Source organism: Symphalangus syndactylus, chromosome X, assembly GCF_028878055.3.
Source record: "Symphalangus syndactylus isolate Jambi chromosome X, NHGRI_mSymSyn1-v2.1_pri, whole genome shotgun sequence".
Lineage (NCBI taxonomy): Eukaryota > Metazoa > Chordata > Mammalia > Primates > Hylobatidae > Symphalangus > Symphalangus syndactylus.
In genome coordinates, this window is record NC_072447.2 from 81,544,275 (window position 1) to 81,616,363 (window position 72,089).

The 72,089-nt window shown below is 41.0% G+C and overlaps 2 pseudogenes; both read left to right on the top strand.

Annotated features, from left to right (window-relative positions):
• Window positions 1–15,190: 15,190 nt before the first annotated feature.
• LOC129475203 (E3 ubiquitin-protein ligase UHRF2-like) lies at window positions 15,191–18,401 on the top strand (annotated as a pseudogene).
• A 13,296-nt stretch (window positions 18,402–31,697) lies between these two features.
• LOC129475339 (ATP-dependent RNA helicase DDX3Y-like) lies at window positions 31,698–43,102 on the top strand (annotated as a pseudogene).
• Window positions 43,103–72,089: the final 28,987 nt, after the last annotated feature.

Consider the following 72,089-nt stretch of genomic DNA (forward strand, 5'->3'; position numbering starts at 1 on the left):
CCCAACACAGGAGCACCCAGATTCATAAGGCAAGTTCTTAGAGACCTACAAAGAGACTTAGATGACCACACAATAATACTAGAAAACTTCAACACCCCACTGCCAGTATTAGACAGATCATCAAAGCAGAAAATTAATAAAGATATTCAGGACCTGAACTCAATATTTGACCAAATGGACCTAATAGACATCTACAGAAGTTTCCACCCAAAACAACAGAATATACATCCTTCTCATTGCCACAGGGCACATACTCTAAAATTGACAGGACAATCAAACATAAAACAATGCAAAGCATATTCAAAAAACAAAAACAAAATCATACCACTGGGTGGTGCAGGGCAGTGGTGCCCTGGGCCTGGCCAATGAAACCATTCAGTCCTCCTAGGCCTCTGGGCCCTTGATGGGAAGGGCTGCATCAAAGATCTCCGAAATGCCATTGAGGCCTTTTTTTCTATTGTCCTGGCTATCAGCACCTGGATTCCTTTTAGTCAGGCAAATCTCTCTAGCAAGTGCTTGCTCTGCAGCCTGCTTGGATTCCTTTCCCCAAAAATCATTTTCTTTATTTGCCACATGGCTATCCTGCAAATTTTCCAATCTTTAACACTCTGCTTTATCTTTAAATATACATTCCCAACTTAAGTCATTTATTTGCTCTTGCATCTGGGTATACACTGTTAGGAGTAGCCATGCCACTTATTGAATACTTTGCTGCTTAGAAATTTCCTCCATCGGATATCCTAGTTTGTCACTCTTAAGTTTAAGCTTCCACAGATCTCCAGGGCATGGACACAATATAGCCAAGTTCTTTGCTAAGGTATAATAAGGGTGACCTTTGCTCCAGTTCCCAATAAATTCCTTATTTCAATATAAGGCCTCATCAGCCCGGACTTCACTGTCTATATCACTATAAGCATTTTGGTCACAACCATTTAACCAGTCTCTAACAAGTTCCAAACTTTCCCTCATCTTCCTGTCTTCTTCTGAGGCCTCCAAACTCTTCAAATCTCTGCTGGTTACCCAGTTCCAAAGCCTATTCCATATTTTTATAGCAATGTCCCATTCCTCAAAACCAATTTTCTGTGTTAGGCTGTTATTGCATTGCTATAAAGAAATATCTGAGACTGGGAAATGTGTAAAGAAAAGAGGCTTAATTGATGCACAGTTCTGCAGGCTGTACATGAAGCATGGTGCCAGCATCTGCTTGGCTTCTTGTGAGGAGTTGGGCTTCTTACAATCATGGCAAAAAGCAAAGCAGGGGTAAGCACATCACATGGTGAAAGCAGGAGCAAAGGGTGGGGAAGGTGCCACACACTTTTCCTTTTTTTTTTTTTTTTTTTTTGAGATGGAGTTTCACTCTTGTTGCCCAGGTTGGAGTCCAATGGTGTAATCATGGCTCACTGCATCCTCTGCCTCCCAGGTTCAAGTGATTCTCCTGCCTCAGCCTCCCAAGTAGCTGGGATTACAGGTGCACACCATCACACCTGGCTGATTTTTTTTGTATTTTTAGTAAAGACATTGTTTCACCATGTTGGCCAGGCTGGTCTCAAACTCCTGACCTCATGATCCACCCACCTCAGCTTCCCAAAGTGCTGGTATTACAGGCATGAGCCACTGTGCCTGGCCTTCAATTTATAGTTTTATTTATTTGTGTCCACTTTCATTTTTTTCATGGCTAGTCTTGCTAAAGATTTGTGATTTTTTTTTAACAAAACAACTTTTATTTTCATTAATTGTTTCTATTTTATTCTACTGTTTCATTTATTTCTGCTCTGTTCTTTATTATTCCTTTACTTCTACTAACTTTGGACTTAGGTTGTTCTTTTCTAGTTCCTTGAGGTGTAACATTAGGTTGTTTATTTGTAATCTTTTTTCTTTTTTGATGTAGAAGTTTACTGCTATAAACTTCTGTCTTAGAACTGCTTTTGCTGGTCACATAAGTTTTGTATTTTGTATTTCCATTTTCCTTTGTCTCAAGATGTTTTAAATTTTTCTTAAAATTATCTCTTTGACCTATTGGTTGTTCAAAAGTATGTTGTTGAATTTTCACGTATAAGCATTTGCCCATTTATGATGGGAGTATATTCTGAGAAATATGTTATTAGGTGATCTCATCATTGTGCAAACATCACAGAGTGTGTTATACAAACGTAGATGGTATAGCTTACTGTACTTTTAGGCTATATTGTATAGCCTATTACTCCTAGGCTATAAACCTACACAGCATGTTACTGTACTGAATACTCTAGGCAATTGTAACAATGGTATTGTGTTTCTAAACATAGAAAAGGTAATGTGTGGTAGTGTGTTGATCTATGTCATTATAACAGCTACAGCATCAAAAAGTGATAGGAATTTTATGGCTGCATTACAATCTTATGTGACTGCCATTGTATATGCAGTTCATTATTGACCAAAACATCATTATGTGTTGTACGACTATATTTGTGAGTGATATAGTTTGGATATTTGTCCCCACCAAAGCATGTCGAAATGTAATCCCCAAGTCAATGGATCATGGGAATGGATTTCTCTTAAATGGTTTAGCACCATTGGCTTGGAGCTGTCCTCATGATAGTGAATGACCCTTCATAAGATATAGTTGTTTAAAAGTATGTGGCACAGGGCTCACACCTGTAATCTCAGCACTTTGGGAGGCCAAGGTGGGCGGATCACCTGAGGTTGGGAGTTTGAGACCAGCCTGACCAACATGGAGAAACCCTGTCTCTATTAAGAACACAAAATTAGCCGGGTGTGGTGGTGCATGCTGAGATCACCACTGCACTCCAGCCTGGGGGATGGAGAAAGACTCTGTCTCTAAAATAAAATTAAAAATTAAAAAGAAGGCATTACAACTAATGCCACAGAAATACAAGGGATCATAAGACAATGCTGTGAAAAATTATATTCCAACAATTGGATAACCTAGAAGAAATGGATAAATTCCTAGAAACATACAACCTACCAAGACTGAATCATGGAAATATAGCAAATATGGACCAATCAATAATGAGCAAGGAAATTAAATCAGTAATAAAACCTCCCAACAATGAAAACACCAGAATAAGATGGCTTCAATAGTGAACTCTATCAAAGATTTGGAGAATAATTAATGCCAACACTTCTCAAACTCTCCCAAAAAAACTGAAGAAGAGAGAACAGGTCCAAACTCATTTTATGAGGCCAGCAGTACCCTAATACCAAAGGCAGATATGGACACCATAAGAATAGAAAGTTACACACATATATCTCTGATGAACATAGATGCAAAAATCTTCAATCAAATACTAGCAAGCTAAATTCAACAGTACATTCAAAAGATCATATACCACAATCAACTGGGATTTATCGTTGGGATGCAGTGATGGTTTAACATGGACAAATCAATAAATGCAATACACCAAATTAACAGAATAAAGTATACAATTATATCATCTCAATAGATGCAGAAAAAGCATTTGACAAAATCCAACTACTTTCGTGATTAAAATTCAACAAATTTGGTATAAAAGTACTGTACCTCAACATAATAAAGGTCCTCTATGACAAGCCCACAGCTAGCATTATACTCAATGGTGAAAAGTTGAGTGCTTTTTCTCTAAGACCAGAAGAAAGACAAAGATATCCACTCTCACCATTTCTGTTCATCACAGTACTGAAAAGTCTAGCCAGAGCAATTAGACAAATAAAAGAAATGGAAGACATAAAGAGAGTGATATTACCAAAATGGCAGAATAGAACAGAAGCAATCTGTCTTCACTCACCTCCAAAGAAAACAAAATAAACAAACAAACAAAAACAAAAACAAAAACAAACAAACAATATCTAGCATCAAGATTTCAACCAGAAATATCTATAACCAAAATCTGATGCTGGGATTTCCCAAGGAACACAGAGAAGTAAAAAGAACTTCAAGTGGACACTAAGAGGAATGGACTCTCCCCAAATCTGCTGGGCACTGTGCATAGACAATTCCCCCTGGACTCACACTTTCTACACTAGAAAACGTTAGACTGAGGCAGACAGTCAGCTTCCACACTATCTTCTACTCTCACAGGAAAACTGTTTCTGTCTCAACCCACAAAAATATTGTAAGGCCTATAGGGACGAAAAATTTTGAGGGAAGCTAGAGACAAAGAAGAGGGATGTGACTAGCAACCCCAATCTGGAAAATTTTGCTCTTTATCCAAACCAAAAGGGATGACAAATAAGAGTGGCTTTCAGCAGCACCATGCTGGAGGAGACATGCATCATGGGTACTTTCAGCAAGAACTTCTAGCCAGCCTTCCCACACAACTAGGGCATTTCCTTTGGAAACTCCTTTATCTTGGATGGGCAGTGCTCCAAACGTGACCAAGAATGGAGGCAATCCTGGGCTTAAGGTGCTATCTAGTGCCGAAAAGGAGGCAACGATCTAGGATTAAGGGTGCTCAACAGGCAAACTTCAAAGAACTTCTAAACAAACACACCATAGAAATACCAAAGCAAGGCAGCCAGAAAAGACTGGAATAAATCACTAATCTTTCATAGATAAAAGTCTAGAAAAAATAAAAGCAAACATAAAATCATAGCTTTCCCAAATGGACAAAGCAAGGAGCCACTGATTGACCCTAGTGAGACGGCAATGTGTAAGCTTTTATTTACTTATTTATTTTTTAATTTTCTTATTATTATACTTTAAGTTTTAGGGTACATGTGCACAACGTGCAGGTTTGTTACATATGTATACATGTGCCATGTTGGTGTGCTGCACCCATTAACTTGTCATTTAACATTAGGTAAAGGCCGGGCGCGGTGGCTCACGCTTGTAATCCCAGCACTTTGGGAGGCCGAGGCGGGCGGATCACGAGGTCAGGAGATCGAGACCACGGTGAAACCCCGTCTCTACTAAAAATACAAAAAATTAGCCGGGCGTGGTGGCGGGCGCCTGTAGTCCCAGCTACTCGGAGAGGCTGAGGCAGGAGAATGGCGTGAACCCGGGAGGCGGAGCTTGCAGTGAGCCGAGATTGTGCCACTGCACTCCAGCCTGGGTGACAGAGCGAGACTCCGTCTCAAAAAAAAAAAAAAAAAAAAAAAAAAAAAAAAAAAAAAAAAAAAACATTAGGTATATCTCCTAATGCTATCCCTCCCCCACCCCCCCACCCCACAACAGTCCCCGGTGTGTGATGTTCCCCTTCCTGTGTCCATGTGTTCTCATTGTTCAATTCCCACCTATGAGTGAGAACATGCAGTGTTTGGTTTTTTGTCCTTGCGATACTTTGCTGAGAATGATGGTTTCCAGCTTCATCCATGTCCCGACAAAGGACATGAACTCATCATTTTTTATGGCTGCACAGTATTCCATGGTATATATGTGCCACATTTTCTTAATCCAGTCTATCATTGATGGACATTTGGGTTGGTTCCAAGTCTTTGCTATTGTGAATAGTGCTGCAATAAACATATATGTGCATGTGTCTTTAAAACAGCATGACTTATAATCATTTGGGTATATATTCAGTAATGGGATGGCTGGGTCAAATGGTATTTCTAGTTCTAGATCCCTGAGGAATCGCCACACTGACTTCCACAATGGTTTAACTAGTTTACAGTCCCACCAACAGTGTAAAAGTGTTCCTATTTCTCCACATCCTCTCCAGCGCCCGTTGTTTCCTGACTTTTAATGATTGCCATTCTAACTGGTGTGAGATGGTATCTCATTGTGGTTTTGATTTGCATTTCTCTGATGGCCAGTGATGATGAGCATTTTTTCATGTGTCTTTGGGCTGCATAAATGTCTTCTTTTGAGAAGTGTCTGTTCATAGCCTTCACCCACTTGTTGATGGGTTGTTTTGTTCTTGTAAATTTGTTTGAGTTCATTGTAGATGCTGGATATTAGCCCTTTGTCAGATGAGTAGCTTGCAAAAATTTTCTCCCATTTTGTAGGTTGCCAGTTCACTCTGATGGTAGTTTCTTTTGCTGTGCAGAAGCTCTTTAGTTTAATTAGATCCCATTTGTCAATTTTGGCTTTTGTTGCCATTGCTTTTGGTGTTTTAGACATGAAGTCCTTGCCCATGCCTATGTCCTGAATGGTATTGCCAGGGCTTTCTTCTAGGGTTTTTATGGTTTTAGGTCTAACATGTAAGTCTTTAATCCATCTTGAATTCATTTTTGTATAAGGTGTAAGGAAGGGATCCAGTTTCAGCTTTCTACATATGGCTAGCCAGTTTTCCCAGCACCATTTATTAAATAGGGAATCCTTTCCCCATTTCTTGTTTTTGTCAGGTTTGTCAAAGATCAGATAGTTGTAGACATGCGGCGTTATTTCTGAGGGCTCTGTTCTGTTCCATTGGTCTATATCCCTGTTTTGATACCAATACCATGCTGTTTTGGTTACTGTAGCCTTGTAGTATAGTTTGAAGTCAGGTAGCGTGATGCCTCTAGCTTTGTTCTTTTGGCTTAGGATTCACTTGGCGATGTGGGCTCTTTTTTGGTTCCATATGGACTTTAAAGTAGTTTCTTCCAATTCTGTGAAAAAAGTCATTGGTAGCTTGATGTGGATGGCATTGAATCTATAAATTACCTTGGGCAGTATGGCCATTTTCACAATATTGATTCTTCATACTCATGAGCATGGAATGTTCTTCCATTTGTTTGTATCTTCTTTTATTTCATTGAGCAGTGGTTTGTCATTCTCCTTGAAGAGGTCCTTCACATCACTCGTAAGTTGGATTCCTAGGTATTTTATTCTCTTTGAAGCATTTGTGAATGGGAGTTCACTCATGATTTGGCTCTCTGTTTGTCTGTTATTGGTGTATAAGAATGCTTGTGATTTTTGCACATTGATTTTGTATCCTGAGACTTTGCTGAAGTTGCTTATCAGCTTAAGGAGATTTTGGGCTGAGACGATGGGGTTTTCTAGATACACGATCATGTCATCTGCAAACAGGGACAATTTGACTTCCTCTTTTCCTAATTGAATGCCCTTTATTTCCTTCTCCTGCCTGATTTCCCACGCCAGAACTTCCAACACTATGTTGAATAGGAGTGGTGAGAGAGGGCATCCCTGTCTTGTGCCAGTTTTCAAAGGGAATCTTTCCAGTTTTTGTCCATTCAGTATGATATTGGCTGTGGGTTTGTCATAAATAGCTCTTATTATTTTGAGATATGTCCCATCAATACCTAATTTATTGAGAGTTTTTAGCATGAAGGGTTGTTGAATTTTGTCAAAGGCCTTTTCTGCACCTATTGAGATAATCATGTGGTTTTTGTCTTTGGTTCTGTTTATATGCTGGATTACATTTACTGATTTGTGTATGTTGAACCAGCCTTGCATCCTAGGTATGAAGCCCACTTGATCATGGTGGATAAGTTTTTGATATGCTGCTGGATTCAGTTTGCCAGTATTTTATTGAGGATTTTTGCATCAATGTTCATCAAGGATATTGGTCTAAAATTCTCTTTTTTAGTTGTGTCTCTGCCAGGCTTTGGTATCAGGATGATGCTGGCCTCATAAAATGAGTTAGGGAGGATTCTCTCTTTTTCTATTGATTGGAATAGCTTCAGAAGGAATGGTACCAACTCCTCCTAGTACCTCTGGTAAAATTCGGCTGTGAATCCATCTGGTCCTGGACTTTTTTTGGTTGGTAAGCTATTCATTATTGCCTCAATTTCAGAGCCTGTTTTTGGTCTATTCAGAGATTCAATTTCTTCCTGGTTTAGTCTTGGGAGGGTGTATGTGTCCAGGAATTTATCCATTTCTTCTAGATTTTCTAGTTTATTTGCACAGAGGTGTTTATAGTATTCTCTGATGGTAGTTTGTATTTCTGTGGGATCGGTGGTGATATCCCCTTTTTCATTTTTTATTGCATCTATTTGATTCTTCTCTCTTTTCTTCTTTATGAGTCTTGCTAGCAGTCTATCCATTTTGTTGATCTTTTCAAAAAACCAGCTCCTGGATTCATTGATTTTGTTAAAGGGTTTTTTCTGGCTCTATTTCCTTCAGTTCTGCTCTGATCTTAGTTATTTCTTGCCTTCTGCTAGCTTTTGAATATGTTTGCTCTTGCTTCTCTAGTTCTTTTAATTGTGATGTTAGGGTGTCAATTTTAGATCTTTCCTGCTTTCTCTTGTGGGCATTTAGTGCTATAAATTTTCCTCTACACACTGCTTTGAATGTGTCTCAGGGATTCTGGTATGTTGTGTCTTTGTTCTCATTGGTTTCAAAGAACATCTTTATTTCTGCCTCCATTTTTTTATGTACACAGTAGTCATTCGGGAGCAGGTTGTTCACTTTCCATGTAGTTGAGCAGTTTTGAGTGAGTTTCTTAATCCTGAGTTCTAGTTTGATTGCACTGTGGTCTGAGAAACAGTTTGTTATAATTTCTGTTCTTTTACATTTGCTGAGGAGTGCTTTACTTCCAACTATGTGGTCAATTTTGGAATAGGTGTGGTGTGGTGCTGAAAAAAATGTATATTCTGTTGATTTGGGGTGGAGAGTTCTGCAGATGTCTATTAGGTCTGCTTGGTGCAGAGCTGAGTTCAATTCCTGGATATCCTTGCTAACTTTCTGTCTCGTTGATCTGTCTAATGTTGACAGTGGGGTGTTAAAGTCTCCCATTATTATTGTGTGGGAGTCTGAGTCTCTTTGAAGGTCACTAAGGACTTGCTTTATGAATCTGGGTGCTCCTGTATTGGGTGCATATATATTTAGGATAGTTAGCTCTTCTTGTTGAATTGATCCCTTTACCATTATGTAATGGCCTTCTTTGTCTCTTTTGATCTTTGTTGGTTTAAAGTCTGTTTTATCAGAGACTAGGATTGCAACCCCTGCCTTTTTTTGTTTTCCATTTGCTTGATAGATCTTCCTCCATCCCTTTATTTTGAGCCTATGTATGTCTCTGCATGTGAGATGGGTTTCCTGAATACAGCACACTGATGGGTCTTGACTCTTTATCCAATTTGCCAGTCTGTGCCTTTTAATTGGAGCATTTAGCCCATTTACATTTAAGGTTAATATTGTTATGTGTGAATTTGATCCTGTCATTATGATGTTAGCTGGTTATTTTGCTTGTTAGTTGATGCAGTTTCTTCCTAGCCTTGATGGTCTTTACATTCTGGCATGTTTTTGCATTGGCTGTTACTGGTTGTTCCTTTCCATGTTTAGTGCTTCCTTCAGGAGCTCTTTTAGGGCAGGCCTGGTGGTGACAAAATCTCTCAGCATTTACTTCTCTGTAAAGGATTTTATTTCTCCTTCACTTATGAATCTTAGTTTGGCTGGACATGAAATTCTGGGTTGAAAATTCTTTTCTTTAAGAATGTTGAATATTGGCCCCCACTCTCTTCTGGCTTGTAGAGTTTCTGCCGAGAGATCAGCTGTTAGTCTGATGGGCTTCTCTTTGTGGGTAACCCGACCTTTCTCCCTTGGTGCCCTTAACATTTTTTCCTTCATTTCAACTTTGGTGAATCTGACAATTATGTGTCTTGGAGTTGCTCTTCTCGAGGAGTATCTTTGTGGCATTCTCTGTATTTCCTGAATTTGAATGTTGGCCTGCCTTCCTAGGTTGGGGAAGTTCTCCTGGATAATATCCTGCAGAGTGTTTTCCAACTTGGTTCCATTCTCCCTGTCACTTTCAGATACACCAATCAGATGTAGATTTGGTCTTTTCACACAGTCCCATATTTCTTGGAGGCTTTTTTCGTTTCTTTTTATTCTTTTTTCTCTAAACTTCTCGCTTCATTTCATTCATTTCATCTTCTATCGCTGACACCCTTTCTTCCAGTTGATTGCATCAGCTACTGAGGCTTGTGTATTCGTCACGTAGTTCTTGTGCCATGGTTTTCAGCTCCATCAGGTCCTTTAAGGACTTCTCTGCATTTTCTAGTTAGCCATTCATCTAATTTTTTTTCAAGGTTTTTAACTTCTTTGCCATGGGTTCGAACTTCCTCCTTTAGCTCGGAGTAGTTTGATCTTCTGAAGCCTTCTTCTTTCAACTTGTCAAAGTTATTCTCCATCCAGCTTTGTTCCATTGCTGGTGAGGAGCTGCCTTCCTTTGGAGGAGGAGAGGCGCTCTGATTTTTAGAGTTTCTGGTTTTTCTGCTCTGGTTTTTCCCCATCTTTGTGGTTTTATCTACCTTTGGTCTTTGATCATGGTGATGTACAGATGGTTTTTTGGTGTGGATGTCCTTTCTGTTTGTTAGTTTTCCTTCTAACAGTCAGGACCCTCAGCTGCAGGTCTGTTGGAGTTTGCCGGAGGCCCACTCCAGACCCTGTTTGCCTGGGTATCAGCAGCAGAGGCTGCAGAACAGCGGATATTGTTGATCCGCAAATGCTACTGCCTGATCATTCCTCTGGAAGTTTTGACTCAGAGGAGTACCCGGCTGTGTGAGGTGTCAGTCCGCTCCTGCTGGGGGGTGCCTCCCAGTTAGGCTACTCGGGGGTCAGGGACCCACTTGAGGAGGCAGTCTGCCCGTTCTCACATCTGCAGCTGCGTGCTGGGAGAACGAGTACTCTCTTCAAAGCTGTCAGACAGGGACATTTAAGGCCACAGAGGTCACTGCTGCCTTTTGTTTGTCTGTGCCCTGCCCCCAGAGGTGGAGCCTACAGAGGCAGGCAGGCCTCCTTGAGCTGTGCTGGGCTCCACCCAGTTCGAGCTTCCTGGCCACTTTGTTTACCTACTCAAGCCTCAGCAATGGCAGTACCCCTCCCCCAGCCTCGCTGCCACCTTGCAGTTTGATGTCAGACTGCTGTGCTAGCAATGAGCGAGGCTCCGTGGACATAGGACTCTCCAAGCCAGGCATGGGATATAATCTCCTGGTGTGCTGTTTGTTAAGCCTGTTGGAAAAGCACAGTATTAGGGTGGGAGTGACCCAATTTTCCAGGTGCCGTCTGTCACCACTTTCTTTGACTAGGAAAGGGAATTCCCTGACCCCTTTCACTTGCCGGGTGAGGCAATGCCTTGCCCTGCTTCAGCTCACGCATGGTGCGCTGCACCCACTGTCCTGCAACTACTGTCCAGCACTCCCCAGTGAGATGAACCCTGTACTTCAGTTGGAAATGCAGAAATCACCCATCTTCTGCATCACGCACGCTGGGAGCTGTAGACTGGAGCTGTTCCTATTTGGCCATCTTGGCTCCACACCCCCCCATGTGAGCTTTTAGATGAACAATTCGAAACAGCACATCTAAGGAAACTCAACAAACTCAAAGATAAACCAGTAAGCAATTCAAATGCCCATCAATGATTGACTGGGTACAGAAAATGTGGCACATATACACCATGGAATACTATGCAGCCATAAAAAAGGATGAGTTCATGTACTTTGCACGGACATGGATGAAGCTGGAAACCATCATTCTCGGCAAACCAACACAGGAACAGAAAACCAAACACTGCACGTTCTCACTCATAAATGGGAGTTGAACAATAAGAACACATGGACACAGGGAGGGGAACATCACACACCACGGCCTGTCAGGGGGTGTGGAGCTAGGGGGTGGCATAGCATTAGGAGAAATACCTAATGTAGATGATGGGTGGATGCATGCAGCAAACCACCATGATACCTAGTAACAAACCTGCAAGTTCTGCACACGTGTCCCAGAATTTAATGTATAATTTTAAAAATAAAAGAATGGTAACATGCAAAAGAAAATACTCAAAGATAAAAAATTCACTGGAAAATGTAAATACTAGATGTAGATTGAGACAATAAAAAGCCAAAATGTGATAAGGATGAAGTTAGAGTACAGAGTTGTTTTCAGTTTTCCTTTGTTTGCTTCTTTCTATTCTTTTGTCTGTAATTAAAATTAAGTTCTCATCTGTTTAAAATAACTTGCTACATCCATAAGACATTTTTTAAGTACTATGGTAACCACAAAGAAGAAACTTGCTATAGATACACTAAAAAATAAAAAGGAAAAAATTAAAACATACCACCAGGTAAAATAACTTTTCCTGAAAGGGAAACAGTAAGAAAGAGAGAGTTACAATACAACCAGAAAACAAGGAACAAGCTGGTATTAGTAGGACTTTACATATCAGAAATAACTTTGAATGTAAATGGACTAAATTCTCCAATAAAAGACAGAGTGGCTAAACAGCTAGAGAAACAAGACTCAATGATATGCTGCTTATAGGAAACTCACTTCACCTAAAAAAACACATAAAGACTGAAAATGAAGCGATGGAAACAGATATTCCATGCATATGGAAACCAAAAAGGAACATGAGTAGGTGTACTTAGATAAAAGAGACTTCAAGTCAAAAACTATAAATAGAAACCAAGGTTAAATGATAAATAAATCAACAAGGGGATATATCAATTGTAAATATATACACAGCTAACACTGCAGCACCCAATTATATAAAACAAACAATAAATTTAAAGGGAGAAATACAACAAAATAATAATAGGAGACATTAACAGCCCAATCTCAGTAAGAGACAGTTCATCCAGTGGGTAAATAAAGAAACGTCAAAGTTAGCATTCTCTTGAAACAAACGAAAATGGAAACACAACATAGCAAAATCTATGGAATACAGCAAAAGCAGTGGTACTAAAAGGGAAGTTGAGAGCAATAAATGCCTACATCAAAAGAGTGAAGAGATTTCAAATAAAAAACCTAACAATGCACCTAAAGAACTAGAAAAGCAAGAATAAACTAAACTCAAAATTAGTAGAAGACACGATAAAGATCAGAACAGAAATAAATTAAATTGATACTAAAAGAAAAAATTAATGAAACTAAAAGTAGGCTTTTTGAAAAAATAAACACAATTGACAAACATTCAGAAGGGCTAACCAGAACTTTACTGTTCTAAGAATACTTCAAACTGGGACTTGTATGTTCCTTACATTATTTGGTCACCAAAAAGAGGTAGGCAGAGCTAATGATATTGACTCCATCATGCTGACAAGGAAACCATGGTTTAGAGGAATCAAGGGGCCTTTAAAAGAAATCGTAGATTTTTTTTTCCAAGATGGCAGATTAGAAGCTTTTAGCATGCTTTAGCCACTTGGAAATAGCAAAACAGTGCATGAAGATAAACCTTGTGAGCTTTAATTCAAGAATGAAAATAGGAATCTACTAGAATTGTGAAGGACACACAAATCCAAGAGAGGAGAACATGGGCAAACAGCCTCCATGATGGTGTCCAGCTGATAAAAGTGAGTGAAGCCCAAGTATGTGAAAGAGGAAGAGAGCTGCCCTCTGTGACTCACCTTTCCACTGGGGACCTGAGCAACCCAGGCCTACTGAGCATACTGTTTCTCGCAAGCCCTGGTGCTAACTTGGAGACAGGCTTGGAGATGTTGTGAGGGAAAGACACCAGGAAAAGCTGCCGACATTTTCTTAGACCCTGTACTAAGAACAGGATGCCATTTTTAATCTGGGTACATACAAAGTCATCCATTCTTTGGTGATGCAGCTGCATGGTCATGCAGGCCTTTTAGTCTCAGGCCAGAGATTGGAACACCTGCTCTGGAGTGGGGTATGGGCCTCCAAAGCCAGAACTGAGGAAAGTGCCTCAGCAGTAGGCACTGGAATGGTGCTCTCCCCTGTGGCAGCCTTAGGGGAGGAGGAGAGCTGCTACAGCTGTGGTTTCTCCTGGGCAATAAGACTTGCAGCTAGACCCAGGTTGGCAACCTGGAACTGGTCTGCATGTGTTACTGCTGGGTGCCCCAGCCTACTCCTCTGAGATTATGGTACAACAGGACACCCTCTGCCCCACCCTCAGGAAGAAATCCAGGTATTTGGAGCACTGACTTGCCTGGATCAGCAGCCTGAGCTGTCCCACCCTTCATGGACATAGACACAGATCACGGTGCAGTAGGGCCCTCTAAGCTCCATACACAGGCAGATCTCCAAGTATTTGGAGAATCTCCTTGTCTGGATCAGTAGCTTCAGCTGCCACACTCTTCTTGTGCCTGGATTGTGGTACAGTGGAATCCTCTAAGCTCCACACATAGGCAGATCTCCAGGCATTTGGAGCACCTGCTCACCTGGACTAGCAGCCTGAGTTGCTCCACACTTCCTGTGCAGAGATCATAGTATGGGGGGCTCTCTCCAATTCACGCCCAGGCAGATCTCCAGGCATTTGGAGAACATGTTCACCTGGTTCAGCAGCCTGAGCCACTCTATTCTTCCTGGGCATAAATCATGGTGAAGTAAGACTCTCCATTCCACACACAAGTAGATCTCTAGGCATTCAGAGCACCTGCTCATCTGGATCAGCAACTTGACCCACCCACACTTTCTGTGCAGAGATCCTGGTGCAGGGACGCCCCCCTCTGCTCCACGCCAAGGCATATCTCCAGGCATTCAAGGATCTTCTTGTCCAGATTGGTAGCCTGAGTTGCCCCACCTTTTCTGTGCAGAGATCCAGGTGCAGGGAGGCCCTCTCTGCTTCACACCCAGGCACATCTCCAGGCATTCAAAAGTATCTGCTTGCCTGGTTCAGCAGCCTGAGTCACTCCACCCCTGCTGTTCAGAGATCTTGGTGGAGCGGAGGCCTCTCTGCTCCACCCTGAGGCAGATCTGCAGGAATCTGAAGTACCCACACTTCTGGAGTAAGAATTTAGGTCAGCACCCATCCTCATGCAGAGAACTTGGGTCTGAGGTTTCCCAGATCCACACCCAGGCACAGCTCTAAGTGCTTTGTGGCCACCCACTAGATTCTCCCTCAGTACTGGTGCTTCTGCCTGCCATTAGGAGACCTTAGGCAGACCTGCCCAGTCAAGCCCCACCTATATTGGCCCCCATCCCCCTGGGGCTGAGCAGAGAACTTAGACCACTGAGCGCTCCATGAATCAGCCCATTGCCTGAGGGAACAGAGAACTTCTTTCAGTAAATAAGGATGAAGTATATACTCATCCATGTTGACCACAGCTGGCTCTTGCCCGTAAGCAGTATGTTCTGGCTTGTAGGTTGAACTGTACAGCCCAATATAGAACCCGATGGCAGAGTGCATAAGGCTATAGAAGAAAAGCGAAAAGACCTTACCCAGCATTTTCTAGTCACACCCCCTAGGGAAGGGGAAAAAGAGAAAGGAAAAGAATAAAAAATATCAGAGGGTAAAAAAGAAAAAAATGCTACCTGAACAAAAAATAAGTATAAAAATTAGAGGTTCAAGCGTCTCTGGGTGAGAAAGAACCAGTGTAAAATTGCTGGCACCAGAGATCTGGTTGGCACCCTGACCTCCATGAGGGAGATTCAGCTCTATAAGTAAACACTCCGCAAGGCACAGGCATGGTCTCTTCCTATTTTTGAGGCAGTGGCTGCGGCAGACTCCAGTGGTTCTGGTTATCTCTCAGCTCGGCGGCCTGGCAAGCGGACTGAGAGTCGCCACCGCCTGTGGGGCCCGGCGTCAGTCCAGGTGGGTACAGAGCGTGCGCTCGCCCGCCTGCCGCGGAGGGCCGTAGCCGCAGGGGAAGCGGCGTGGACCAGGCGGGGCGCGGCGCCTCGAGCGCAGCGGGAGACAAATGGGACCAGCTCCTCTCCCAGCGCCAAGATGTGGATCCAGGTTCCCATCACCGACGGCTCCAAGACGTGCACCATTGAGGACGTGTCTCACAAAGCCACGATTGAGGAGCTGCGCAAGCAGATGTGGGTGCCGTTCGATGTGCGGCCCGAGTGCCAGCACCTCTTCTACTGGGGCAAGCAGTTTGAAAATGGATATACCTTATTTGACTAGGATGTTGGACTGAATGATATAATTCAGCTGCTAGTTTGCCCAGAACCTAATCATCTTCCTAGAACATCTACACAGATTGAGGCTAAACCTTGTTCTGATAGTCCACCTAAAGCAAAGAAAGCTCCAAGGGTGGGATCTTCTAGTCAGCCACCTACATCAGCTCGTGCCCATCTTACTGATCCTAGCTTCGGACTATATAAGGTAAATGAATTGGTGGATGCCAGAGATGTTGGCCTTGGTGCTTGGTTTCAAGCACACATACAGTGTTACTAGAGATTCTGATGGACAGTCACGTGGCGAAACTCCACTGAAGAACGGCAGTTCTTGTAAAAGGATTAATGGAAATATAAATCATAAATCAAAGAGAACATAAATTGGACAATGTACTCTCTACGTCTAATTCAGACTCTACCGCTGCTTATGAAGACTTTATTTACCATATCCAGTATGATGAATACCCAGAAAGTGGTACTCTAGAAATGAATGTCAAGAACCTTCGACCACGAGCTAGAACCATTTCGAAATGAAAGGAACTAAATGTTGGTGATGTGGTAATGGTTAATTATAATGTAGAAAATCCTAGACAAAGAGGATTCTGTTTGATGCAGAAATCATCACATTGAAGGCAATCTCCAGGATCAAAAAAGAACTTCGTGTGAAAATTTTCCTGGGTGTGGGGGGGTTCTGAAGGAGCATTGAGCATTAAATGAGTGCAAGATAATATCTGTAAATGAAATCTTCAAGACCGAGAAACCTGGAGCCCATCCTCTTTCATTTTCAGATGTAAAGTTTTTAAGGAGAAATAACCCTGAATGTGACCTGCGTGGTGGAGACCCAGATAAGAAATGCCATTCTTGCTTCTTTCATGTATATGGTGGGAAACATGAACCCAACATGCAGCTTCTATGTGATGAATGTAATGTGGCTTATCATATTTACTGCTTGAATACACCTTTGGATAAAGTCCCAGAAGAGGAATACTCGTATTGTTCTTCCTGTAAAACTGATTCCAGTTAAGTTGTAAAGGCTGGTGAAAGACTCGAGATGAGTGAAAGGAAAGCAAAGATGCCATCCGCTAGTACTGAAAGCCAGAGAGACTGGTGCAGGACAATGGCTTGTGTTGGTCATATGACAGAATGTACTGTTGTCTCTTCTAATCATTATGGACCTATTCCTGTTGGATCAACTTGGAGATTTAGAGTTCAGGTGAGTCAAGTAGGTGTTCACAGACCCCATGCTGGCGGACTTCATGGTTGAAGTAATGATGGAGTTTATTCTCTTGTCTTGGCTGGTGGATTTGTGGATAAAGTTGACCGAGGTGATGAGTTCTTATACACTGGAAGTGGTGGTAAAAAGCTTGCTGGTAATAAAAGAATTGGCACACCTTCAGCTGATCAAACATTAACAAACACGAACAGGGCATTGGCCCTAAACTGTGATGCTACATTGGGTGATAAAATTGGAGCAGAGTCTCGGAATTGGAGAGCTGGTAAGCCAGTCAGAGTGATATGCAGTTTTAAAGGGAAGAAGACCAACAAATATGCTCCTGAAGAAGGCAACAGATATGATGGCGTTTATAAGGTAGTGAAATACTGGCCAGAGATTTCATCAAGCCATGGATTCTTGATTTGGTGCTATCTTTTAAGAAGAGATGATGTTGAACCTGCTTCTTGGACCTCTGAAGGAATAGAATGGTCAAGGACATTATGTCTACATTTACAGTATCCAGCAGGTTACCCTTCAGATAAAGAAAGGAAGAAGACTAAAGGACAGTCAAGGAAGCAGGCCAGTGGAATCACAGAAAGGCCGATTTCAGATGTCTAAGTGCCTCCAAAGTATACAAAGCATCAGATTCAGCAGGAGCAATTGAGACTTTTCAACTAACTCCTCAACAGCAACATCTCATCAGAGAAGACTGTCAAAACCAGAAGCTGTGGGATGAAGTGCTTGCATATCTTGTGGAAGGACCAAATTTTCTGAAAAAATTGGAACAATCTTTTATGTGTGTTTGCTGCCAGAAGCTAGTTTACCAGCCTGTGACAACTGAGTGCTTCCACAGTGTCTGTAAAAATTGCCTACAGTGCTCCTTTAAGGCACAGGTTTTCTCCTGCCCTGCTTGCTGGCATGATCTTAGCCAGAATTACATCATAATTCCCCATGAGATTCTGCAGACTCTACTAGACCTTTTCTTCCCTGGCTACAGCAAAGGATGATGATCTGTCTGCTTTCACTGTGTTGTTCATGGTGGGTTTTTGGACAATAAAGAATCTAAAATCGGTGGGGGGGGTGGAATGGTGTACAGTATCTCTCATGTTCTGAAGCAGCTAATTCTCTTTCCCACATAGCCATCATATTGTGTGTGTAGTAAGAGGCCCCTTTCTCAACTGTCTTTTAAATATCTAAAGGTAGTTCCTGTAACAACTAGTTTTAATGAGTAAAAAGTCAAAGCCCCAGCTGTAGATGATATCCAAGTTATGATTTATTTTGCAACTACCTCAGGACAGAAAAGATTCATGGAGATTTAAAAAATCATTGAATAACCAGTTAAATGAAATTTTAGCTACACACTGCCTCCCAAATATTAATTGTGCCTGGTTCATGTAATTTGATTTTACAGAAAAGGAAATGACACTTGAGATCCTTGGAATGAACACAGCTTCTATAGTGTGCATATACTTTTTTAACATCTCTTCTTCCATTACAATGTGTGTGTTGCAAGGACAGGTTCATTTTTTTGACCACTTTGTGAACTCCACTGTGCTTTTTTCTGGTGTTTTATGCAAGTTGACTACTAATGGCTAATGAGAACAATAATGAATGTATTGTTGCTGCATTAGTGTAATGTGGTATGTTTTTGCACTTGAAAGGTATTCATATGCTCTAGTTGTAAATGTTCATGAAAATCCACTTCTGTACTAGTCAAACTGCTTTTAATGTCTCCACGGTGGTTTTACATCTGCAGAGTTTTTACCTTTGAGAGGATGTGAAATTGCTTTATATTGTGATCCTAAATTTTATATTTACTATATTCCCTAAAGTATACCTTAGTAAATATTTTATGATCAGAAAAAAAATGCTGGCACCATGAAAAATCTGAATGTAGCGATAAAACCAAAGAACTTCACTGGCTCTTCAGCAATGGTCCCTACCAAAATGGACACTCAGAAGTGACAGATAAAGAATTCAAAGTATGGATTGCAAAGAAGCTCAATGAGAGCTAAGACAAAGTTGAAAATCAACACAAAGAAACTTCTAAAGCAGTCCAGAAAAATGAAGGAAGAGATAAATATCTCATAAAAAAATCAATCTGATGCAAAGGCATAAGAATGATACAATGGACTTTGGGGACTTGGGGGGAAGGGTGGGAGAGGGGCAAGGGATAAAAGACTACAAATAGAGTGTGTTGTATACTGCTTGGGAGATGAGTGCACCAAAATCTCACAAAGCACCACTAAAGATTTTACACATGTAACCAAATACCACCTGTACCCCAGTAACCTATGGAGAAACTAAAAAAAATCTCAAATCAATTATCTAACATCAAAACTTTAGTTAAACTGAAACTCTAGTTTTGATAAACTAACCTCTAGTTTCTAGAGGAACTAAAAAAACAAGAACAAACTACCTCCAAAGCTAGCAGAAGGAAAGAAATAACTAAAATCAGAGCAGAATTGAAGGAAATTGAGATCCAAAAATTCATACAAAATATCAACAAAACCAAAAGTTTCCTCTTTAAAAGGATAAACACCATTAGCTAGACTAACAAAGGAAAAAGAGAGAAGATTCAAATAAGCACAATCAGAAATGACAAGGCTGGCATTATAACCTACCCCAAGGCTGGCACAGAAATATAACCTACCCCACAGAAATATAAAAGATACTCAGAAACTACTATGAACACCTCTATGCACACAACCTAGAAAACCTAGAGGAAATAAATAAATTCCTGAAGACACAAAATCTCCCAAGACGGAATCAGGAAGAAATTGAAATCCTGAACAGACCAATATCAAGTTCTCAAATTGAATCAGTAAATAAATCAAACCTACTAACCAAAAAAAGCCCTGAACCAGATGGACTCACAGCCAAATTCCACCAGACATACAGAGAAGAGCTGGTACCAATTCCACTGAAACTATTCCAAAATATAGAATAGGAAGGACTCTTCCCTAACTAATTCTCTGAAGGCAGCATTACCCTGAAACCAAAATCTGGCAAAGACACAATGAAAAAAAGAAAACTATAGGCCAATATCCCTGGATGAATGTAAACATAGAAATCCTTAGCAAAATGCTTGCAAACCAAATCCAACAGCATGGCAAAAAGCCGATTCATTATGATCAAATAGGATTCATTCATTGGATGAAAGATCAGTTTGAGATATGCAAATCAATAAACATGATATTCACATCAATAGAATTACAGACAAAAGCATATGATCATCTAAATAGAAACAGAAAAAGCATTTGATAATATTCTACATCCCTTCATGATAAAAACATGCAGCAAACTAGGCATGGAAGAAACATACCTCAACATAATAAAGGCATATATGACAAGTCCACAGCTATCATTATACCAAATGGGGAAAAGCTGAAAGTCTTGTTTCTATAAGGATGCGCACTTTCAGCACTCCTATTCAACATAGTGCTGGAAGTCCTAGCCAAAGTAATCAGGCAAGAGAAAGAAATAAAAGTCATACAAATTGGAAAAGAGGAAGTCAAATTGTCCATCTTTGCAGATTACATGATCTTATATTTATACAAATTTAAAGACTCCACCAAAAACTCTTAGATCTGATAATAAGTATAGTAACATTTCTAGATACAAAATCAACCTACAAAAGTCAGTAGCATTTTGACACACCAATAACAATCTAGTTGAAAAAAAAAATCAAGAAAACAACTTGACTTGCAATAGATGAAAAAAAATACCTAGGAATAAATTTAACCAAGAAGATGAATGACCTCTACAAGACAAACTAAAAAACACTGGTAAAAGAAATTAAACAGGATACAAATGGAAAGATCTCCTATGCTCATGAATCAAAAAGTAATTATAGATTCAATGCAATCCCTATCAAAATACCAGTGACATTTTTTCACAGAAATAGAGAAAAAGAATTCTAAAATTTGTATGAAACCAAAAAAGATCTCAAATGGCCAAAGCGATCCTGAATTAAAAGAACAAAGCTGGAGGCATCATGCTACTGGACTTACAATATATTACAAGGCTATATTAACAAAACCAGCACGGTATTGGTATAAAAACAAACACATCTACAAATGAAACAAAAAAGAGAACCCAGAAATAAACTCATATATTTACAGCCAACTGATTTTTGTCAAAGGTGTCAAAACATACATTGGGTAAATAACACTCTCTTCAATAAATGATGCTGAAGAAACTAAATATCCACAGCAAAAGAATGAAACTAAACTCCTCTCTCATCATATACAAAAATCAACTCAAAATAAAGACTTAAATGAAAGACTCCAAACTATAGAAATACTAGAAGAAAACCTAGAAGAAACACTTCAGATATTTGTCTAGGCAAAGATTTTATTACTAAGACCTCAAAAGCACAGGTAACAAAAATAAAAATAGACAAATGGGACTATATTAAACTAAAAAGCTTCAGCACAGCAAAGGAAACAATCAACAGAGTGAATAGACAACCTGCTGAACGGGAGAAAATATTTGCAAACCATCTGACAAGGGGCTAACATTCAAAATATACAAGGAACCTAAATAACTCAACAGCAAACGAAACAAAACAAAACAAAACAAAAACAAATAATCCCATTAAGAAGTGGGCAAAGGATTTTGACATTTCTTGAAAGAAGACATACAAATCGCCAACAGGTATATGAAAAAAATGCCCAACATCAGTAATCATCAGGAACAAGCAAATTAAAAGCATAATAAGACATCATCTCACCTTAATTAGAATAGCTATTATCAAGGCTGGGAGCAGTGGCTCACGTCTGTAATCTCAGCACTTTGGGAGGCCGAGGTGGGCGGATCACCTGAGGTCGGGACTTCGAGACCAGCCTGACCAACATGGAAAAACCCCGTCTCTACTAAAACGACAAAAAATTAGCCAGGCGTGGCAGTGTATGCCTGTAATCCCAGCTACTCGGAAGGCTGAGGCAGGAGAATTGCTTGAACCTGGGAGGTGGAGGTTGCGGTGAGCCGAGATTGCACCATTGCACTCCAGTCTGGGCAACAAGAGTGAAACTCAGTCTCAAAAAAAAAAAAAAAATAGCTATTATCAGAAAGACAAAAATTAGCAATGCTGGCAAGGATGATGAGTAAAGGGAACTCTTATACACTCTTGGTAGGAGTGTAAAGTAGTACAGCCATTATGGAAAACAATATGCAGACTTCTCAAAAAACTAAAAGTAAAACTACCATATGATACAGCAATCCAAGTACTGGGTATTTACCCAAAGGAAAGGAAATCAGTATATCAAATAACTATTTGTACTTCCATGTTTATTGTGGCACTACTCACGATAGCCAGTGTATGGAATCAACTTATGTATTCATGAATGGATGAACAGATAAAGAAAATGTGGTACATATACACAGTGAAATATTATTCATCCCTCTAAAAGAATAAAATTATTATTTTCAGCAACTTGGAATAAGAGGTCACTATATTGAGTGGAATTAGCCAGGCAGAGAAAGACAAATAGCATATGTTCTCATTCATATGTAGGAGCTAAAAAAAAAAAAAAAAAAAAGGATCTCATGGAGGTAGAGAGTTGACTGATAGCTTCCAGAGTCAGGCAAGCATAGGCGGAGGGAGCAGTGAAGAAAGGTTGGTTAATAAGTACAAAAATACAATTAAATAGAAGAAATAAGATACAGCATTCAATAGTTCAGCAGGGTGACTCTAGTTAACAATAATTTATTGTATAGTTCAAAATAGCTAGAAAAGAAGAATTAGAATATTCTCAACTGCAAAAAAAAAGATAAATATTTGAGGCCATGGATATACCAATCACCCTGATTTAATCATTACACACTTTTGCATGTATCAAAATATCACATGTACCTCCCAAATACAACAACTATTATGTATCAATTAGAAAAAATATAGCCAAATAGGAAAGGAAAGTAAAATTGCTCTGTTTGAAGATGTCAGGTCTTACATATAAAAACACCAAAGACTCCACCAAAAACTTTTAGAATTAACAACAAATTTAATACAGACAGGATACAAAATCAACATTCAAAAATTAGAATTGCCTGTACACTAACAACAAACTATCAGAAAAATAAATAAAACAGTCCCACTTAAAATAGCATTAAAATCAATATTAAAAGGCTAGGAATAAATTTAATCAAGAAGGCAAACAATTTGCATAATGAAAAGCATAAAACATTCATTAATGAAAGAAATGGAAGAAGTCACAAATAAATGGAAACATATCCCATGATCATGGATCAGAAAAATTAATATTGTTAAAATGTCCATACTACCCAAAGCAACCTGCAGATTAAATGCAATCTCTATCAAAATCTGAGTGACATTTTTTACAGAGATAGAAAAAACAATCCTAAAATGTATATGGAATTATAAAGATCCCAAATAGCTAATGCATATTGAGAAAGAACAGCAAAGGTGGAGGCACTGCACTTACTGATTTTAAACTATTTTACAAAGCTATAGAAATCCAAACAATGTAGCACAGGCATTAAAAACAGATACCTACACCAATGCAACAGACCTGAAAGCCCAGAAATAGACTAACCATATCAACTAATATCTGAGTTAAGTTTAAGTTTCCAGGAATACACAATAAAAAAAGGATAGTCTTAATGGTTTAAGGAAAGCTGGATATACACATGCAAATATAAAATAAAACAGGATCCCTATTTTACACTCCTCACAAAAATTAACTTGGAATGGATTAAAGGCTTAAACATAAGACTTAAAACTATGAAACGACCGGGCGCGGTGGCTCACGCTTGTAATCCCAGCACTTTGGGAGGCCGAGGCGGGCGGATCACGAGGTCAGGAGATCGAGACCACGGTGAAACCCCGCCGCTACTAAAAATACAAAAAATTAGCCGGGCGTGGTGGCGGGCGCCTGTAGTCCCAGCTACTCGGAGAGGCTGAGGCAGGAGAATGGCGTGAACCCGGGAGGCGGAGCTTGCAGTGAGCCGAGATTGCGCCACTGCACTCCGGCCTGGGCGACAGAGCAAGACTCCGCCTCAAAAAAAAAAAATAGAAAAAAAGAAAAAAAAAAAAAGACACAGCTTTATTGAGGCAGCAGTGTTATAGCTTCGAAATTGCTTCTGCAGAGCAGGGCTACCCAATAGGCAGTGTGCTAAGAGTAGCAGCTTGGAAGCAGTTCTACAGTCATATTTATACCCACTTTTAATTATGTGCAAATTAATGGGTGAGTTATTCAGAAATTTCTAGAAAAAGGGTGGTAACCTCCAGGCCATTGCCATAGAAAGGGATGGTAACTTCGAGGCCATTGCCATGGAAAGGGATGGTAACTTCCAGGTGTTGCCATGGCAGTGGTAAACTGACATGGAACTGGTGGGTATGTCTTATGGAGAGGTGCTTTAGCCTCTTCCCTGTTTCAGCCAGTCTTCAATCTGGTCCACAGTAAAGTCCTGCCTCCTCCCTCAAAAAAATTTTTTTTACTCCGTCTCAAAAAAAAAAAAAAAAAACTATGAAACTACTGGAATCAAACATGGGGGGAACCTGCATGGCATTAATTTTGGCAATAATTTTTTGGATATGACACCAAAAGCACAAGCAACAAGAATACAAATAAATGAGAATACATCAAACTCTAAAAGATTCTGCACAGCAAGGGAAACATTCAAAAAAATGAAAAGACTACTGACAGAATAGAAGAGGATATTTTCAAACCTTATATCTAATAAAGGGTTAATATGCTCATAACATAAGTAACTCCTACAACTCAATGGCAAAAAATAAATAAATAATCTGATTTTTAAATGGTCAAATTACCTCAATAGACATTTTCTAAGGAAGACATACAGATGGCCAACAGGTATATGAAAAGGTGCTCAACAACCCTATTCATCAGGAAAATGCAAATCAAAACCATAATGAGCTATTGCCTCACACCTGTCAGGATGGTTTTTATTAAAAAGATAAGATATAACTATTTTTGGCAAAATCTGAATAAAATCGAATTCTTGTGCATTGTTGATTGGAACATAAACTGGCACAACCATTAAGGAAAACGGTACGGAGCTTCCTAAAAAAATTGAAAATAGAACCACCATATTATCCAGCAATCCCACTTCTGGGTATATATTTATTAGACAAAATCAGTAGCTCAAAGGGATATCTGCATTCCCATGTTTATTGCAGCATTATTCACAATAGCCAAGACAAGGAAACAACATGTGTCTGTTGACAGTAATTGTTACAATTACTTATCCATTCATCTGTCAACAGACATTTAGATTGTTTCCATGTTTTGGCTATATATACAAAATGGGATATTAATCAGCCATAAACAAGAATGAAATCCTGCCATTTGTGACAACATGGATGAATCTCAAGGGCATTATGCTAGGTGAGAGATGTCAGACAGGGAAAGACAAATACGGTATGATCTCACTTATATTTGGAATCTAAAATAATGGAACTCGGAGAAACAGTGTAGAACGGTGATTACTAGGGGCTGGGTGTGGGGGAAATTGGGAGATGTTGGTCAAAGGGCACACACTTTTAGTTATAAGATGAATAAATTCTGGAGATCAAATGTACAGTATGGTGACTATACTTAACAACATTGTACTGTACCCTTGAAATGTGCTAAGAAAGTAGTCCTTAAATGTTCATACCACACACACAAAAATATGTTAAATGAGTGAGGTGACAGAATGGTAACTAACTTGGGTGCAGAAATCATCTCACAACATAGACATATATCTAATCATCAAATTGAAACCTTAAATTTACACAATTTCATTTGTCAATTATATCTCAATAAAGTTCAAAAAATATATTTCATATACTATGGAGACTATTTCAATATTTTGTGTGTGTGTATATATATATTTTATATGTGTGCATGTGTGTATATATATACATATAAAAGAATAAAACCAAGGCATAAACAGTGATAAAACTAATGTACAGATCTTATATATTGTGGCAAAGTGGAAATAATGCACTAAGATGGGAAAAAGAAGAAAGCAGAAAAAGCTCTTTGTATTAGAGGCAATAAATAGGCATTAAAAGTTTAAAAAAAGAAACAGACAAAATTGCTAAAGTTTAAATGAGAAAACAGAGTACTAAGGCATTAAGAAAGGCATAAACATAAAATTAATCATTAGGACAAAAAGAAAAACCTTTCAAATATGAAAACATATATATTTAAAAACACAGGCTACAGCTTTCATAGAGACAAACATAGCAAATACATCAAATTAGTCATAGTATAAAATAACAGATTTGTATCTAAATCTACAAGTCATATCAATAAATGTAAATAGGCTTACCTTTCTAAAATACAAAGCTCTACAACTTATAAAATAAGATCCAATCATATATTATATGCAAGAAACATACGTGAAAGAAGTGTTTTAGATGGCTAAAAATACAGTAATGAAGTAACAAATTGCAGCAAAATGAAAGTAGTAATAGTTACCTGATATTAGACAAAGTAGAATTCAAGCCCAAAGGCATTAATCATAACAAATATCAATCTTAAATGCTATAAGCCACAATTAACAATCAAGGTGTATAACTTATGAATGTCTATGCATCAAAAACAGCAACCACCTTGATAAAGTAAAACCTAATGAGAGTCAATAATATAGATAGAATATGTTAATAATTGGAGACTTTAATACATCACTCTCAGTTCATGACAGATCAACTGGGGAAAAAGTGACTAAGGAGAGAAAAGAGATAGACAACATAATCCTTAGGGTAAATGTTAGGGATATATATTAAACTATACATGCTCCTAATAGAGAATATTTGCATGAGTATTAGAGTAGTATATGGGCTCATGATCCATTTACAAATATTGATCAATTGATCACCAAAATAATCTGCGATTTTATAAAATATAAATATTATAAACAATACAGGTGATAATGCAATAAAACAAGATATTACTAACAAAAACAAAACAAAAACACCCAGAAAGACTCTTCCACCTGGAAATTTAAAACATCCCATTAAACAAGTCTATTGTGTGCAAGCGGAAATGCAAACTACAATGACAGAAGTTAATAAATTATCATAACAAAAAACCCACTACATATCAGCATCTATGGGGTGTATGTAAAGCAGTGCTCAGAGGAAAATTCATTGAACTAAACACTTTAATCAATAAAAAAGCAAAGACTGAAAATATGTTAATTAAATTCCAAGCATCAAAAACTGAATAAAAGGACAATAAAGTAAGTCAAAATAAGCAAAGGGAAATAATAATAAAAGCAGAAATCAGTAAGGTAGGAGACCTTTAAAATAAATTAATTAAACTAATAAAATTCCTGGTTTGTTGAAAAGACTAAGAAAATTGACAAATTGCTAGATAATTTGTTCAGGAGAAGTAGGAGAATGCACCAACAAACTAAGAAATATTCAGGAGGAAATAACTATTGAAACAAAAAAAAAATAATAAAATTACAATATTTTTTAGACCTCTATGAAAATAAATTTGAAAGCCTGGAGAAAATAAATAATCTTTTAATAAAATACAGACTGCCAAAGTTAAATCCATTAGAGTTAAAATGTTTAAACAGAACAATTTCATAGAAGAAATAAAGTTATTAAGAAACTAGTTCACAAAAAAAGCAACAGGTGCAGTTGTTTCACAGGAGACTTCTACCAAAACATCAAACTTCTTCTTGAAAAAGAAGAAAAATATTGTAACTCCTTTCATGTACCAAGTATAACACATACTTCAGCTAGATAAGGACAGTATTAAAACAATTGTAGACCAATGTCAGTCAGAAAAGTCAATGCAAAAAAACTAAATAAGATACTTGTAAATAGAATCTAACAAGATGTGAAGAAAATAATACATCATTAGCGAATTGGATTTATAGCAAAATTTCAAGGTAGGTTTAATATTAGGAAATTCATTTATATCATAAACAATATTAATCGATCTAAGAGGAAAATCATTACTATCTCCACACATATGGCAAAAGCCATTGGAGAAAACGCCCATCCATGTTAAAAGTAAAAAGACATCCAAGATAATAAGAAATAAGTGATATTTTTAACATAATAAAATACTCATACCTTAGTCCTAAATCCAGTGTCTAATTGAATGGAGAAATACTAAAAGCATTTCCAATAAGATCAAGAACAAGACAAAAATGTCCACTATTTCTGCTCTAATTTAACATTATATTAGAGGTATTATTCAAATACAATCAGGGAAGACAGAAGAAATACAGATATAAATGTGGTTAATAATAATAGTATATCTGGAAAATTTCAAAGAATCAATGATAAAACTAATTCAAATAATAATTAAACTCAAGTCGGCCGGGCGCAGTGGCTCACGCTTGTAATCCCAGCACTTTGGGAGGCCGAGACGGGCGGATCACGAGGTCAGGAGATCGAGACCACGGTGAAACCCCGTCTCTACTAAAAATACAAAAAATTAGCCGGGCGTGGTGGCGGGTGCCTGTAGTCCCAGCTACTCGGAGAGGCTGAGGCAGGAGAATGGCGTGAACCCGGGAGGCGGAGCTTGCAGTGAGCCGAGATTGCGCCACTGCACTCCAGCCTGGGCGACAGAGCGAGACTCCGTCTCAAAAAAAAAAAAAATAAATTAAAAAAAAAAAAAAAAAAATTAAACTCAGTCAATAAGTAGAACAAAACATTAAATTTAAAGTTTATGCCTTTATATTCACAAAAAAGTGAATATACTTAACAGTACTGACCTCTACACTTAAAAATGAATAAAATGGTAAATTTTATGTTATGTGCTTTTTACCACAATAAAAAAATCTATGTATTCATATCAAAAATAATAAAAATGGGATATAATAGTAGAGAATAAAGATGGCTGACTAGAGGCAGGTCGTGCGCTCTGCTCTCATGAAGAAGAAACAGAATGGCTAGTAAACACTAGTTCTTCAAATGGATCATCCACGAGAACACACTGGGACTCATAACAGAAGCAACGGGACCCATGGAGAACAGAGAGGAGTGAAGCAGAGCAGCCACCCACCTGGAACTGGCGCAGAGGCAGTGGAAGCTCACTATCACAGGGAAAGGGTGAGTGAGGGAGAGCCCCAGGGACCCACAATTCCTCCATTGACCTTTGCAATCCTAGAAACTGGAGATCCTCCCAACCCCCCAGGCCTCCAGACTGACACAAAGAGACAACTGGAGTCTGGGCAGAGCCATCACTCAAGGTCATGTGAAGCCCCAAGGACCTTGGATCACTGAGCACCCAGGCACCAGCTTGCATAGACCTGCCAACAAGGAAGGACGGGCTCTTTCACATGCCCCTAGGATAGAGATTGCATCCACAGTGATGAGGAGCATATGGACTGCAGGCCCCATCTCTGCAGCTCCTCACCTGACAGGGCCTCCCAAATAGGGCCTGCAGCGCAGCCATTCCACCATCTCCTGAGCACTCTGGCCAGTCTTGGCTCAGCATTTCTCTGGGGTGGAGCTCCCAGAAGAAACTCACAGGCCTTCTTCCATTGCTGCAGCCAGGGTACCCGCCCTTGCTGCCCACAGGCCAGGGAGGGAACAAAGAGCCTGATTGCTTTCACGGACACCTCCAGCACATAGCACCTGTGCATCTACCCTATGTAGAAAGAGGACAGACTTACTTACACAAGAACCATCTCTTGCCCTGCTCCCCTTGCCCTTAACTGCTTGGGCCCCACACTGCTGGGGCCCATAGGGTAGCTGCCCAGCCCAGACATGATCACTCTGATCAGCTGTGGCTCTGCATTTTTCTGGGGTGGAGCTCCCTGAGGCAACTGACAGGTGTGGTTGCCAGCCACCACAGTCCCCATCCTTACTGCCCCCAGGCTGGGGAGGAAACAAAAAGCCTGAGCCCTTAGGCGAGCCTCCAGCATGCCAGCAGCTGTCCTGCAGAGGCAGCCAGAATGCTTCCTGCGTGACCCACCACCACCAGGGCCCCCTCTCAAATGGGGTTCGATGCCTTCTGGCTTCCAGTGTACCTACTCAATCCCTACATGACTATTTCATCTGTGGCCCAGAGCCCTACTAAAATCCTTACCCCCACAAACCTGTGATCTTCCCTTAGGCTCTCACTGCCTAAGTGCTCTGCCTAACCCTACCTAAGAGTTCAGCCAGTGACCCAGGGACCAGCCTGCCCCTTACCATCACGACCAGCACCTGAGGAACCCCACCCCCCACCCCAACCTAGCTCCATCAGGACTCATGCATGATGTTCAGCCAGCAATCTAGGGGCTGGGGAGTTAGAGAACTACCTACCCCATTCAAATTCTGCTGACATCTGACCACTTCCCTCAGAGCCTGAGGTCCAACTGACACAACCAGCTGATATCGCCATAACCAACACACAGGCCCAAAGGCAGACTCACCCCCCTTTTACACAAAGAAGTAATGATATCACATTGGAGAACAGGGAAGCTGTGAAGCTATTTATATTAATTAGGCTGAGTGATGAAGTTCTGCCCCAAAACCACTCCCGTGGAGAGTCATGAATTAAGCAGTCCCCAAGGCTCTCAACCACACTGTGGCCCAGAGATAGACTACAGTGTGTGACTCAACTAACAGTCATGAGCTCTGGAACCGGGTTGTGATAAGGCAACAGTTCATATTCTTGTCTATCTAGGACAAGGGGCTTGTGCAGCGCCCCACAGTCCCACACAAAAGCTTCAGCACATTTCATTAGGAGCTCCTCCTACTCCTAGCCACCTCCATTAGGGTTGGTGCCTGCACTTGACATAGGAGTATTTGAGGGTAAGCCAGAAGTTCCAGCTCTGCCTAGCTGTGTCCCCCTACCCCCACAGAACAGGAAGCACATGTCACAGAGAACTTCATGCTTCAGCCCATTAGCTGAAACAACACAGAGCACCTCACAGTAAACAAAGATCAGTTACATATCCATCTGTTGTACAACCACTAGCTCTGAACCATAAAACCATTGATAAAAGAAAAACTTCAGCTGAATTATATTTTTTAAAGTTTAATTTAGCAATGAACAATTTGTGAATTGGGCAGTCCCTAGAATCACAGTGGATTCACAAAGACTCCAGTGCAGCCACATAGTGGAAGATTTATAGACAAAAACAGGGAAATGACAAACAGAAATTGGAAGGGAGGTACAGAACAGCTGGAATAGTTACAGCTCGATGTATGCCTTCTTTGAACACAGTTTGAACACTCAGCAGTATATGAATGATTAAAGTATGGCCGCTGGGATTGGCTAAGACTTAGCTATTGTTACAAGTGCATACTACTAAGTTAGGTTTTCAATTTTGTCTGCCTATTAAGCTAGGTTACAGTTCATCCACAAGGACTCAAATATGGAAGTACAGAGTCCTTCTCAGGCCATATTTAGTTTGCTTTAACACCATATACCAGCATGTAGGTTGAACTACACAGCCCAATATGAAACCTGCTGAAAGAATTATGTAGCAATATGGAAGTGAAACCAAAAGACCCTCTCCAACATATTCTATAGTCACATCCTCTGTCAAGGAGGAGAAAGGGAAAGAAGAAAAAAAACAATAATATACAGATTGAAAGAGGGGGAACTGTATCTATAGGAAAATAATTACAAAAATTAGAAATGCCAGTTATCTCCAATGGAGAAAGAACCCACACAAGAATTCTGGCACCATGAAAAATGTGAATGTTGTGTCACCACCAGAAGATCACACTAGCTCTCCAACAATGGCCCCCAACTAAAATGGAAACTCAGAAATGTCAGCTAAAGAATTCAAACCATGGATTGCAAGAAAACTCAAAGATGTTCAAGACAAGATTGAAAATCAACAAAAAGAAACTACTAACACGATCCAGGAAATGAAGGAAGAGATGAGCACCTCAAAAAGAAATCAATCAGATCTTCTGGAAATGAAAAACTTACTTAAAGAATATCAAAATACAATTGAAAGATTTATCAATAGACTAGACTAGACCAAGCAGAAGAAAGAATTTCAGAGCTTGAAGACTGGCCATTTGAGCTAACCAAAGGGGTGGGGGTGGGGAGAAATAAAGAAATAACTTTTAAAAATGAATGAACTAGGATATTTGGTCTCATACTTATGGTGGACGACCTTGATTTTCCACTTCTCTTCAGGGATGAGTCATGTGGTGGTAGAAAATGCCCTCGACCTGGAGGAGCAGTTTGCTCATCTGGACCTGAACTCCTCTGATAAACAGAGTGGAGGAGGAAGTACAGCAAGCCAATAGTGCTATATACCCCCTCACTTAAGGAACAGAGAAGCATCTAAAGGATTCCATGATAAAGACAGTTCAGGTTGGAGTTGTAGCAAAAATAAGGATGCATATAGCAGTTTTGGGTCTCAAGATTCAAGAGGAAAGCCTGGTTATTTCAGTGATTGTGGAAGTGGATCAAGGGGAAGATTTGATGATCCTGGATGGAGTGACTATGATGGTATTGGCAGTCATGGTGATAGAACTGGCTTTGGCAAATTTGAACGGAGTGGACACAGTCATTGGTGTGACAAGTCAGATAAAGATTATTGGTCAGAACCACTTCCACCAAGTGAATGCTTGGAGCAGGTACTCTTCTGGAGGAAACATTGGGATTAACTTTGAGAAATATGATGATATACCAATAGAGGCAACTAGCAGTAACTGTCCTCCACATATTGAAAATTTCAGCAATGTTGACATGGGAGAAATTATCATGGGGAACGTTGAGCTTGTTACGTGTGTCCGTATAAGAGACCACTTGAGCAGGCTTAGTGTGAGCAACAAGGCTGTTTATTCACTTGCGTGCAAGTGGGCTGAATCTGAGAAAGGAGTCAGCAAAGGGTGGTGGGATTATCCTTGGTTCTTACAGGTTTGGGATAGGCAGTGGAGTCAGGAGCAATTTTTTGCAGGCAGGGGATGGATGTTACAAAGCACATTCACAGGGGCAGGAGGGAATGTTACAAAGTACATTTGCAAGGGTGGGGAGGGTGTATTGTCACAAGGGCAGGGAGGAATGTTACAAAGTAGATTCACAAGGATGGGGAATATCGCAAAGTACATTATCACAAGGGCAGGGGAATGTCACGATGGCTTGACCATGGTGCGGCCAGCTCAGAGGACCTTATATTCCCGTCTTTTTATGTTAATAATGAAGAAATAAAACAAGAAAGAGTAATGAAAACTTGGGGTGAAAATTTTGGGGGCGGTATGGAGGGGTGATGGGCGATGTTTCTCAGGGCTGCTTCAAGCGGGATTAGGGGTGGCATGGGAACCTAAAGTGGGAGAGATTAGACTGAAGTAAGATTTTGGGGTAAGAGGTGATATTATGGGGTTGTTAAAAGCAGAACTTGTCACATAGAGTGATTAGTGTTAGCCTGGATGCAGTTTTGTAGGAATTGAGAGATTAATTGGAAGACACAAGGCCCGAATAAGAGATGGAGGAAGATAGGTATTACAGGACTAACGATTGGAAGAAGCCAGGATACCCAGTTAGAGAGTGACCAGGTGGGTCCAGCATAATTAGTTGCCTGATTAGTGAGTTTTTGAGCTCTGTCTTTGAGTTTTTTGATGTTACCATATGCCAGGCCAGATTGATATCAGTAAAAACAACACTCTTCATTAAGAAATATACAGAGTCCTCCTTTTTCAGCAGTGAGTAAATTGAGGCTTTGGTGGTTCTGCAGGACAACTGCAGCTAAAGAGTCAAACTGGGCTTGGAGGACAGATAAAACTTGTGATATATCTGTAATGCTAGCAGAGAAGTCATTAGAGAGGCTGTGGAACGTTGTGACCAAGGTTGAGATGCCTGCTATTCCAGTTCCAAGTGCAAGAGTGGAGACAGAAAGTCCTAGACCCACAAGCAAAGGGATTAGTGGGATGACTCTTTTTTGTCGTGTTGGTGTCATGAGGGGGACAGGCAGTTGTTCATTCCCATCTACAAACTGGATTTTGGGAGTAAGGAAGACTACAGTACATGTGGTCATCTAGCTGGTAGGTAGGCATATGTAGGTGGAAGAGCCACATAAAAAGAAGAGACCTTGTGTCAGGCAGAACTGGAAATGTAAAGTGAAAAGGTGAGAGGGTGTACTGAAAGAGGAGTCCTGCACCCCAAATCCTAGAGATCCAGCAAGGACAGCAGCTGTTAGAGGTTGTAATCGGGATTGATGGTACAACTATGTAGATGAGAGGTTTGGTTCTCATGGTGTATGAGAAAGAGCATAGTGTCTATGAGTAACCTTACACTGCTATTGATGGGGCTGGGTATAAGCAAGAGGAGGGGTCAGGAGGAGAGTCAGACGAGCAGGGGGAGGGTGGCCAAGGATGGAGTGAGATGCAGGGTAGGTGTCTTCCTAAACAATAGTGACTGCCAATGTTTTTTGGTTTGTCAATAATGATAGAGGGCTTATCAGTAATGCGAAGTTGCAATGCTCCCATCTGTTTGGTAATGTGTGTGGCTGGGTTCTGGAGATAAAGAGTAAAGGAACATTTGGACGGTGGAAGGTTGCCTAAAGGGATCCCAGTAGGCTGTTGTCAGGAGATGCAAAAAGGAGCGGCAACAGGGATAGTTGTTTGTGTGGTTAGGGGTCCAAATTTGGGGGGGGGGTACGATTGACATAAGGAGAAAAGTACCATAAGTAGATGCGAAGTGTGGCAGCTTGTTGGTGCGAAATGTCTGGGGAGTTCTCACCAAATCTGTCTAGAAAGTAAAGAAGTTCCTCAGGAGGGTAAAGATGAGGTAAAGGAGGTTCAGAGGTGCAGGGAGACAGGAGAGGTAGCCCAGTCGGCCTGTAGAGCGGGGACGGCTGTGTAAGAGCAGGAAGAAAGGGAAACACATAGCCAACAATTCTTTCTAGAGAAGGATTGGAGGCAGTGAGGAGAGAGAGGGTGAGATTGATAGTGTGCTGGAGGTAACTGGGGAGAGGTAGAGAATGACTGGAGAATGGAGGCAAGGATAAGAGTGAGTAGAAAAGTAAAAAAAAAAAAAAAAGGACTTTATCAGGATAGAGGAATTGGAGTGTATCTTGCCACTGAAGATCTTCTATCCCAGAGAAAGTTAAGGGTGGCGGTTTGAGGTAAAACCAGGAGATATCAGTTATGATGGTTTGGAGGAAAAGTGTAAACTAGCAGTGTAAACAAGGGCAGGGCATTTATGAGTAGTTGAGAACGGTGAATAGGAGTATGACTAGACAGAAGATAGTAGGGATGACAAGTTTTTGGGGCACAGTCCAAGTAGTGGGGGTGGCTGTGTAAAGCCCTGTTGCAAAAAGTAGGGTAAGGATGAATAGACCTAATAGAATGAAGGGATATATTAGGCTCATAAGGGTTATTATTGTTCTTCAGAAATGCACGCGAGTTTAAGGGAAGCAGGGGAGAGTACTTGCGATTTCCAGGAGGAAGAGGAGAGATCAGGCTGTCTGTCTGGCAGACACAGCTTTATTCTGGAACAGTGAACCCAATACGGAGGGTCCTGCAGGCAGACAGCAGTTGGGGTACTATAGATGACTAAGTAGGGTCCAGTCCATCGAGGTTTGAGGGGTCATATTCTTAAGAACTGATCATCCAGCTAGGGTGTCTTCATATTGCTGGGAATATGGAGTAGGCAAGAAAAGATGAGCAGCCTGGCAAATTTCCTGTCTAGCCTGCTGGAGGACCAGAAGATAGTCGCCTAGAGGGCTGGTGTCTGGCACGAGGTTGGGGCCCAGCAAGAAGGTACATACGTATGAAAGTTCAAATGGACTATACCCTGTAGCTTGAGGATAGGCTCTAATTCTAAGGAGGGCAAATGGTAAAAGTGTTGTCCAGTCTTTTTTAAGTTGGAGGCTGAGCTTGGTGAGGTGTGTTTTTAAAAGGCCATTAGTTCTTTCTACCTTTCCCAAAGATGAAGGATGGTACGGGGTATGAAGGTTCCACTGGATGCCGAGAGCCTGGGAGACTGCTTGAGTGACCTGACTAATGAAGGCCCGTCCATTATCAGACTATATAGAGGTCAGAAGGCCAAACCGAGGAATTATGTCTGACAGAAGGGAAGAAACGACTGTGGTGGCCTTTTCAGACCCTGTGGAAAAGGCTGCTACCCATCCAGTGAATGTATCTACCCAGACCAAAAGGTACCTTAGTTTTTGACTTGGGGCATATGGGTAAAGTCAGTCTGCCAGTCCTGGGTGGGGACAAATCCTCTAGCTTGATGTGTAGGAAAGGGAAAGGGCCTGAGATATCCCTGAGGGGTGGTAGAGTAGCAGATGGAACACTGAGAAGTAATTTCCTTGAGGATGGATTTCCATGATGGAAAAGAAATGAGAGGTTCTAAGAGATGGGCCATTGGCTTGTAACCCACATGAAAGAGGTTCTGAAAGGATGATAAGATAGAATGAGCCTGTGAGGCAGGAAGGAGGAATTTTCCTTGATCCAAGAACCATTTGCCTTGAGTAGGAAGGGATTAATAGGTAATAGTTTCAGTGGGAGAATAGGTGGGAGTGATAGATGAGAAGGAAGAAAACTGGCCATGAGGGACAGATGTGGGAATACTAGCTGCTTCTTTTGCTGCATTATCAGCATAAGCATTGCCTCAAGCAATGGGATCTGGTGACTTCTGATGCCCCTTGCAGTGAATGACTTTGGCTTTTTTGGGCAGTAAAGCAGCCTTAGGGAGGATTTTTATTAAGGCAGTTGATGATGGAGGACGCTTGTGTAGTGAGAAAACCTCTTTCTGCCCATATAACAGCATGGTGATGTAGGATGTGGAAGGCATACTTGGAATCAGTGTAGATATTGACACATAGTCCCTTTGCAAGGGTGTGGGCCGAGTTTAAAGCAATGAGTTTGGCTTGTTGAGAGGTAGTGGAAGGGGGCAAGGTAGTAGCTTCAGTGACAGATGTGGAAGACACTACAGCATAGACTGCCCTTGCTGGTGACTGATGGTTGGGCCTTGAAGAACTACCATCAATAAACCAAGTGTGGTCTGGATTAGGAACAGGAAAGAGGGAAATATGGGGAAATGGGGAGGATGCCATATGGATTAGAGAGATACAATCATGAGGTTCAGGTTTAGTGCTAGGTATAAGATGAGACGACAGGTTGAAGTCTGTGCCAGGAACAATGGTAATTGTGGGAGTTTCAATGAATAGTGAGTACAGTTGGAGGAGTTAGGGGGTGGAAAGTATACACCAAGTGTGAGTAGGAAAATAGATGTTGGAAGTTATGAGAGCTGTAGAGAGTAAGTGGGGCATGGTTTGTGATCTTGAGGTCCTCTAGAAGTATTGAAGCGGCAGCTACTGCTGCACGTAGACATGAGGGCCAGCCTAGAACTGTGAGGTTAAGTTGTTTGGATAGGAAGGCTACAGGTCGTGGGCCTGGATCCTGTGTAAAAACTCTGACCACACAGCCTTGTATTTCAGCTGTATGTAAGAAGAAGGATTGGGACGAGTTAGGGAGTGCTAATGTGGGGACTGTTTCTAGGGTTGTCTTTAAGGAATGAAAAAAAGAGTGGGGAAAGGACTTAGGTCTATGGGGTCAGTCAGGTTTCCCTTTGTGAGTTTATATAGTGGTTTAGTTAGGATGGCAAAACCTGGTATCCAAAGGCGAAAGTATCCAACCATGCCTAGGAAGGAAAGGAGTTGTTGCTTTGTAGAAGGGGTTGGGGTTTTTGGAGATTAGCTGTACACAGTTAGCACGGAGAGCATGTGTGTTTTGATGGACTCTGCCAAGATAGGTAATGGATGGGGAAGAAATTTGGGCTTTAGAGGAGGATATACGACACCCCCTTGAGAATATATGTTGAACGAGGAGGGTATCTTTTGGGGAAGATTCTTAAGAGGGGCTGCAGGCCAGGCGCAGTGGCTCACGCCTGTAATCCCAGCACTTTGGGAGGCCGAGACAGGCGGATCACAAGGTCAGGAGATTGAGACCATCTTGGCTAACATGGTGAAACCCTGTCTCTACTAAAAATACAAAAAAAGTAGCCAGGCGTGGTGGCAGGTGCCTGTAGTCCCAGCTACTTGGGAGGCTGAGGCAGAAGAATGGCCTGAACCCGGGAGGTGGAGCTTGCAGTGAGCCGAGATCTTGCCACTGCACTCCAGCCTGGGCAACAGAGCAAGACTCCGTCTCAAACAAAAAATAAATAAATAAGAGGGGCTGCAGAGGAGAAGGTCGTCCATATATTGAATAAGGTGAGAAACAGATGGACGGAAAGAAAGTAGATCATGAGAAAGAGCTTGACTAAAGTAATGGGGGCTGTCTCTGAAACTTTGTGGCAGTACAGTCCAGGTGAGTTGCTACGATTGGTGGGTGTCAGGGTCAGTCCATGTGAAAGCGAAAAGAGGTTAGGATGAGGGGTGCAAAAGAATAGTGAAGAAAGCATCTTTGAGGTCGAGGATGGAATAATGAGTTGTGGAGGGAGGTATTGAGGATAGGAGAGTGTATGGGTTTGGCACCACAGTACGGACAGGTAAGACAATTTGGTTAATAAGGCAAAGATCCTGAACCAACCTGTAAGATTTGTCCAGTTTCTGGACTGGTAGGATAGGGGAGTTGTAAGGAGAATTTGTAGGTGTTAAAAAGCCATGCTGTAACAGGTGAGTGATAACAGGCTTTAGTCCTCTTAAAGACTATTGTGGGATGGGGTACTGGCATTGAGCAGGGTAAGAGTGATTAGGTTTTAATGGGATGGTAAGGGGTACCTGATCAGTCACCAAGGAGGGAGTAGAGGTATCCCATACTTGTGGATTTAGGTAGGGAGACATGAGAGGAGGATTCAAAGGAGGCCTTGAATCAGGTAAAAGGGCAGCAATGAGGTGTGGCTGTAGTCCAGGAATAGTCAGGGAAGCAAGGGAAGCAGATAATTTAGTTAAAATGTCTTGGCCTAATAAGGGAACTGGGCAGGTGGGGATGACTAAAAAAGAGTGCATAAAAGAATGTTATCCAAGTTGGCACCAGAGTTGGGGAGTTTTAAGGGGTCTAGAAGCCTGGCCGTCAATACCCACAATAGTTACGGGGGCAAGGGAAACAGGCCCTTGAAAAGAAGGTAAGTGGAGGGGGTAGCCCCCGTATCAATTAAACAGGATATGGACTTACCATCCACTGTAAGAGTTACCCAAAGCTCAGCACCCGTGATGGTCCAGGGGGCTTCTGAGGCGATCAGGCAGTGTCAACCTTCAGCCCCTAAGCCGAGGAGATCTGGGAAGGAGTCGGCCAAGGAACATTGGGTTTGAGCTCCAGGAGCTTTGGGAGTGGCAGCGATGTGAGTCAGACAGTCTGACTTCCAGTGGGGGCCGGCACAGACAGGGCCTGGCTTAGGAGGAATCCCGGGCTGCCAGCCCTCCGAGGCCCAGTGGCCAGGCTTTTGGCATTTGAAGCAAGGTCCACAGGGAGGTTTTGAAGGAGCCCCTGGGAGCTGTGACTTGGATGTTCTTAAGGTTTTGTATGCTGGAGACGTGGTTGTGAGTTGTCTTACAGTGGAGGCAAGTAGCTATAACTCAGAGATACGCTGCCACTTGGTGGCTTCTTCTCTGTTATTGAACACCTTGAAGGTGAGGTTGATTAAATTCTATTGTGGGGTTTGAGGGCCAGAATCCAACTTTTTGAGTTTTTTTCTAATGTCAGGAGTGGATTGGGTCATAAAATGCATGTTAAGGATAAGGTGGCCTTCTGGCCCCTCTGGGTCTAAGGCTGTAAAGCATCTAAGGGTAGCTGCTAAGTGGGCCACGAACCACGCTGGGTTTTCATCTTTACCTTGGGTAGTTTCCTTTAGCTTGTCAAAATTAACAGCTTTGCATGCTGCCTTTTTGAGCCCCTAGACTAGGCAGGAGACCATGTAATCTCACCTAGCTATACCTGGGGAGCCTGTGTGGTATTGCCAACGGGGATCCTCTTGGGGAACTGACCTGGTGCCCTCTTGGAGGCCTGGCTTATGAAGCCGGCAGGTGTCTGCATAGGACTGGGCTAGAGAATAAACTCTTCCTCATTTATCTGGGGAGAGGGTAGAGGTCAGGATGACATTTAAGTCACTCCAGGTTAAATTGAAGGACTGAGTTAGATATTGGAATTCCTGTATATATTTGTTGGGGTCTGATGAGAAAGAGCCTAAATGCTGGCTGATTTGGGAAAGGTATGATAGAGAAAAAGGCACATGTACCCTGACTATGCCTTCAGCTCCAGCCACCTCTCTAAGAGGAAATTGTTGGGCAGGTCGGGGAGAGCTAGTCACGGAATGAAACTGTAAGCCAGACCAGGTGTGAGGAGGGAAGGTAATAGAAGGGTTATAAGGTAGGGGAGCGGAGGCTATGGAAGAATTGGGACCTGATTCAGCCTGGCAAGGAGCGGCTGGGGGAGAAGAGAGGTAAGAGGGGTCAGTGGAAAAGAAGGATTCAGAGGACTCTGAGTTTGGGGTGGAGATGAGGAGCGGATGGGAGAGAAAGAAGGAAAATCTGGGACAAGTGGCATTGGGAGCAGAGACTAGGGAGGGAATGAAATGTAAAAAAATGCCTGGACATAAGGCACCTCGGACCATTTGCCCATTTTTCAACAAAAATTATCTAGGTCTTGTAGGATAGACAAATCAAAAGTGCCATTCTCTGGCCACTTGGAACTATTGTCGAGTTTGTACTGGGGCCAAGAAGTATTACAGAAGAAAATAAGATGTTTAGTTTTAGGTCAGGTGTTAGTCGAAGGGGTTTTAGGTTTTTAAGAACACAGGCTAAGGGGGAAGAGGGAGGAATGGATGGCAGAAGGCTGCCCATAGTGGAGAAGGTAAGTTTAAAGAGGAAGGTAGAGACACAGAGAAATGGAGGTGGCAGCTACAGGCTTCCAGTAGGCATCCCTGACTGAGTTCTGGGCTGTAATGTGGGTGAGCACCCAAAGCAGGCATCCCCACAGTTGACCTGCCACCAAGGGAATGTGGGTGAATGATCAAGACAGGTGTCCCCACAGTGATCAGACACCAAGGGAAGACTGTCTTCCCACGTCCGTGACCAACATCAGAGCTTTTGAATGCACAGATAAAGTGTGTCTCCTTTTTGTCTCTACCAGGAAGGGAGAGAAACTGAAATTGAAAGGAGAGAGATTGAAGGGAGGCAATAGAGGTTAGGTAGAGAGCGAAAACACTGCTTACCCGAGTGCGAATAACTGCTTACCGATTTGAAATTGGTGAGATGGTCCTTGGGCTGGCTGGTCTGATGACCTGAGGTCGTAGGTGGATCTCCTCACAGAGGGAGCGTGAGGACAGGGGACAAGTCTTCTGAAGGAGTTCCTCTGTCCCGGGTCTTCGGCACCAAATACTATGTGTGTCCGTATAAGAGACCACCTGAGCAGGCTTAGTGTGAGCAACAAGGCTGTTTATTCACTTGGGTGCAAGTGGGCTGAATCCAAGAAAGGAGTCAGCAAAGGGTGCTGGGATTATCATTTATTCTTATAGGTTTGGGATAGGCGGTGGAGTCAGAAGCAATTTTTTGCAGGCAGGAGATGGATGTTACAAATACATTAACAAGGGCAGAGAGGGTGTATTGTCACAAGGGCGGGGAGGAATGTTACAAGCTACCTTCACAAGGATGGGGAATATCACAAAGTACATTATCACAAGGGCGGGGGAATGTCACGATGGCTTGACCATGGTGCGGCCAGCTCAGAGGACCTTACAGAGCTTACTATACTCATCCTACTCCACTGCAAAACATGCCATTCCTATTATTAGGGGGAAAAAACAGACTTAATGGCTTGTGCCCAAGCAAGGTCTGGGAAAACTGCAGCATTTCTTTTACCCGTACTGAGTCAGACATATATAAATGGTCCAGGAAAAGGTTTGAAGGCTGTGAAGGAAAATGGAAGGTATGGATGCCATGAACAATACTCAATGTCCTGGGTTTTAGCCCCAGCAAGAGAATTGGCTGTACAGATATGAGGAAGCCAGAAAATTTTTATACCAGTCTAGAGTTCATCCTTGTGTAGTTTATGGTGATGCTGATATTGGTCAGCAAATTCAGGTCTTAGAACATGGATGCCACTTGTTATTAGCCATGCCAGGATGTCTAGTGGATTTGATGGAAAGAGGAAAGATTGGATTAGACTTCTGCAAATACTTAGTGTTGGATGAAGCTGATAGGATGTTGGATATGGGATTTGGATCTCAGATACATCTTATACTTGAACAAGATACTATGCCACTGAAGGGCATTCATCAATACAGATGCTTGCTCGTGACTTTTTGGATGAATATATCTTTTTGGCTGTAAGCAGAGTAGGCTCTACCTCTGAGAATATCACACAGGAAGTAGTTTGGGTGGAAGAGCCAGATAAATTGTCATTTCTGCTTGATCTCTTAAATGCACCAGGGAAGGATTCACTGACTTTAGTGTTTGTGGAGACCAAAAAGGGAGCAGATTCTCTGGAGAATTTCTTATACCATGAAGTATATCCTTGTACTAGTATTCATGGAGACCAATCACAGAGAGATTGAGAAGGAGGCCCTTCATCAGCTTTGCTTGGGGAAAATCCCAATTCTAGTGGCTACAGCTGTGGCAGCATGAAGACCAGACATTTCAAATGTGAAACATGTTTCAGTTTTGATTTGCCAAGTGATATTGAAGAATATGTGCCTTGTATTGGCTGTACAGGATGTGTGGGAATCCAGGGACTTGCCACCTCATTCTTTAATGAAAGAAATATGAATATTACAAAGGATTTGTTGGATATTCTTATAGAAACTAAACAAGAAGTGCCTGCTTGGTTGGAAAATAAAGCTTACAAACACCACTACAAGGGTGGTATTCGTGCATGATCTAAAAGATTCAGTGGAGGATTCGGTGCCAGAGACTATTGACAAAGTAGTGGTTCCAGCAGTTCTGGCTTCAGTAGTAGTCATAAAAGCAGCAGCTGCAGTGGTGGAGGTGGTCATGGCAGCAGCAGCAGATGTGGTGGATGTAGCTATAGAGGCTTCTACAACAGTGACGGATGTGGAGGAAATTATAATTCTTGTTATAAGAGTTATTAAGAGCTGGGCGTGGTGGCTCATGCCTGTAATCCCAGCACTTTGGGAGGCTGAAGCAGGCGGATCACGAGGTCAGGAGTTCGAGACAAGTCTGGCCAACATAGTGAAACCCCGTCTCTACTAAAAATACAGAAAAAATTAGCCAGGCGTGGTGGTGTGCATCTGTAATCCCAGCTACTTGGGAGGCTGAGGCAGGAGAATCACGTGAACCCAGGAGGCGGAGGTTGCAGTGAGCCGAGATCGCGCCACTGCACTCCAGCCTGGGTGACAGAATGAGACTCTGTCTCAAAAAAAAAAGTTATTAAGAAATTATTTTAGGCAGATAAGAAAAGGGGTCCTTGGGAAGTTTTTTTTTCTTTTAGAGCAACTCCAGAAACGTTTCTTGTCTAGCAGGAAGGCCCTGGCTCTTAGAGCTGGGCCAGCAAGCTTTGATATGCAAATACCGGCCATAGAAACTGGGCCCACCCAAACATGGCAACTCCTGCAGTCTTCTTCTTGCCCTGGCCTCCACATGTGCCTGGCAACATGGCCGCCCCCACATATCCACACATGAGTAAAACATCATGGTGCCCTGTATTTGCATATTAAAAGGCTAGGGTGGGAGGTCCAGTTTTTTCTCGGGCTACGTGAATGACATGCTTGGTCAAACCAATCCCCTGAACCCTATCCAAATCAGACACCACCTCCTCCAGCCTCCTCATATAAGCAGCCACTTTTCTATCACACTTGGGGTTTTTCTCTTTGTTCGAATCCCCCTGCCTTCTGTCTCTGTATGGGGAAGCTGTTTTCTTCTTCCTTCTTTCTTGCCTATTAAACTCTCTGCTCCTTAAAATGACTCCATGGGTGTCTGTGTCATTTTATCTAAATTGACACAAGACTAAGGACCCTGGTGTGCCTCCAGTCATCGGAGCCATATCATTTTGATCCATTGGCCAGGAAACTGAGGTACAGCCTTTCTTGGAGCAGTAAGTATGGGAGCGAGCTTAAAATCTGTTCTATCATTCACAAGGTGCTCTTGGCCTCTATATTAAAATAAAATCAAATAGATAAACCCAAACTACTTTCCGTGTGATATTCTCAAATGTAGAGCGTACTCTGCCTACAGCCAAAAAGATACATTCATCCAAAAAGTCATGAGTAAGCATCTGTATTTCCTTAGGAACAGGCATGCATCAGCCTAGTACATACACTGAGCATTGGCTGCCGTACTAAAGACTCAGATGTGAGGCTTGCTGGTGAGAACATGGAGAACCCCCCAATACCCATGAGTACTGGGAATGTTGGCCATGTTTTGAACTAGTTTCTTTTCATCGCGTGAGGCTGGGGAAAGTTCTGAGGTAACTGAGAATTTCTGGCCAGAGGACATACTGGCATCATTCAAAGGCCTCTGGACCAGACCCAGCCTCCAATAGCCTGTTCTGGGTGTTGGCAGAGAACCCTCAACTATTCCATTGCAAAACTCTTCTTCTTTCTCTATCCATGGCGTCTTACTCTTTCTCTGATTGAAATGTGCAGGGATTTTTACAGCCTAGGAAAGAAATCCTGTTAGGCAAGATCAGGAAAATGCCTCTAGAAATAGTTTTCCCCATTCCCCTGCAGTGAAGTTACTTGCTACTCTGGCAAGCACACAGTATTTCTAAGCTAACACCGCCACCTAGTGGAAATAGGAATCCTCTACATGAGACACATTTTTTTCCTTTTTCTTTCATGGTAACACTGCAGCTTCTTTTTACACGATTAAAAATCAGGTTCTATGCTTCTTCTGGAAATGGGAGGTTTCTGCCTTTAGCAGTTAGGAGTAAGATGTCTTCCACAGCCAGATTTTAGTCCCAATATTGTCCCATCAGTAGAAAAATGGCCATTCGGGTCCTACATTCTTTTAAGGCACCTATTTTGTCTCTGATTAAAACAGTACTTAATTAGTAAGGGAATTTTAAATTCAGAAGTTAACCGGAACCATTTTTTTTAAGGGTAAGTGCTTTAGCATGGGCTGTAATAGCAGGCAATCTAGCACATTGTCTCCACTAAAGGAGACTTGCCCAAAAGTGACACAGTCTCTTCAGAGATCCGTTTTTCAGAGAGCCAGGCAAATCACACAAGTTCTAGAAAGTCAAAGGGAAATCACACAAGGCGGATAAGCTAAGGCTGCATGGGTAAGCGTGGTTAGCCCCATCACTTAGCTCATCTGGTTCCATGGCTTGGAGGACCATGCCTACAACCATGGGGGGCATATTTAACATGGTGCCAGGATCCAGAAACCAGGGAAGGGAGACACTTGGAGGATGGTCGCTGTCTTCTCCTCCACTCTGGGTCATACAGAAAGGAAGGAGACTAAGAGGAAGCTTCTATTCTTGCTTCTTTTCCTAAATGGGTGTTTGTTAGAAGCAAAATGCTTGTTCCTTGGTGCTGCAAGGAAAAATCAACATTCAGACAAAAAGTTTTCTCAGCAAGGCAATTTTACTTTCTGCAGAAAGGGAACTGCTCATCAGCAATCTTGCCATGAGAGCACAGTGAACAAAGAAAGGCAGGAATATTTATCCCTTATGCATTAGGTCCTTACTGCTGTGTCCTATTTCCATTGATTGGAGTTGGACCTCACAGTCTAAGCTAAACCCAATTGGCTAACAACTTAAAACTTTCCTAAATAGGTAAAGGCAATGGAGAACAAAAGGAAAAGAGGAAGTTGCTTGAGAAAGGATTTAGAAAAGTAATAACATTTCCAAATAAGGACGGGGCATAGGCTGCGAGCTGGGACATGCCTGAGCATGTCCAGAACAAATATCTTGGTTAAAGTACAAGGACATAGAATGTACTTATTCTCTTATACCTAACAGCTACACAGGATAGGGCTTAACAAAGAGTTATTAGCACAAAGGCAGGGAGGCTTGAAGGAAGTTAGTCTTTAAAGGAAACAATTATTTTTAACATTTATTATTTATTCTTTAACAAGAAGGGAAAACTTGAAGAGAAACTTTTTACTTTCCACAATTTCCCCCTCTTGGTTTTACAGTTCTTCCTCTTATAGTTCTTCATCTTTAAAATTTTTAACATGTTTTAGCTTAGCCAACTCTCAGATGCATGGTATAACACAACACCTAAGAAGAAGAAGTATACTTATTACAATTGCTAAAGAGGTAAGAATTGAGACTATGGTCTCTTTCCATTGTTCCATACGCTGAACCACCCTTCTAGCCATTATGAAACAGGGTTATTAATTCCAGAATTTTTAGCTAGTTCTTCAGATAAAGCAGTAAGGCTTTGTAGGGCCTTTGTTATGCTTCCATTAGGAGCAGTGTTGTTTGGGAGGAAGGTACAACATTGTATTTTAATCATAATACAAACACTACCTTTTTCAGCTAATATATCTAAAGCCATTCTGTTTTCCCAGGCCATTTGGCTAGTGGGCCGTAACTGTTCCACTATTCCTTTGACAGCATTTTTAGTGTAATTAATAAATCGTTGTTGATTATAATAAATACAGTTTATCCAATCTACATTTTTATTAATGTTATCTATGGGAGGATAGATTCAAACCCTGCAGCTATTTGGTCCCTAGCGTTAAATTTATCTGGCACACCTTGTGGAATGCCAATTGCATCTAAATAGATGTGGAGGTTGAAAGACCCATAAAGGCCTTCTTTTGTTTTACAATGTCATGGTATTTTCTTTTTCTGGTTGATGAAATGGCAGGGTAAAAGGGATAGCCAATTGAACTAGAACGCAAGTACTGCTCCAATTATTTGGCAGAGTGTCCAGTAAAGGTCCTCCACAATACCATCATACATCTGCTCCGGGATGAAAAAGGGCAGACTGATGGGTCAGCTCTTGGAAGTGCCTGACCTTACTGCATCCTGTTAAGTCTCCAAGGAACACCAAATTTCCCCCTTGTCGTTGGAGACACGAGGTAAAATTGGTCTTGGAAGATGGAGGCTGGATGGCCCTTGGGGGCTGACCCACAGGGTGCTGTACTTCAGGAAATAGTAGAGAGAGAGTTTGGCATAGTTCATCATCCCAGACTGTAGGGTTTTGAAAAAAGAGCTACCATGCAGTCCATGTCTTGTCAATTAGAGGACCATCCAAGTGAAAAGGGGACAACCTGGGCCTCTGGCCTACCATGTGCACAAGTGTAACAGTTGCTTTTATTTAGAGTGTGGATGGAATATTTAATTGATTTTAGCCAAGCATTTGCATCCTGATATCCTGTCTCAATTGCTATGGTTTGCCTTAGGTTTTTTACTTTTATTACAGAGACTTTGGTTTTGTCATTGTGCTTGGGAGGAATGACTGATATAGAGGTTGAAGGGGCAATAAAATGTATTTTAAAAAATTCTTCTAGGATCCTTTCCTGAAATGTCAGCTCCCATACCATAAATATGACTTAATGAAGGGGAAGAGTTTTGAGATGTTGCAATAGTAACAGTAAGCTGTATAGGATTACATTGGTTATATTGACAGCTAAAAGGAGTAATTCTTTTGGTGAAACGGATATGTGGTTTTAAGGACTGACAAAGTCTGTCTTAGAGGGACAAGAGTCTGCTTCCCACCAATTAATTCAGCTACTATTCTCTGTATTACTAGTATCCTTACAGGAACTTATTATGTCTTTTTAATCTGAGGAAGTCCAAGAGGTACAGACTTTTTTTTTTTTGAAGTATTAAGCTGTCTTGGTTATGTAAATCTTTAAAAGGTATAACTATATAGGCATTATTGAGGTGAGTTAGATCTAGTTACGTTAATAATATGGGGAGTAGTTAAAGGGAAGAAAAGAAAAAATAAAAGATAGATAGATACATAAAACTTTTCTTAACTTTAATTTGGTAGGGTTCCCCCCTGGGACTATGGCCCATGACTCTGGAGGGGATGGTGCCCTCTTGACTTGGGTAGGATGGGTCCAACCTCTTCCTGCACTAGGTAAGGTCCTTCCCAGGCTGGTTTGAGCTTCTCCTTCTTTCTATCATTTGATGAGGACATGGTCCCCAGGCTGGTGCTGGTGTACCAGAAGTTCTAGGGGTGGTGTGTATGCTAGAAGACCTCTGGTTTTAAGAGAAGAAAAGGTAGAGGACAGACCAAATATATAATTTTTAAGAAACTGATCTTTTGTTTCAAAGGTAGAAAAGTCAGCAGTGGAGTGTAAGTAAGGCAATTCGTAGAGTATCTCATAAGGAGAAAGACCAATATTTTTCTGTAGGGCAGTTCGGATTCAGGTGGTGAAATGAGTTCCATTGTCTGAATCAATATTTTCTATTAGTCCTAACCTGGGTACTATATTTATAATTAATGCTTTAACTACATTACTAGTGGTTGCACTTGAAAAAGGGATGGCCTCTGCTCAATGAGTAAGGTGATCCACTATTACTAATAAATACTTCAGATGACTAATTGGAGGCATCTCTGTGTAATTAATGTGGACACTTTGAAATGGCCTTAAGCCTGTATTCCTTTTCCCCGAGGGATAATCTTTTTATAGCTTGTCTATTAGTTTTTTTTACATACTAAGCAACTATTTGTAACCTGTTTGGCTGAGGTATACATTTTTATACACCCATAAACTCTGAGAACTGCATCACACATGGCCTTGGGCCCGCAATGGGTCCCTGAATGTAGCTGGGGTAAGATTTTCCTCATAAGGGGTTTGGATAACATTTCTCTCTGGTCTAGCAATATCCAGTTTCCTTCTGAATTCTCTTTAGCACCTATTTTTATTAGTTTTTAGACCAAAGAAAGGCAAACACCGTTTTATATTTGACAATGCTTCCTGTATGATTTTTATACCAGATAAGCAAAATTTCACCTTTATATTAGTGTGTTATTAATGTTAAACCTAATTTTAATAAAATCTTGTAGACATATTTATCCAATTTTAATGCCTGATCATAAGGTAAGATTTTTATAGACTCTTTTTAACCCTTTATAATCTTTGTTAAAGAGTAAGTTAGTGCTTTAAGAAAAACCTATTGTGCTTTTATTTTAATTTCCAGATTACAGAAAAACTGCAGGATACGCTTTTAGCTTTAGCCAATAGGTTTACACACAGAATTTCTTTTACAATTAATGTTTCAAAACTTGGTTAAATTTTCAAAACAAAAAAAAGTTTAACCTTTTAATGTAGGTAAACATTTGCATTCTTTTTTTTTTTTTTTTGAGACAGAGTCTTGCTCTGTCACCCAGGCTAGAGTGCAGTGGTGTGAGCTTGGCTCACTGCAACCTCTGCCTCCTGGGTTCAAGCAATTCTCCTGCCTCAGCCTTTTGAGTAGCTGGGATTACAGGCATGTGCCACCATGCCTGGCTAATTTTTGTATTTTTAGTAGAGACGGGGTTTCACCATGTTGGTCAGGCTGGTCTCGAACTCCTGACCTCGTGATCTGCCCATCACGGCCTCCAAAGTGCTGGGATTTCAGGCATGAGCCACCATGCCTGGCCAAAAATTCACATTCTTATGCCTTCTTATAATCCTTTTACTAAAAGTATATTTTACTTTTCTTACATACTTTGCATATGAACTGTTTCTTCAATAGTTTTACATTCAGGAGGCCTAATTACTTTTAAATTATACAACATTTCTTGCATACATTCCCTTTTATAACATTTTTCACGACTTTCACAGACAATCTTCGACATGCTTCAAATGTCTGACTTGTTGTAAACATCCCTTTCTTTAAATAACCAGTAAATTTATTTTAGGACAAGAATTTACCATATAAGACTCTTTTTTCATAAATTCTCTCCCCCATTTTTAATGTCAAAGATGATAACTGTCCTTTTCCAAAGCAGTATTGGAGTGTTACAGGGAGATATACAGGGCTTAAGAAGCCTATCATCATGGAGAAGACCTTTAATTATTAATTATAGGTTTTAAATTTACCCTGGCTTTTAAAGGAATAGGGTACATTGCTTTCTCTTTACTATTTGTATCTCTCTCTGCCTCTCTTTGACTCTTTGTCTCTTTCTCTATCTCTCTCCCCCCCTTCCTTTTACATTATCTTTCTCCCCAGTCTCACCTTCTGTGTCTCTCTCTGATCTGTCTCTTCCATTCTCTCTCTCACTCATTCTCTCCCTCTAACTCTCTCTCCAATCTTTTTGATTCTGTCCAAATCTTTTCTTGCCAGACTCACAGGGTCTTTTCCTTAAGTCTCTGTCTCATTCTCTCATTCTCTCTCTCTCTCGCTCTCTCTCTCTGTCATCCCGTTTTCCTCTCTCCCTCACACTCAATCTCTTCCTCTTTTTCTCTCTCTCTGGCTCTCTACATCTGCCATTTCCTCCCCTTTCTCTTTCCGATTTCCCTTCTCACTTTCTCTCTTCCTCCCTCACAGGATGTTCACATTTCCAGGCTCCCATAGCAGTTCTATGTATCATGACTCTTTCTTCCCCTGAGAAGAGGGGAAAGGGAAATTCTGAATATCCTTTTTATCCCTTACCTTACCTGTGGTATTTCCAATACTAGGGTGAGGCTTAATCTTTCCCTTTACTGGAAAATTTTCACCTTCCCTACTACCAGAGGTTTGTGTGAGGTTCAATCCCCACCTGATGGGGATTTCTCACCTGTTTTTAACTTCCAAGACACCTCGACCAAGGAATATTTTACTGCCCCCACCCCACCCATGGCTTCTCTTACCTTGGTATGTCCCAACCAAGGAATACTTTACCGCCCTGGCAGCTTCTCTTTCCTTTCCTTGGTCCTGACCAAGGAATACTTTACCACCCCCCACGGTCTTTTTTTTTTTTTTTTTTTAACTTGGTCTCGACTACCAAGGAAATACTTTATAGGCTCCCCTGGTAGTTCCTTTCTTGGTCTGTGTGTAGAGTTGCCTGATTGCCATGCTATCTGAGGATCCTTTAGGTCACTGGCCGGTTTCTTTCCACATTGCCAAGTGTCCGGGTTTATTTGTCACACTGCGTAGGTCTCAATTCCTTACCCTTGAGGCCACCACAATGAGGCAGCAGGGCACCTCCTCATGAGAGAGGACCAGAGACCACCCCTGAAGGAGAATGAACTCCCGTAGAGGCCACATTTGTAAGAAACAAAATACTTCTTCCTTGGTGCCATAAGAGAAAAAAAAATCCTCATTCTGACAAAAAGTTTTCACAACAAGGCAATTTTACTTTTTGCAGAAAGGGTGTTGCTCATCAGCAATCTTGTCACAAGAGCACAATGAACAAAGAAAGGCAGGAATATTTATCCCTTATGCATTAGGTCCTTACTGCTGTGTCCTATTTCCATTGATTGGAGTTGGACCTCACAGTCTAAGCTAAACCCGATTGGTTAACAACTTAAAACTTTCCTAAATAGGTAAAGGCAATGGAGAACAAAAGGAAAAAGGGAAGTTGCTTGAGAAAGGATTTAGAAAAGTAATAACATTTCCAAATAAGGAAGGGGCATAGGCTGCAAGCTGGGACATGTCTGAGCATGTCCAGAACAAATATCTTGGTTAAAGTACAAGGACATAGAATGCACTTATTCCCTTATATCTAAAAGTTACACAGGATAAGGCTTAACAAAGAGTTATTAGCACAAAGGCAAGGAGGCTTGAATGAAGTTAGTCTTTAAAGAAAATGATAATTTTTAACATTTATTATTTATTCTTTAACAAGAAGGGAAACTTTGAAGACAAACTTTTCACTTTTCACAATGGGTAATAAATTATATTCAGCTTACACCCCTCTGGAGTGCACTCTGAAACACTGGAACTTCCTTAACCTCAGAACTTTAAAGAAAAAGCAACTCTTTTTTTTTTTTTTTTTTTTTTTTGCACAAGGGCATGGCATTTCTACTAAATCTTTCCAAGCACTGTAAAATCAACCCAGCTCTTTTAGCAATCATATCAGGCAGGCCCAGGGAACATAATTCCCGCAAATTAGAGAAGCAAGTTCCAGGGTAACCATCTGAGGATTCTCTTATTTGGGGACCCTTCAAGTTCCCTTCTTATTGCAGAACCTTAGGCAAGTAAAGGGAGACTAAAGCTGATTTTCTGACAACCCTGATAGGTATATAGAAGCTTTCTAAAATTTAACTCAAGTATTTGACTTCTCATGGAGGAATGTTATACTGCTCCTATGCCAAACCCTAACTGCAGCTAAAACAGGCAGCTCTGCAAGCAGAACAGAATTTTGGAGATGAGCAATGTGTCTCCTATAGTAGGCCAAAAGGGAAAAGAGAAAATAGGGAGAGCAAACAAATAAGGGAAACATCATTCCCAACAGGAAGAGAGGCAATCCTCTTAACAACCCTAATTGGAATTACTTTCTATGGTGTTTTTCCTCCTTTCATAGTTTAAAATGGCTTCTTTCTCTTTTATAATGTTCTTCCAACCTAGGAAAAGTTAATTTTCCAAACCTTAAAATGCCTGGCTTAGAGGTGAGCAAGGGGCAAGGGAGCCCAGAAGCCTGACATGCTGGCAAAAGGGTAAAAATTTCTTACCAGTTGGGCTTTTGGCTACTTTCTCCCTGTGAAAACCAGTAAAAGGGATAAAAGAATCATTGTTGGGGAGGTGGTTCCAAGATGGCAGAATACGAACAGCTCCAGTCTACAGCTCCCAGCATGAGTGACACAGAAGATGGGTGATTTCAGCATTTCCAACTGAGGTACTGGGTTCATCTCACTGGGGCTTGTTGGACAGTGGGTGCAGGACAGTGGTGCAGCACACCGAGCATGAGCCGAAGCAGGGCAAGGCATCGCCTCACCCAGGAAGCACAAGGGATCAGGGAATTCCCTTTCCTAGCCAAGCAAAGCTGTGACAGACAGCACCTGGAAAATTGGGTCACTCCCACCCCAATACTGCACTATTCCAATGGTCTTAGCAAATAGCACACCAGGAGATTATATCCTGCACCTGACTCGGATGGTCCCACACCCAGAGAGCCTCGCTCATTGCTAGCACAGCAGTCTGAGATCCAACTACAAGGCAGCAGTGAGGCTGGGGTAGAGGCGCTCACCATTGCTGAGGCTTGAGTAGGTAAACAAAGCGGCCAGGAAGCTCAAACTGGGTGGAGCCCACTGCAGGTCAAGGAGGCCTGCCTGCCTCTGTAGACTCCACCTCTAGGGGCACGGCATAGCCTAACAAAAGGCAGCAGAAACCTCCGCAGACTGAAATGTCCCTGTCTGACAGCTTTGAAGAGAGTAGTGGTTCTCCCAGCACAGAGTTTGACATCTGAGAATGGACAGACTGCCTCCTCATGTGGGTCCCTGACCCCTGAGTAGCTTAACTGGGAGGCATCCCCCAGTAGGGGCAGACTGACACCTGACATGGCCAGGTACCCCTCTGAGATGAAACTTCCAGAGGAATGATCAGGCAGCAACATTTGCTGTTAAGCAATATTCGCTGTTCTGCAGCCTCCGCTGCTGATACCCAGGCAAACAGGGTCTGGAGTGGACCTCCAGCAAACTCCAACAGACCTGCAGCTCAGGGTCCTGACTGTTAGAAGGAAAACTAACAAATAGAAAGGACATCCACACCAAAACCCCATCTGTACATCACCATCATCAAAGACCAAAGGTAGATAAAACCAGAAAGATGGGGAAAAAACAGAGCAGAAAAACTGAAAATTCTAAAAATCAAGAGTGCCTCTCCTCCTCCAAAGGAATGCAGCTGTTCATCAGCAACAGAATAAAGCTGGATGGAGAATGACTATGACAAGTTGAGAGAAGGCTTCAGACAATCAAACTTCCCCAAGCTAAAGGAGGAAGTTCGAACCCATCACAAAGAAGTTAAAAACCTTGAAAAAGGATTAGACGAATGGCTAACTAGAATAACCAATGCAGAAAAGTCCTTAAAGGACCTGATGGAGCTGAAAACCATGGCACGAGAACTATGTGATGAAAGCACAAGTTTCAGTAGCCGATTCGATCAACTGGAAGACAGGGTATCAGTGATTGAAGATCAAATGAATGAAATGAAGCGAAAAGAGAAGTTTAGAGAAAAAAGAATATGAAGAAATGAACAAAGCCTCCAAGAAATATGGGACTACGTGAAAAGACCAAATCTATGTCTGATTGGTGTACCTGAAAGTGATGGGGAAAATGGAACCAAGCTGTAAAACACTCTGCAGGATATTATCCAGGAGAATTTCCCCAAACTAGCAAGGCAGGCCAACATTCAAATTCAGGAAATACAGAGAATGCCACAAAGATACTCCTCGAGAAGAGCAACTCCAAGACACATTATTGTCAGATTCACCAAAGGTGAAATGAAGGAAAATATGTTAAGGGCAGCCAGAGAGAAAGGTCGGGTTACCCACAAAGGGAAGCCCATCAGACTAACAGCTGATCTCTCGGCAGGAACTCTACAAACCAGAAGAGAGTGGGGGCCAATATTCAACATTCTTAAAGAAAAGAATTTTCAACCTACAATTTCATATCCAGCCAAACTAAGCTTCATAAGTGAAGGAGAAATAAAATCCTTTACAGACAAGCAAATGCTGAGAGATTTTGTCACCACCAGGCCTGCCCTAAAAGAGCTCCTGAAGGAAGCACTAAACATGGAAAGGAACAACTGGTACCAGCCACTGCAAAAACATGCCAAATTGCAAAGACCATCGAGGCTAGGAAGAAACTGCATCAACTAACAAGCAAAATAACCAGCTAACATCATAATGACAGGATCAAATTCACACATAACAACATTAACCTTAAATGTAAATGGGCTAAATGCTCCAATTAAAAGGCACAGACTGGCAAATTGGATAAGGAGTCAAGACCCATCAGTGTGCTGTATTCAGGAAACCCATCTCACATGCAGAGACACACATAGGCTCAAAATAAAGGAATGGAGGAAGATCTACCAAGCAAATGGAAAACAAAAAAAGGCAGGGGTTGCAATCCTAGTCTCTGATAAAACAGACTTTAAACCAATAAAGATCAAAAGAGACAAAGAAGGCCATTACATAATGGTAAAGGGATCAATTCAACAAGAAGAGCTAACTATCTTAAATATACATGCACCCAATACAGGAGCATCCAGATTCATAAAGCAAGTCCTTAGAAACATACAAAGAGACTTAGACTCCCACACAATAATAATGGGAGACTTTAACACCCCACTGTCAACATTAGACAGATCAACAAGGCAGAAAGTTAACAAGGATATCCAGGAATTGAACTCAGCTCTGCAACAAGTGGACCTAATAGACAGAACTCTCCACCGCGAATCAACAGAACATACATTCTTCTCAGCACCACACAGCACTTATTCCAAAATTGACCACATAGTTGGAAGTAAAGCACTCTTCAGCAAATGTAAAAGAAAACAAATTATAACTATAACAAACTGTCTCTCAGACCACAGTGCAGTCAGACTAGAACTCAGAATTGAGAAACTCACTCAAAACCGCTCAACTACATGGAAACTGAACAACCTGCTCCTGAATGACTACTGGGTACATAACGAAATGAAGGCAGAAATAAAGATATTCTTTGAAACCAATGAGAACAAAAGACACAACATACCAGAATCTCTGTGAAACATTTAAAGCAGTGTGTAGAGGGAAATTTATAGCACTAAATGTCCACAAGAGAAAGCAGGAAAGATCTAAAATTGACACCCTAACATCACAATTAAAAGAACTAGAGAAGCAAGAGCAAACACATTCAAAAGCTAGCAGAAGGCAAGAAATAACTAAAATCAGAGCAGAACTGAAGGACATAGAGACACAAAAAACCCTTCAAAAAATCAATGAATCCAGGAGCTGGTTTTTTGAAAAGATCAACAAAATTGATAGACCGCTAGCAAGACTAATAAAGAAGAAAAGAGATAAGAATCAAATAGATGCAATAAAAAAATGATAAAGGGGATATCACCACTGATCCCACAGAAATACAAACTACCATCAGAGAATACTATAAACACCTCTATGCAAATAAATTAGAAAATCTAGAAGAAATGGATAAATTCCTGGAAACATACACCCTCCCAAGACTAAACCAGGAAGAAGTGGAATCTCTGAATAGACCAATAGCAGGCTCTGATATTGAGGCAATAATTAAGAGCTTATCAACCGAAAAAAGTCCAGGACCAGATGGATTACAGCCGAATTCTATGAGAGGTAAAAGGAGGAGCCAGTACCACTCCTTCTGAAACTATTCCAATTGATGGAAAAAGAGGGAATCCTCCCTAACTCATTTTATGAGGCCAGCAACATCCTGATTCCAAAGCCTGGCAGAAACACAACAAAAAAAGAGAATTTTAGACCAATATCCCTGATGAACATCGATGCAAAAATCCTCAATAAAATACTGGCAAACCGAATCCAGCAGCACATCAAAAAGCTTATCCACCATGATCAAGTGGGCTTCATCCCTGGGATGCAAGGCTGGTTCAACATATGCAAATCGATAAACCTAATCCAGCATATAAACAGAACCAATGACAAAAACCACATGATTATCTCAATAGATGCAGAAAAGGCTTTTGACAAAATTCAACAGCACTTCATGTGAAAAACTCTCAATAAATTAGGTATTGATGGGACATATCTCAAGATAATAAGAGCTATTTATGAAAAACCCATGGCCAATATCATACTGAATGGGCAAAAACTGGAAGCATTCCCTTTGAAAACTGGCACACGACAGGGATGCCCTCTCACCACTCCTATTCAACATAGTGTTGGAAGTTTTGCCAAGGGTAATCAGGCAGGAGAAAGAAATAAAGGGTATTCAATTAGGAAAAGAGGAAGTCAAATTGTCCCTGTTTGCAGATGACATGATTGTATATCTAGAAAACCCCATTGTCTCAGCCCAAAATCTCCTTAAGCTGATAAGCAACTTCAGCAAAGTCTCAGGATACAAAATCAATGTGCAAAAATCACAAGCATTCCTATATACCAATAATCGACAAACAGAGAGCCAAATCATGAGTGAACTCCCATTCACAGTTGCTTCAAAGAGAATAAAATACCTAGGAATCCAACTTACAAGGAATGTGAAGGACCTCTTCAAGGAGAACTACAAACCACTGCTCAATGAAATAAAAGAGGATATAGACAAATGGAAGAACGTTCCATGCTCATGGATAGGAAGAATCAATGTTGTGAAAATGGCCAAGGTAATTTATAGATTCAATGCCATCCCTATCAAGCTACCAATGACTTTCTTCACAGAATTGGAAAAAAACTACTTTAAAGTTCACATGGAACCAAGAAAGAGCCTGCATTGCCAAGTCAATCCTAAGCCAAAAGAACAAAGCTGGAGGCATCACGCTACCTGACTTCAAACTATACTACAAGGCTACAGTAACCAAAACAGCATGGTACTGGTATCAAAACAGAGATAGAGACCAATAGAACAGAACAGAGCCCTCAGAAATAATACCACACATCTACAACTATCTGATCTTTGACAAACCTGACAAAAACAAGAAATAGGGAAAGGATTCCCTATTTAACAAGTGGTGCTGGGAAAACTGGCTAGCCATATGTAGAAAGCTGAAACTGGATTCCCTTCCTTACACCTTATATAAAAATTAATTCAAGATGGATTAAAGACTTAAATGTTAGACCTTGGCCGGGCGCAGTGGCTCACGCTTGTAATCCCAGCACTTTGGGAGGCCGAGGCGGGCGGATCACGAGGTCAGGAGATCGAGACCATGGTGAAACCCCGTCTCTACTAAAAATACAAAAAATTAGCCGGGCGTGGTGGCGGGCGCCTGTAGTCCCAGCTACTCGGAGAGGCTGAGGCAGGAGAATGGCGTGAACCCGGGAGGCGGAGCTTGCAGTGAGCCGAGATCGCGCCACTGCACTCCAGCCTGGGCGACAGAGCGAGACTCTGTCTCAAAAAAAAAATAAATAAATAAATAAATAAATAAAAAAATAAATGTTAGACCTAAAACCATAAAAACCCTAGAAGAAAACCTAGGCATTACCATTCAGGTATTGCCCATAGGCATGGGTAAGGACTTCATGTCTAAAATACCAAAAGCAATGGCAGCAAAGGCCAAAATTGACAAATGGGATCTAATTAAACTAAAGAGCTTCTGCACAGCAAAAGAAACTACCATCAGAGTGAACAGGCAACCTACAGAATGGGAGAAAATTTTTGCAATCTACACATCTGACAAAGGGCTAATATCCAGAATCTACAAAGAACTCAAACAAATTTACAAGAAAAAAACAAACAACCCCATCAACAAGTGGGCGAAGGATATGAACAGACACTTCTCAAAAGAAGACATTTATGCAGCCAAAAGCCACATGAAAAAATGCTCATCATCACTGGCCATCAGAGAAATACAAATCAAAACCACAATGAGATACCATCTCACACCAGTTAGAATGGCCATCATTAAAAAGTCAGGAAACAACAGGTGCTGGAGAGGATGTGGAGAAATAGGAACACTTTTACACTGTTGGTGGGACTGTAAACTAGTTCAACCACTGTGGAAGACAGTGTGGCGACTCCTCAGGGATCTAGAACTAGAAATACCATTTGACCCAGCCATCCCATTTCTGAGTATATACCCAAAGGGTTATAAATCATGCTGCTATAAAGACACATGTACACATATGTTTACTGCGGCACTATTCAGAATAGCAAAGACTTGGAACCAAGCCAAATGTCCATCAATGATAGACTGGATTAAGAAAATGTGGCACATATATACTGTGGAATACTATGCAGCCATAAAAAAGGATGAGTTCATGTTCTTTGTAGGCACATGGATGAAGCTGGAAACCATCATTCTCAGCAAACTATCACAACGACAAAAACCAAACACTGCATGTTCTCACTCATAGGTGGGAATTTAACAATGAGAACACTTGGACGCAGGAAGGGGAACATCACACATTGGGGTCTGTTGTGGGGGGGAGGGGGGAGGGTTAGCATTAGGAGATATACCTAATGTAAACGACAAGTTAATGAGTGCAGCACACCAACATGGCACATGTATACATATGTAACAAACCTGCACATTGTGCACACCCTAGAACTTAAAGTATAATGAAAAAATATTTAAAAAATCATTGTTTATATTCTCTGTCAATTTATAATCAATGGAAAAGGATTTGTAAAGTTGGTCCTAAGCTGTAGACAATCTGGTGTGCTTTGAAGGTCTTTCTGTATGGTTCTGTCAAAAAAAAAAAAGGGTGTCTTAGGATGCAAGCCTGCTGTTCGAGCCAGCCCAACAAAATGGTCAGTAACAAACTTGGTTACAGGCCTCTATCTTATTTCATGTCCTTGGGAACATGACTTGTAACCACATGGCAATGCTTTGTTTTAGTCTCCGCCATTTTACAACGGTGGCCATTTTCTTGTGCTAAGTCAGTTCCACGAAATCAGATAAGCCAGTTTGTCAATCTGGGTGGTGCCAGCTAATCCATTAAGGGCAGGGCTTACAAAATAATTTAAGCACTGATCTTGAGAGTAGTTTAGGGGAAGGTCAAAATCTTGTAGTCTCCAACTGCATGACTCCTAAGCCATGGTTTCTAATCCTGTGACTAGTTTCTTAGTCTGGTCCCCAGGCAAGAGGGAAGTATATCCTAAAAAGGGGCTCTTACTATCTTTGTTTTAGACCATAAACTGTAAACCAGGCTTCTCCCAAATTTGGTTCAGCCTACGCCCAGGGATGGGCATGGACAGCTTGGGGGCTGAAAATGAAATGGAGTTGTTTGGGTCAGATCTCTTTCACTGTCTCCGTCAAAATTTTGTTTTGTTTTGTTTTGTTTTGTTTTGTTTTGTTTTGTTTTGTTTTGTTTTTGAGATGGAGTCTCGCTCTGTCACCCAAGCTGGAGTGCAGTGGCGTGATCTCGGCTCACTGCAAGCTCCACCTCCTGGGTTCATGCCATTCTCCTGCCTCAGCCTCCAGAATAGCTGGAACTAAAGGCACCCACCACCATGCCCAGCTAATTTTTGTATTTTTGGTAGAGACGGGGTTTCACCATGTTGGCCAGGATGGTCTTGATCTCCTGACCTCGTGATCCACCCAGCTTGGCCTCCCAAAGTGCTGGGATTACAGGTGTGAGCCACCGCACCTGACCCAAAATTTTGCAATGACAGTTTCAAAAACTGCCTATCACCCCTTTGAAAATACTTTGTATGCTCACAATTAAGTCATAACCTAATTAAGGCTTGTTGGTTTCACCTGTGACGTTACTTTTTGTAAAGTTCAAAAGCCGAAAATCTTAAGTGCTTGGCTTGGCTAAAGTCAAGTAACAAGGGATTTCAAAGGATTTTCTTAAAGCATGCTCAGCTTAATTAAAAGTGGATATTCAAGTTATAAGTATATTTTAAAGGCCTTTATGTTTTTCTCTTATTGGATCTTGTTTTTCTAGGAAAAGGCTCTTTTCTTATCAGTCAACTGAATTACTTTTCTCCCTTTTTTGTCTTACCACTCATAAGCATGGTACCTGGCCCTGTTCATCCAAGGGCTCCACCCGGAAGCCAGTAATCCAATTAAGAAACTGGCAAATAAAAAATCTTAGAAGTGTTGAATCTTTTGTCTGTTCGTGTTGCTGTATATGTGTTGTGTGCAATGTCTATAAAAAGAGCTCTAATTGATTGGCTTAAAGAACAATAAGTGTCTTAAATCAAATACTTTTTAGTTCAGATGACTTCAAGAAATAAAAATAGTTTTAAGGATTATTGGTAAAATGCAAGTGTCATCAAAATGCAAAAAGGTGGTGTAAATCATACAACTTAGATACTAGGTTGCTAAATGTTTCAAGATTGTACACTGCCTGCTTTACAGATAAGTAAGGCCTGGGACACATGGAGCTAGATGCTGAAAAGTCAGACTTTATCTGCACTTCTGTCTGGGTCCTAGGATCCACACCTGGTACGTAATTAAAATCGCTTACCAACCAGGTTTTTCACCAAAAAGAAAAGTTGTTAAAAGTCAACAGTGCAACATGTATTTGAGATCGCCAAATCGTTTTACATGCACAGCATATAAAAACAGTAAAATGTAGTGTTTCTTTTTTTTTAGTAAAAGATTATAAGAAAGCAGGGAAATGTAAATTTTGCCCTGGGATGAGGGATTATGTTAAATTTGATGAGATAGGGCTAGAGGTTTAAGCAAGTTATAGAAAGATTGAAAATATTAATCTTGCAAAATGTGTAAACATTAACTAGACTCAAAAGGATATTATATGGTATTTTACAGTTTATAATCAAGTTATATTAAGGACTTTAACAGGTGTTCTCAAATGCAGGTTTTTAATAACTTTAAAGATTGTAACATTGAAAGAGAGAAAGAATGTATGGGACTCATAAAGAACTGACATGTTCACAAATATCAAGCAAAACAAGAGTTAACTAAATGGACTGCACTCAAAGCAATCTTTTTGACTGTTGCTTGGAATATTGCTAATCCTTGTTTTGATTTTCAGAGTAAAGGAAACTTATTTTGAACTATTTACCGCCTTTAATAATTGAATAAGGTATATTCCTGTGAGCAAAATTTCAAGCATGTTTGTTTTTCTCTGCCTGGTTCCTCTAGAATTTGGAAACTATCTGTGAGTACTCTTAGCTTATGGCAATATAGTTGTTTGCATCAGTGCAATAAGAATCTATTTTTCTTTTTCAACAGGACACAATTGGAAAATCTGGTTATTTTACCAAGGCTTTGACTGAAAGGGTGTGTTTCCTTTTAAGGAATCAAGCTTGATATGCAGAGCCAATAAAAGCCCCTTGGGGAGAACTGGCCTCATACACTGACTACACAGTCCCCACACAGTGTTCTTAACCTGTGGTCAGTAAAGAATGTCACTTTCTAACAGGTCCAGGAGCTCCAAGTTTATCTTAGGACCTCAAGAGGAGAGGATCACCCAACTCACAGGTATTTGAGGATACAAACACATGGCTGAGCTTGGCTTTAAAGGTCTTATCTGAGATTCCTTGTGGAACAGAGTTCTATCAAGGCCAATCCAAAAGGCCTATGTAGAAATAACCATTCTTTCTTTGCTGCACTTTATGCAAATAACCAGGCCAAGTATGAAACTAAAGTTTATTCTATGAACAACACACACGGTCTTATCATAATTTGTTTTTACCAAAAATGAGGACTGGAGAGAGAAATTGTTCTCCAAAGCTTACGATACATTTGTCATTAAATCCTAGTCTCATTAATTTTTTTTTTAGATTTTGCCTACATTTTAGACTAACCCTGCTTATTCCTGTGAATCAAGTGGCAATCTCCTGCAGCTTGGAAGAAAGAAAAAGGGATGGGTAATGTAAATATCTGGATCAATATGCTAGTTCTGGGCAATTATCCTGCAAATTCTGCCAGGTAATGAAAGTGAATAGGGTGCCCATAACCCAGAGGTTTCTTTGTTTGGGAAAATAAAACCAAAGAACTTCATAGACCTCCAAAGGGAAATTCTCCAACTGAGTCTGCTAGGACTTTTTATTGGGTTTAGTAATACATCATACCCTTTAGCTCCTACAATATCAGCCATGGCCCATTTGTAATAAGACTAATTGCTGGATCTGTCCTAAGCGGTTTGCTCAGTTCAATAACACTAAGAAACTGCACTATAGTAGCAATGGTCTCCAACTTATTATTTTTAAATTCCTCTGACATGGCCGCATCATCTGGAGACATCCCTAACCTAGGCTCCTTTTTAGAAAGTGCACTATCTCAGACATGCCAAACAAAGAGATCTATCATTTCCATGCCCTCATATGGAGATTTAACCAAAAGAGAAGGTTGGAGAGGGCAAACACATGACAATCCCATCTTAGACCATGAGTGAGGAATTCTATAACCAAAGGCCTCTTCTGGTTTGCTGGTATTCCTCTCCTTGCCATTATGATGCAACAAGGATGGAAGGCAACAGTAGGAGCCATAGAAGCCCACCACCCATAGACTCTTTAGCCTCAGTAGTAGCACAGAATAGATGAGCCTTAGATGTCCTTACAGCTGAAGTAGGAGGTACCTGTGCACTTTTAAATGAAACATGCTGCTTCTGGATTAACACCTCTAGTAAAGTAGAGGAAAATCTACAGCTACTTGAAGATCAAATCAAAATTATTGACAGGCTCAGGGAAAATGCAGGCTTCAGCCCCGGGTGGCTACAATCCCTCTTCAATGAATTCCAGTCTTCTTTATGGAATTGATTAACCCCTTTATTAAGCCCTCTCTTGCTTATATATATGTCTTGTATTAATATTTGGACCCTGTATACTCAATACTATAGCTCAAATTGTGTCCTCTAGCCTAGAAGCAATCAAACTCCAACTGGTGCTGCTAACTGAACTACACATGGACATGCCATTCTTCTGAGGACCCTTAGACCGACCCCAGGAGGAGCCCTGGCTTCTGTTCCCCATTTGATGCCCCTTTTCAAGCAGGAAGTAGCCAGAAAGAGTCATTGCCCAAAACCACCTAACAGCAGTTGGGGTGACATCTCCACAGGGGGGAAATGTTATAGGAGTTATTAAGAAATTATTTTAGGCAGATAGAGAGCAAAAGAGGTCCTTGGGAAGTTTTTGTTTCTTTTAAAGTAGCTCCAGAAATGTTTCTTGTCTAGCAGGAAAGCCCCAGCTATTAAAGCTGGGTCAGCAATCTTTGATATGCAAATGCTGGCCATTAGAAACTGGGTCCACCCAAACATGGCGATTCCCACCATCTTCTTCTTGCCCTTGCCTCCACATGTGCCTGGCAACATGGTCGCCCTCACATATCCCCATGTGTTAGAACATCATGGTGCCCTGCATTTGCATATTAAAAGGCTAGGGTGGGAGGGCCAGTTTTTTTGTGGTCTACATGAATGACATGCCTGGTCAAACCAATCCCCTGAGCCCTGTGCAAATCAGACACCACCTCCTCCAGCCTCCTCATATAAGCAGCCACTTTCTGCTGCACTTGGGGTTTTTCTCTTTGTTTGAATGCCCCCTCTGTCTCTGTATAGGGGGAACTGTTTTCTTCTTCCTTCCTTCTTTCTTGCCTACTAAACCCTCTGCTCCTTAAAACCACTCCATGTGTATCTGTGTCATTTTATCTAAATTGGCACAAGACTAAGGACCCTGATGTTCCTCCAGTCATCGGAGCCGTATCACTCCGAAAGGGCTCACTGGTGGGGCAACTGAATCTGCTTTGCAGCAAAGTCACCCTTGCAAACAAGCTAATATGGGAACCACATGTAACTTAGCCAGACTATATCATGTAACTTCAAGAAATTGCAGTACATTACCAGCTGTGATAACTTCTGAAAATTCAAGGGAGCTCAAAGTTGACAGAGCAGGAGCATCGCCATCATGGATAAGCCCCTCATTCTAAAGTTCACCTTAATAAAAAATTGCCTAAATCCAAAGGTCATCAGCCTAATGGCTAAGGTCAGTGCAACCATAAACCACAATAACATCTCCAACCAGAAACATCCCAAACTCCTCCCCAACCACAGACATGCTAGCCCCAAGATAAGTCCCCTCTGGTCAGGAAGATGCCAGCCTCAAGATAACCCCTCTTTGGCCAGAAAGATGTCTGCTCCAAGATAACTTCTCCTCCTCCCAGAGACATTCCAACCTTGCCGTAGAACTTCTCTCACACAGAAACATTCCAAGATTGTAATAAGCCCCTCACCCTAAAACCAATATATACTCTTAGTCTATAAGAAAAAGCACTCCTGACTGAAATAAGCCAGAAGCCCCTCTCAGGTTTTATCTAAAGTAAACCTGTCTTTAACTGCCAGTCACGTTTAATGTTTCTTTCCTCTTTCTTTAACTCTTAAAAAAGTCACAAGAAGAAATGAAAGGAATAATCAGCAGCCCTATTCAGAAGTTGGTTTCAGGACTTAATTGCTGTAGTTTGGGTTTAACTCTCCCCTCCTACTTTAGTCCCACCCTAAGCTGGATTTATAATTTTGTGACTGAGGATCATTGGTTTGTTAATGTACTGTAACATTAACTTTAGACAACTTGTTACTTTGATGTCCTGTTGGCTCAGCAATGCTCAAGATACCAATTGTTTTGACAAAATAAATTTACTAAACTTTGGCTAAAATCAAACCTTGGCATACAGGTGTGACACAACTTCAACAGGAATCATCAATTCATCCATAAATATAAGAAGGAAAAATACCCTTAGGCAGTAGCCTGCATTAGGACTGTTTGATTCTTGCAGACTTGGGGGCTGGGAGAACATCTTAAAGCATTAAAACATAGTTTCTTATGTGGCCAACCTGTACTAAGTTAAGTTTGAACTTGCTCACTCTATCCTGGATAGGCACTTAGAACCTTATACTCTTTAAATAAACCAGTACAATCATGATGAGGTGGGATGTATCAATATACCCATTAACATTTTTGAAAGCAGTCTTTGAAGTTAATTCAAGTAAATATAGCAATTTCACATTTAACGTATAGGCAATTTATTCTAAGCTAGACAAATGGGCTGAGCACGGTGTCTCACAACTGTAATCCCAGCACTTTGGGAGGTCAAAGCGGGTGGATCACAAGGTCAGAAGATCAAGACCATCGTAGCTAACACGGTGAAACCACTTCTCTACTAAAAATACAAAAATTAGCCAGGAATGGTGGCATGTGCCTGTAGTCCCAGCTACTCAGGAGGCTGAGGCAAGAGAATTGCTTGAACCCAGGAGGCAGAGGTTGCAGTGAGCCTAGATCATGCCACTGCACTGCAGCCTGGGTGACAGAGTGAGACTCCGTCTCAAAAAAAAAAAAAAAAACGTTTGGGGGCGATTTCATTTAATTAGTTTTTTCAATACCTGCCACAAACAAATTTGAAATGTTAGAATGGCTGACAATGGCAATGACCAGTTCTCAACACAGGCCTGGTCAGATTCTGGTCTTCAATACATGCTAGTGTTGACGTTTTTCGGTGAAGAAGTATGAAAAAAAAGGGGGGAGAGGTAGGATCTGGCAAAATGGTCGAATAGAAACAGCTCCGGTCTGCGGCTCCCAGCCAGACCAATACAGAAGGCAGGTGATTTCTGCATTTCCAACTGAGGTACCCTGTTCATCACACTGGGACTGGTTAGGCAGTGGGTGCAGCCCATGGAGGGCGAGCAGAAGCAGGGTGAGGCATTGCCTTACCTGGGAAGTGCAAGGAGCAGGGAGCCTCCCTTTCCCGGCCAAGGAAAGCCATAAGGAACAGTGCTATCCGGCACAGATACTACACATTTCCCACAGTTTTTGCAATCTGCAGATCAGGAGATTCCCTTATGTGCCTACAGCACCAGGGCCCTGGGTTTCTAGCACGAAACTGGGTGGCTGTTCAGGCAGACACCAAGCTAGCTGCAGAAGGTTTCTTTTCTTACCCCAGTGGCACCTGGAACCCCAGCAAGACAAAACCGTTCACTCCACTGGAAAGGGGGCTAAAGCCAGGAAACCAAATGGTGTCTCTCAGTGGGTCCCACTCTCACAGAGCCCTAACATCACAATTAAAAGAACTAGAGAAGCAAGAGCAAAGAAATTCAAAAGCTAGCAGAAGACAAGAAATAACTAAGATCAGAGCAGAACTGAAGGTGATAGAGACACGAAAAACCCTATAAAAAATCAATGAACCCAGGAACTGATTTCTTGAAAAGATTAACAAAATAGACCGCTAGCCAGACTAATGAAGAAGAAAAGAGGGAAGAGTAAAATAGACACAATAAAAATTTATAAAGGGGATATCACCACTGATCCCACAGAAATACAAACTACAATCAGAGAATACTATAAACATCTTTACACAAATAAACAAGAAAATCTAGAAGAAATGGATAAATTCCTGTACACATACACCCTCCCAAGACTAAACCAGGTAGAAGTCATATCCCTGAATAGACCAATAACAAGTTCTGAAATTGAGGCAGTAATTAATAGCCTACCAACCAAAAAAAGCCGAGGACTAGGATTCACAGCCAAATTCTACCAGAGGTACTGAGGTATAAAGAGAAGCTGGTATCATTCTTTCTGGAACTATTCCAAACAATAGAAAAAGAGGGACTCCTCCCTAACTCATTTTATGAGACCAGCATCATCCTGAAATCAAATCCTGGCAGAGACACAACAACAACAAAAATTTCAGGCCAATATCCCTGATGAACATCAATGCGAAAATCCTCAATAAAATACTGGCAGACCGAATCCAGCAGCACATCAAAACACTTATCCACCACAATCAAGTCAGCTTCATCTCTGGGATGCAAGGCTGGTTCAGCATACGCAAATCAATAAATGTAATCCATCACATAAACAGAACCAATGACAAAAAGCACATGATTTCTCAATCGATGCAGAAAAGGCCTTCGGTAAAATTCAACATCCCTTCATGCTAAAAACTCTCAACTAGGTATTCATGGAACATATCTCAAAATAATAAGAGCTATTTATGACAAATACATAGCCAATATCATACTGAATGGGCAAAAGCTGAAAGCATTCCCTTTGGAAACTGGCACAAGACAAGGATGCCCTCTCTCACCACTCCTATTCAACATAGTACTGGAAGTTCTGGCCAGGGAAATCAGGCAAGAAAAAAATAAAGGGTATTCAAATAGGAAGAGAGGAAGTCACATTGTTTCTGTTGCAGATGACATGATTATATATTTAGAAAACCCCATCGTCTCAGTCCAAAAACTCCTTAAGCAGATAAACAACTTAAGCAAAGTCTCAGGATACAAAATCAATGTGGAAAAATCATAAGCATTCCTATACACCAATAATAGACAAGCAGAGAGCCAAATCACCAGTGAACTCCCATTCAAAATTGCTACAAAGAAATAAAATACCTATGAATACAACTTACAAGGAACGTGAAGGACCTCTTTGAGAACTACAAACCACTCCTCAAGGAAGTAAGACAGGAAACAAACAAATGGAAAAACATTTCATGCTCATGGATAGGAAGAATCAATATCGTGAAAGTGGCCATACTGCCCAAAGTAATTTATAAATTCAATGCTATTCCTATCAAGCTACCAGTGACTTCCTTCACAGAACTAGAAAAAACTACTTTAAATTTCATATGGAACCAAATAAAAGCTCGTATAGCCAACACAATCCTAACCAAAAAGAACAAAGCTGGAGGCAGCACTCTATCTGACTTCAAACTATACTACAAGGCTACAGTAACCAAAACAACATGGTACTGGTACCAAAACAGACATATAGACCAATGGAACACAACAGAGGCCTCAGAAATAACACCACCATCTACAACCATCTGATCTTTGACAAATCTGACAAAAACAAGCAATGGGGAAAGGATTCCCTATTTAATAAATGGTGCTTGGAAAACTGGCTAGCCATATGCAGAAAAGAGAATCTGGACCCCTTCCTTACACCTTATACAAAAATTAACTCAAGATGGATTAAAGACTTAAATGTGGCTGGCTGTGGAGGCTCATGCCTGTAATCCCAGCACTTTGGGAGGCCGATGCGGGCAGATCACCTGAGGTCAGGAGTTCAAGACCAGCCTGACCAATATGGAGAAACCCCATCTCTATTAAAAATACAAAATTAGCCTGGCATGGTGGCGGATGCCTGTAATCCCTGCTACTTGGGAGACTGAGGTAGGAGAATCCCTTGAGCCCTGGAGGCAGAGGTTGCGGGGAGCCGAGATGGCGCCATTGCACTCCAGCCTGGGCAACAAGAGTGAAACTCCGTCTAAAAAAAAAAAAAAAAAAGACTGAAACGTAAGACCTAAAACCATAAAAACAATAGAAGAAAACCTAGGCAATAACATTCAGGACACAGGCATGGGCAAAGACTTCATGACTAAAACACCAAAAGCAATGGCAACAAAAGCCAAAACTGACAAATGGAATCCAATTAAACAAAAGAGCTTCTGCTCAGCAAAAGAAACTACCATCAGAATGAACAGGTAACCTGAAGAATGGGAGAAAAATCTTTGCAATCTATCCAGCTGACTAAAGTCTAATATCCAGAATCTACAAGGAATTTAAACAAATTTACAAGAAAAAAACAACCCCATCAAAAAGTGGGCAAAGGATATGAACAGACACTTCTCAAAAGAAGACATTTATGCAGCCAACAAACATGAAAAAAAGCTCATCATCACTGGTCATTAGAGAAATGCAAATCAAAACCACAATGAGATACCATCTCACGCCAGTTAGAATGGTGATCATTAAAAAGTCAGGAAACAACAGATGCTGGAGAGGATGCAGAGAAATAGGAACACTTTTACACTGTTGGTGAGAATGTAAATTAGTTCAACCATTGTGGAAGACTGTGGTGATTCCTCAAGGATCTAGAACCAAAAATACCATTTGACCCAGCAATCCAATTACTGAGTATATTCCCAAAAGATTATAAATCATTCTACTATAAAGACACATGCACATGTATGTTTACTGCAGCACTATTTACAATAGCAAAGACTTGGAGCCAACCAAATGTCCATCAGTGACAGACTGGATAAAGAAAACGTGGCACATATACACCATGGAATACTATGCAGCCATAAAAAGAATGAGTTCATGTCCTTTGCAGGGACATGGATGAAGTTGGAAACCATCATCCTCAGCAAACTAACACAGGAACAGAAAACTAAACACTGCATTTTCTCACTCATAAGTCAGAGTTGAACAATGAGAACACATGGGCACAAGGAGGGGAACATCACACACCAGGGCCTGTCAGGGGGTGGGAGTAAAGGGGACAGAGAGCATTAGGACAAATATCTAAGGCATGCGGTGCTTAAAACCTAGATGACAGGTTGATAGGGGCAGCAAACCACCACGGCACATGTATACCTATGTAACAAACCTGCACATTCAGCACAAGTATCCAAAAACTTAAAGTAAAATATAAAAAAAGAAAGGAGAATGAACAGGAAGGATTATGCAGCAGGCTTTAACCTACTGCAGATTTATATTGCTCTGTTAAAGCTGCATCAAAATGTTAAAGTGGCTTATACATGCAGACTTTGTAAATCTAAGAATAACAAACAGAAATCGTTGAGATTACACACGTTGTAAATATGTACTAAGCTGCACATGGTGTACGTTCTACATAGTGCAGTTTTAGCGTATTTTAGTTACATAGGTTTCCATTGTATTTATACTCTCCTATGCTAAATTTGGCCAAGTATGATTGTCCACCACTAAAAATGCCTCTCCCACTCAGAATTCTGTACTGATTTTGTGGCCAGAAACAAATCTTTACAGTGGTATAAGAAGTTGGCAGCATGATTTATAGTCCTTTGGGTATATACCCAGTAATGGGATGGCTGGGTCAAATGGTATTTCTAGTTCTAGATCCCTGAGGAATCGCCACACTGACTTCCACAATGGTTGAACTAGTTTACAGTCCCACCAACAGTGTAAAAGTGTTCCTATTTCTCCACATCCTCTCCAGCACCTGTTGTTTCCTGATTTTTTAATGATGGCCATTCTAACTGGTGTGAGATGGTATCTCACTGTGGTTTTGATTTGCATTTCTCTGATGGCCAGTGCATTAGGTGTATCTCCTAATGCTGTCCCTCCCCCCTCCCCCCACCCCACAACAGTCCCCGGAGCGTGATGTTCCCCTTCCTGTGTCCATGAGTTCTCATTGTTCAATTCCCACCTATGAGTGAGAACATGTGGTGTTTGGTATTTTGTCCTTGCGATAGTTTACTGAGAATGATGTTTTCCAGTTTCATCCATGTCCCTACAAAGGACACGAACTCATCATTTTTTATGGCTGCATAGTATTCCATGGTGTATATGTGCCACATTTTCTTAATCCAGTCTATCGTTGTTGGACATTTGGGTTGGTTCCAACTCTTTGCTATTGTGAATAGTGCCTAAATGACGAATTAATGGGTGCAGGAAATCAACATGGCACATGGATACATATGTAACAAACCTGCACATTGTGCACATGTACCCTAAAACCCTAAAGTATAATAAAAAAAAAAAAAAAAAAAAAAAGAAGTTGGCAAAAATTTCTTTTTTTTTTTTTTGTTTTTTTTCAAGGATTTATTTGATATGAAATGTTGAATTGTTGTCATAACATTGTTTATATAACATCTTCTGGTAATCTTTTTTTTTTATTGTACTTTAAGTTTTAGGGTGCATGTGCACAATTTGCAGGTTTGTTACATATGTATCCATGTGCCATGTTGGTGTGCTGCACCCATTAACTCGTCATTTAGCATTAGGTGTATCTCCTCATGCTATCCCTACCCCCTCCCCCCACCCCACAACAGTCCCCAGAGTGTGATGTTCCCCTTCCTGTGTCCACGAGTTCTCATTGTTCAATTCCCACCTATGAGTGCGAACATGTGGTGTTTGCGTTTTTGTCCTTGTGATAGTTTACTGAGAATGATGACTTCCAGTTTCATCCATGTCCCTACAAAGGACATGAACTCATCATTTTTACACTTGATCTTAGCCAAAAGGCCGAGAAGCGATTGAACTCATCATTTTTATGGCTGCATAGTATTCCATGGTGTATATGTGCCACATTTTCTTAATCCAGTCTATCATTGTTGGACATTTGGATTGGTTCCAAGTCTTTGCTATTGTGAATAGTGCCGCAATAAACAAACATGTGCATGTGTCTTTATAGCAGCATGACTTATAATCCTTCGGGTATATACCCAGTAATGGGATGGCTGGGTCAAATGGTATTTCTACTTCTAGATCCCTGAGGAATCGCCACACTGACTTCCACAATGGTTGAACTAGTTTACAGTCCCACCAACAGTGTAAAAGTGTTCCTATTTCTCCACATCCTCTCCAGCACCTGTTGTTTCCTGACTTTTTAATGATGGCCATTCTAACTGGTGTGAGATGGTATCTCATTGTGGTTTTGATTTGCATTTCTCTGATGGCCAGTGATGATGAGCATTTTTGCATGTGTTTTTTGGCTGCATAAATGTCTTCTTTTGAAAAGTATCTGTTCATGCCCTTCACCCACTTGTTGATGGGGTTGTTTGTTTTTTTCTTGTAAATTTGTTTGAGTTCATTGTAGATTCTGGATATTAGCCCTTTGTCAGATGAGTAGGTTGCGAAAATTTTCTCCCATTTTGTAGGTTGCCTGTTCACTCTGATGGTAGTTTCTTTTGCTGTGCAGAAGCTCTTTAGTTTAATTAGATCTCATTTATAAATTTTGGTTTTTGTTGCCATTGCTTTTGGTGTTTTAGACATGAAGTCCTTGCCTATGCCTATGTCCTGAATGGTAATGCCTAGGTTTTCTTCTAGGGTTTTTATGGTTTTAGGTCTAACATGTCAAAACAGCATGATACTGGTACCAAAACAGAGATATAGATCAATGGAACAGAACAGAGCCCTAAGAAATAATGCCGCATATCTACAACTATCTGATCTTTGACAAACCTGACAAAAACAAGCAATGGGGAAAGGATTCCCTATTTAATAAATGGTGCTGGGAAAACTGGCTAGC